This window comes from Pelodiscus sinensis, chromosome 9 (genome assembly GCF_052426305.1).
Source record: "Pelodiscus sinensis isolate ZL-2025 chromosome 9, ASM5242630v1, whole genome shotgun sequence".
NCBI classification, from domain to species: domain Eukaryota; kingdom Metazoa; phylum Chordata; order Testudines; family Trionychidae; genus Pelodiscus; species Pelodiscus sinensis.
In genome coordinates, this window is record NC_143060.1 from 44596265 (window position 1) to 44668353 (window position 72089).

The 72089-nt window shown below is 41.7% G+C and overlaps 1 long non-coding RNA gene across 1 annotated transcript; it reads left to right on the forward strand.

Moving 5' to 3' along the window:
* Positions 1-12428: 12428 nt before the first annotated feature.
* On the forward strand, positions 12429-47149 carry LOC112545246 (uncharacterized). Its single transcript, XR_012906116.2, has 3 exons — positions 12429-12884; positions 40890-41092; positions 46828-47149. It is a non-coding gene; the product is annotated as an uncharacterized LOC112545246 (long non-coding RNA).
* Positions 47150-72089: the final 24940 nt, after the last annotated feature.

Here is a 72089-nt window from a genome sequence, read left to right on the forward strand (position 1 = left end):
AAGCGCGGGATATTTAAATCCCATGCTTCATTTGCAATTTCGGTTGCTCTCATTAGCCTTCCTAGATCAAACTAGGGGGCAGGTGTAGACATACTCTAAATGACTAAATATAGAAGAGGATATGTCTGTTTTAAAATTCAAGAGAAGGAAGGTAGTAGAATCCACTGTTCTTTGCAATTAAGCAGCAGAACTGATAGTTTTGCCATTAGCTTGAAATGAAACAGGATTTCACTCCATATCAATGGTTCAACACTAAGCCAGATTCGCTTCTCACCTTAGTTACAATGGTGTAACTATTGATTTCATTGCAGTTATCTACTGAGTTCGGAGATTTATTCAAGATTTAAGCCATGGTATGTAAGATTAGAAGCAGGGTCACTCAATAGGGGACAAGGACAAAATGAATTCTTGATCTTGATACCAGGGCTTGACACAAATTTTGCTATCTTACCCATAATTTTACAAAGATTCTCATTTACATAGAATGTGAAAAACTAATTAACATTTGGATTTGCTAACATATATTTATAAAATCATTAATTAATATGATTAATCTGCAGGAAGCATATATATAATTTTGTGTGTGTTAATTTTTTGAATAATCATGCTTGTTTTTATAAGCATAATTATGTACACAGCTATGTTTTTGTAAGGTCACAGTATTTCAACTGCATCTCCTAAAGTTGTGTTCACTGCATGGATGAAGCAGGCATGATTAAGAGACAATTAGAACTAGAAAAGATAAATTAACTTTCTCTCATTTCATAGGTAAATATTTGCAACTATTTTAGTAAATATTCTTGGACCAAAAATTTGACAAAGAAAACCAACTCTTTTTGAAGCAAAAATCTTAGTCAAGATAAACTGCTCATACAACTTTAGATGAGATTTTCTTATATACAGCATTTTAATGGTAAATTATTTATTTTTAAGTAATTTTCATAATGTGAGATTATTTTATTTTCCCTTAAAGTTATATTGTGAGAGACCTGAAAGTTAAGAAATATATTATATTCCCCTTCTTGATTGTTATGCTTCTTGCTTGTAACCTTTTCCAGGAGTTACAGAGATACCAACATTTGCTTTTCTAATAGAAGAAAAATTTCCTTTTTTCAGAGATAGTACCTGCTGCTAAACAAGTATCAAAACACTTACACACTCATTGAGAGAAAGGATCATCATGCGTTTCTTAAAAAAAAATTAAACTCCAGAAAATTTCCTGAAAAATGTTTTGTCCTTTCTATTCACACTTTCACAAAAGTTTAAAACTCTAATATTTCAAGTTTCATTAACTTTTTCATGATTTTTATTGAAGTGATTTTTCCCATTACTTTCTAGTTATTCTGACAAAGTTAAAGTGACAGACACCACAGCTTTGTCTACACTATGGCTTTTGCCAGAAGAGGCAATACAAATGAAGCACTGATTAGCATATTGGTGTGCTTTATTTGCATAATCTATTCCGAGCCATTTTTGCGCAAGGGGTTTTTGCGCAAAACAAGCTGAGAGGACTTGTCCATTTTGTGCAAAACCCCCTTTTTGTGCAAGATCCTTATCCCCCTCCGGGAGAGAGATAAGGATCTTGCTCAAAAAGGGGGTTTTGTGCAAAATAGACACGTCCACATTGCTTGTTTTTGCGCAAAAACTTCTTGCGCAAAAACGACTCGGAGTAGATTATGCAAATGAAGCGTGGTAATATGCTAATCAATGTTTCATTTGCATTGCCTCTTCCAGCAAAAGTCTTAGTGTAGACATACCCCATTAGTCTTCATCCATCAGGCTACGGTTTAGGGTGAGAACACTTCTCTTAACATGGTATTTTTGACAACCTTGTGCATACTGAGTTTTGGCGGCTTATTTTGAAGAATGTGGTACTAAAGACAGTTGGCAACAGGATACCAGACTAAAGTTACCATGCCTAAAATCTATGTTCCTAATAATGGCTTACAACCATTAAGTGATATATAGGTCTGTTAATAGTTCATAGAATCATAAGACTGGAAAGAAGCTCAAGAGATTTTCTGGTCCAGTCCCCTGCAATCATGGCAGCACTAAGTATTATCTAGACTATCCTTGACAGGTGTATGTCTAATCTGTTCTTAAAATTAAGAAACCTCAAAATAAGAAAATCTTGTTAAATTGTTTAGCTTCTCTTGATAAGAACAAATATTTCAGCAATGGTGAGGAATCACACATCAACCATGTCACTAGTTTGAAATAGTCTGCACTCATCTAGAATATTAATTTCACTTCTCTATTTTCACCTAGGTACTGTTCAGTGAATTATCTCTATCTTATTTAAATTTTCCTTTTAAGTTCTGCTGTATGTTATGTATTGATATTATAGTAAGATTGGAAGAGGGAAGGTGAATGTCCTTCCAGCCCATTCAATAATTTTTTCTCTCTTATTTTTTTCTATTGATCCGTTTCATTGCCTTTTTCTTCCCTCTCACTTTAACATGCCACCTACCGAGAAATCTAAAAGAAGCTGATGAAGTTACTGTTCTTGATATTTTATTCCCCCTAATAGTGGTGCTGTAGCCCACTCCAGCAAACAAGCCAGAGGAGGCTTGTGCAACCCTGACTAATCAGTGCAAGGAGGAAACAGCCAATCAGGGCCAAACCGGGTCTTATAAAAAGGTTGCAGGACAGAGGAGAGGTCACTCTTGCTCTGGCCAGCAAAGGTGAAGGACTAGCTCCCCGTAGAGAGATACCACCTTGGACAGAGCACTGCTGGGAAGGCTCAGGAGAGATGGAGAGAGAGGCTCCAGTCTGTTAGCTCCCAGACTACGGCCTTGATACCAGGGCCAAGAAGGTGCAAAAGACATGGGGAAGAGGCCCTGGGGAATGGCAGCAATAAAGGGGAGGGAAGGAGGGAAGGACAAGGCTGCCACTAGAGGATCCCAGAGTTGGGACCCAGAGTGCTGGGTGGGCCTGGGTCTCCCCTCTCCACTCTTGTACCACACCTAGCCACTGCAGATCATGGCCTTTGTTGACTGTGGCTTGCCTCTGAGGCTAGAGGCTACATTTTAGAGCTGTAGTTGGTTACTTAGTAAGGTGTCAGGACTGAAGACTACTGATTCACTCTCAAAAGGGAAGAGAATGGTCTGGTAGGCACATCAGAGGGCAGTATCCAAAGAGGGTGACACAGTCCCCAAGGAGTGACATGGGTTCTGACAGTGGAGACAGCGGCGCAGAGAGCAATGACAGGCAAGACATCAGACAGGAGAAGGCACCCTGCTGAGGAACAGAACTAATTTCCTCAGCAACCAGTACGAGGCACTGCAGCAGCAAGTCAGTCCCTGCTATACCCCTCCACTCCATCTCAAATCACACAAAAAAATGTATTGCCTAATAAGAGACACCAGTTCACACCAGATAGTTTCCAAGTTGGCTCCTGAGACTGAGGAGCTTCAACTGCCAGCTATATACTCCTAAGAGAAAGGTAAACTAAAAACACCATGGTCAGGTACAAGGACTCAATGCCTCCAAAAGATAATGGGACAAAATTATTTCCAATTCAATGGAAGCACCAATACAGGAAAGAGATGCTCCAAAATTATTGTGCCAAGGATCTAATCAACATGTCTTAAGGCACTCAACAAACTAAGAACCTATCAGACATGTATGAGATTGTAGGTCGCCTATGGTGGAAGAGCACTAAAAATATTTGATGTATGGTTAACAAGTGGGTAACACCTTCAGCAACTGAAACAGGGCATTTCACAATGACTGTATTACTCAACAAAACAGCAGCCTTACTTTTCACTATAGTGACAATGTAACAACTGTAAGTTTCATGAGCTTTTTTTCCCCTTCCGGCACCTAAGTTGACAATATACATTTCTAATTTTAATACTGATAATTTTTGGTAGAGATTCTGAACTGAAACCTCCACCCAAGTATCTGATTCCCCAATGAAATGTGCACAATTCTCTTTGATTAAAATTCATGTATCATAATATGTATCATAGTATGGTTTTGCTCCATATCCTAATATATAGAGAGAAATGATTATTGTGTATTTCTTTTAAAATGGAAACCTGAAGATTTATAATATAGATTGGCAGTATATATCAGGGTCCAGGTGAATACCTGGGGAAATCAAATGTGTATGAGAAAACACCCATTTTTGTGTATTAATGGACTCATGGCATGATTCTGGAAGTAAATTATGCAGGACTGCTTTCAATAAAATATTAATATAACCATTATAAAAGTCCATTTGCAGCTAAAACACAACATGGCACAGAAAAGAAGTGACAAACACTCTTCACATCTACAATATTTTTTCTTTCCCGGGGTTTACCTAATTCTTCTTTTAAAGCATTTTAATAACCTTTTAAATAGAAAAATGGAGAAAGAAAATACAGTTTGCTAATAGGGTAGGATAGGAAGAAAAAATGTGTCTTAAAATTTGTGGGAAAGTAATTAGAAAGCACATGATACTATGGGTCCATTTTTCAGCCACACTAACAGGGCCTCCTATGAGACTATAATTTGCAGGCACAGATAATTGCAGATATAAATTTGCATCTGCAATTATATATGTTCACAGTTTATGGCATTTAGATGTCATGTACCTTATATGTAAATGACAAATTGCACCCACAAATAATTGCAGGTGCAAACCTGTGAAAATTGTAAGTGGTAAAATTGTATCTAACTGCTTCTAAACTCATGTTCATCAGGAAGCAGCAGGAATATTTGTTGGTAACACCTGATAGGAGAAAACCTGTCTTTTATAATTAAATAATTTAGCAGGGGGAGGAAGTATAGCATGAACACTACTGTATAGAAAGTTTCTTGATTGCCAGCATAATGCATATTCAAATGTTCACTATGGTATTTGTACCAAACTAACTTAAAAGAAAAACAGAGCTGAATCAGCAATATATATAACATTTATTCATGTTTTTTTATATATTTGTCTCTACTAGTGTTTTCAGCTCAAAAACCTTCTCTTTGTTCTATGGTCATTCCTTAATATTGGGTAGGCATTATTCTGTGTAATATGGGGATACCTGATTGATGATGCTCATGATCTAAGGATGCTCTTTATAAAGTGAGGTGCCCAACTTTCATCAACTTTCCGTGGGAGCTAGGTGTCTTATTGCTCTCTGTGCCTCTGGAAATAACAGTTTAAATGTATTCTTATCAAGAGTACTTAATTTAGTATCTATGGGTATGTCTACACTACCCTCCTAGTTCGAACTAGGAGGGCAATGTAGGCATACCGCACTTGCAAAAGAAGCCCGGGATTTGAATTTCCCGGGCTTCATTTGCATAAGCGGGGAGCCGCCATTTTTAAATCCCCACTGCTTCGAACCCCGTGTAGCGCGGCTAGACGGGGCTCGAACTAGGTAGTTCGGACTAGGTTCCTATTCCGAACTACCGGTACACCTCGTACATAGTTCGAGCCCCGTGTAGCCGGGCTACACGGGGTTCGAAGCAGCTGGGATTTAAAAATGGCGGCTCCCCGCTTATGCAAATGAAGCCCGGGAAATTCAAATCCCGGGCTTCATTTGCAAGTGCGGTATGCCTACATTACCCCGCTAGTTCGAACTAGCGGGGTAGTGTAGACATACCCTATATGTCTAAAGTTTTTACTTGCTCAGTAAGATATGCTTGCATATAAACATATGTTTACATATAGGTTTGTCCGAATATATATGGTACAGTGAGTGCTGTTAAAAAGAAGCATTTATTATGGTGTACATTTACTATGGTGTACTTTCTATTAAATACAGGCAATACTGTGGTGCATTTATTGATTTGGTATTTATATACATTCCCACTTTAATGGTGCTAACTGCTTTTTAGGAGATCTAGAGATTAGTAAATGTAGTTATTCTGGCTGAAACGTGACACTGTTTCCAAAAACAAAATAACAAATTAACTAGCAGCATCACTTCACTGGCTTTCCACTGATCCCAGCTCAAATTGGAGCAGGATTGCAAGAGAGGATTTCATCCAGTGATCTCAGATAGTAAGTTATTCAGGGAGAGTGGGGTTTTTAAAAACAAACAAACATACATACAAACGTACAAACAAACAAACAAAACTTGTTTTTAAGTGTCAAGTCATAGTGCGTCTAGTATTTTCACACACAGCTCTGGAGATGATACAGTAGCAATATGCGCATTCCTGAAACAAACAAGGCATCAAGAATACACTCTGTTGCAATGTGCCCCAAAGTAACATATGGTATATGGGATGCTATGTTTACCTGTGCCTCCGCAGGTATGGGTGATTACAGCTCCTATTGGGTGCAAATCATCGTTCCCAGCCAATGGAAGCAGCAAGAAGCAGTGTCCCGGTTTGCGCTGCTTCCTGATGCTCCCATTGGCCAGGAATGGTGATCCACAGCCAATGGAAGCTGCAGTCTCCCACAAGTAAATATAGTGGTGGCAGCTAGCCTGGGGCTAACCCTTCCAAACTGCCACCATTTTATTGCCCATCCCTGGAATAACAGAATAAATGTTTGCATAAAATGCATATTGACGTGTCAGCTAAAATTAACATAATCTTAGCTCTTTTATGAATTCTTCGGGATTTTGTTTTGTTTTTCATAAGTAACAGATTGGACTAGAACATCTTCTGAGTCAGCATGATTTCCTCAGGTCACCTACTCCTTAGTGCAGTGGTCACCAACCAGTAGATCAGATTCTACTGGTAGATCTTGGAGCCTCTGGGAGGTGATCTTGACTGGTTTGGCCAAGAGGCTATCAAGTGCAGCACTTCAGCTGCCTCTCCCCTGACTGCTGTGCACCTCCTACCCTTTGTCTTGAAGATGTTTTCCTCTCCCACCCTGTATTCTATCTCTGCAGAATGGGGGTGTGGGCACAACAGGGTTTAGGATGGAGGGAGTTTGCTGGCGGCTTTTGAGAGTGGTGCAGGGCCAGAGCAGGGGTGAGCCTGCCTTAGCCTCACTGCACCACCACAAAGGAGCCACCTTTGGTAAGCAATGTCCAGCTGGAGCCTGTATCCTTTAATCCCTATCCCAGTTATGTACCCCCTCCTGCACCCCAAGCCCCTGCCCTAGCCCTGAGCATCCCTAGACCCAAACTCCCGTACAGAGCCTTACCCTGAACCTCCTCCTGCACCCCAACCCCTGCCTCAGCCTCAGCTCAGAGCCCTTCTTCTGCTCCAGATTCCTTAGCCCAAGACCAAAGCCTCTGCCCCAACCCTCTCCCCTTTCCTGATGAAAGGAAGAAAGGGTGGGAGAGGGAGGAAGGATGGAGTGAGCAGGGGCGGGGCTTTGGAGAAAGAAAAGGTGAGGTGGCATTGCTAATTTGTCACAAGCAAATAATTGGAAGAAGGGAGGAAAAAAGCCTCATGAATATAAAAATATAATTGTTTTATTGAGAAACTAGAACAATGTTCTTTCATGTGTACATTTAATTGAGATTAATTCTGAAGGTCAAATATGGGAATGAGAGAAGTCAGAAAATGAACCAGCATAAAACATTTCTCATGAAAAGATATGCTTTACAGTCAGTTATGTACGTTTGGAAGACTGAAAAAAATCTAACTCTGTCACGCTATTTTCAATTTCTTATTCACTGATGCAGATATTAAAGAATCTAAAGCTACTTGCAAAATGTATGAGTAAGTATTATGAAGAAATGAGCATGACCAAGACCAAAGAGAAAGTTCAACTGGTTGCCAAGACATGTCAAAAAGTCCAGAAAAACTTGGAATCATTGTGGTCTAGTCTGACCTCCTACAAAACATCGGCCACAGAATTTACCCAAGATAATTTATAAAGCAGAGCTTTTAGAAAAACATCCAATCTTGACTTTAAAATGGTCAGTGATAGAAAATTTACCTTGACTGTTGGGAAATTATTTCAATGATCAATGTTTCTCACTGTTAAAAATGTATTCCTTACTTCCAGTTAGAATTTGTCTAATTTAAATTCCGGGTATTTGGATAATATTTACTTTTTTTTGCTAAACTGCAGAGACCATTATTAATTATTTGTTCCCCCCAGTAGATATCGACTATAATCAATTCACCTCTTAACCTTCTCATTGTTTAGCTAAATAGGTTAAGTCTGTTTGGAGTCTATCACTACTTGCTTCCTAGTATTTTAATCATTCTTCTGGCTCTTCTCTGAACTCTTTTTCAATTTATCAACATCTTTCTTGAATTGAGGGCACAACAACTGGATGTAGTATTTCAGCAAAAGTTGCACGACTTCCAAAAAAGAGAGGTAAAAGAAACCTCTACACCATGGGTAGGCAACCTTTTCTGGGTCAGGGGCCAGTGAGCAACAGAAAAATCAGTCAGGAGCCATACGCAAAAAAACCCCAAACCATCATGAATGTGGTACCCAACTGATAAGCCAAAAAAAAAACCCCCACTCACCTCACTCATGCAAGTTGGGGTGCAAGTGTTCCCTTTGCACTCTAGCCCAATGGAGGAAAGGGGAAGTGCCAAGATTCAGGGTTTATGCTCAAGGATGGATTATCTCTTCTGGGGTTCTACAGAGAGAAGATTTTGTGGGTTTTGTAGGGGTCTTCTAGGCTCTGGGCTGGGGCCAAAAACAAGGGCTTCAGTGGGTAGGAGGGGGCTGCTGAGGAGCAGCCAAGGGGAGAGGGTGCATGGTCTGGGTGGGTGGTAAGCTGCACGAATGGGGTGGGGTGCTGGGTCTGAGCAAGAAGTAGGATGCAGGTGCAGGATGAGGATGGAGATGAAGGGTCTGGGCAGGAGACAGGGTGCAGGACTAGGATGTGATTCCTGGCCAGTGGGAGCAATGGGTGGGGCATGCCTGCAAGCCAAGACAGGGACAGAGCTTTCCTGTGCTGCCATTCTCCTGGCCAGGGAGAAAGGGGAATGGCAGCTTGCAAAGCTGCTTCTTCCCCTCTGCCAGGCAGAGCCCATGGGCTGAATGAGGCCAATGGCTCGCCTTGATGCAACCTTGAAGTCTCTTCCCCCAGCACTGGGATACTTGCGCAGGCTCGCACTGCTATTGGGATGGGGGGAACCCGAGCCTCGCAGCCCAGATCCAGCCCATGGGTTCCTCACTCATGCTCTACACCTACTCAAGATTTCCCTCTTTATACGTTCCAGGATTGCAGTTGGATATTTGACCACAGCATCACATGTGAATTTATCTTCAGCTAATTATTGACAACAACCCCTAGATCTTCTCCGGGGTCACTGCTTCCTAGGATAGAGTTCCCCACACTGTAATTCAGGCTTATATGCCTGGTTTTCAGAGGTGCACATTTACTGTTAGACATATTAAAACACATTGTTTCCTTTTGCCCAGTTTACAAAGTGCTCCAGATCATTCTGTATCCGTGACCCGTCCTCCTCATTATTTACCACTCTCCCAATTTTTGTGTCACCTGGAATCTTAGCAGTGATGATTTTATGCTTTTCTGTCATTAATAAAGTTCTTCAATAGAGTAGGGCCAAGAACAGATCTCAGTGAGACCCCCACTGGAAAAACACCTGCTTAATGATGATTCCCCATTTACAAACATAGGTTGTACCTTCCTGGTCTGGCACCCTGGGCATTGACTGAGTGGCCGTGGGGGAATGGCACTCAGGAGGACACAGCCATTATAAATTAAATTAATGGAGATTGCCTATCTCCTAGGACTGGAAGGGACCTTGAAAGGTCAACAAGTCCAGTCCCCTGTCCTCACAGGAGGACCAAGTACCATCCCTGACAAATTTTTGCTCCAAATGGCTTCCACAAGGATTGAACTCACCTTGGGTTTAGCAGGCCAATGCTCAAACCACTGAGCTATCCCTCTCCCCTATGGAGCCCTGCAACTGAAAACACAACCCTGCAGCTGCCAGGCTGCGCTCTTGGCCCCGCTGCTGGCAATGGCTCTCGGCCCCCACAGGACTTCATTCCTGCCTTTCACTGCTGGCCATAAGGCTGTGCTCCTAGCCCCTGTTCACAGGGCTCCACAACCTCTTCCCCTGAGCATCCCCTGTCCCCACATCTCTGCCTTCTTCCCTGAGCTTGAAAGCTGCTATTTGTGGTGCCCCAGAAGCTCTGGAAAGGAAGAGGAGGCGTTGCTGAGCATGGGGCCCAGATTTTCCCCATGAGTGCTCCAGCCCAGGAACACCCACAGGGATGATGGACCACAGATGTTGCTGGACTATGGAAGGCTGGACTATGGAGGTCAAACCTCTACATTCTGAGATCTATTAGCCAGGTTTACATCTGTTTAACGTATTCCATGTCTGAGTATTTTATATCACAACTATGACTTTTACTAACCAAACATGTAGTCTTATCATACAAAAAGTAGTCTGACAGGATTTATTTTCCATAAATTATGTTGGTTTACCTTATTCATGTCACCTTCCATTAATTTTTATTAATTCAGTTCCATATCAGTTGTGCCTTTACATTGCCAGGAATTAATGTCAAGCTGACAAACTGATCACCCCCTTTACCCTTTTTAAAAATTGGCACAACATTAATGTTCTTCTAGTTTTTTGGGACTCTCCCTTCAAGACTTATTGGAAATGAACTCTAGCAGTCCAGGCAGTTCCTCAGCCAACTCTTCCAAATCTATCAAAAGTGTTACATATCTCCTGCTTTAAAAATGTCTATAATTTTGGTAGCTACCATTTAGCATCCTACAGAGATAGTAGTGGAATAGAAAGAGTATTTTCATCACCATAAGATGAAATATATTGTCTGTTTCCCTCCCCCCCCCCCCGCAAAATAGAATAGAAATATTTATTGCACATGCCTGCCTCTTCTACATTATTATTGATAAATTCATAATTTCCATCTACTAACAGAACAATACAATTGTCAGGATTTTTGGTTCCAAATGTATTTTAAATACCTCCTTGTGACCCTTAGCTCTGTTAGTCATAGATTTCTCCTTGTGCCCCTTTGCTTTTGTTATTAGGATTATACAGTTTCCAATGTTTTATTTGTATTCATTACTATCAACTCCCCTTTTCCTCCATTTGTTATATATTGTTTTTGTAGCTGCCTACACTACTACTCTAAATCAGGTGAGATTTAAAATCTACTTTTAATTTTTATTCTATGCTCAGGTCCTTGTTCTCTGTTGGAACAAGGTCTAATAAAGAATTCTCTTATGCTGGCTAGGGGTATTTTTGAGCTACGAAATTGTCATCTACAATATTTAGAAAGTCCAAGGATAATTTATCACTGGCAGCATGAGACCTACAGTATGTATGACTAAAATTAGTGTCCCCAATGATCATGTAGTTTCCCCTCCCCGATACATTATAGCTAAGCATGTAAGCAGGTGATCATCCTGTTAGCTCCTCTAAAATGTGTGTGTGTGTGTGAGAGAGAGAGTGAATGTGAGCATGAGTGTGTGTGTGTGACAGAGAGAGAGAGAGAGAGAAACTACTAGGAACCACACATCACCATATTAATCATTAATTTCCAACGTGATTGTTGGCAAAAATTAAAAAAAAAACATATTTTGGCCCAACTTAAGAATGATATGAAAAATAATAACAATTACTGTATTATGTGATAGCTATCTATCCCTTTACTCTCCCTTTGGCTCAATCAAGCTAAAACTAGCTGGCGTAAAGCACCACAGTGATTAAACAACAAGGAGCCCTGTGGCAATTTAGAGACTTACAGATTAATAAATAAAAACTAACATGGCTATCCCTCCGAGACTTTTAACCCAGTGGTTAAACATTTCAAAATTATTCAAGGAATATAGATACATATACACCCTTAAAAGTATGGAAGATGCATTTAAAATCCTTCAAATGATTTCACAATCTAAACCGTTTGGTGTTGTAGACAGGTGGCAGTAAGAGCTTTAAACTGTCTTCAAGTTTACACATTCAAAACCAGAAAGACTAGCATGGCTTATTTTGTTAATTAGCAAACAATCTCATTGTGTTCCTTATCTTGTGACCATAAAATGATTTTTTTAAGAAACAGAAATAGTTTCCATGTACAATAACAGCTCATTTTCTTTAGTCACTCAAACGTGTTTCAGTAAATCCTCATGTATTTGTAAAGATATGTATTATGTGTTGTAATCTATTTTTGGTCCAAGAATATTTACTAAAATAGTTGCAAATATTTACCTATGAAATGAGAGAAAGTTAATTTATCTTTTATAGTTCTAAGTGTCTTATAATCATGCCTGCTTCATCCATGCAGTGAACACAACTTTAGGAGATGCAGGTGAAATATTGTGACCTTACAAAAAACATAGCTGTGTCCATAATTATGCTTATAAAAACGAGCATGATTATTTGAAAAATTAACACATACAAAATTAGTTTTGAGAGAGAGTTCTCCAGGTAAAGAAGGAGCAAATATGGGACCCTTGAGGTAAATGGCTGTCTGTGACGTGTGTTTGGGGGTTACTTGCTGTGGGCTGAGCTTGTGTTTGTCTGTTTGTTTGTTTGTTTGAAGGAGCATGTGCTGTGGCCACAGTGTGAGCTTCTAAAGGTTTGAAATCTAGAAGCCTCTGTTAATTGACTGAGCCTTAGTCAGGGGGGCGGGGCTATCAGGCAGGCCGGGGCTTTATAAAGCAGTGAGTCAGTAACCAGGGAGCTTTGAGAGGGAGTTTGGAAGGGCAAAGGGAAGGGGCCAAGGTACACTTGTCATTCTTTTTAGTTTAGTTTAAACATTTTAAATCAGGAAGTTTTGATTAACTAGAAACCCTATCAATAACCTAGGTAGCTGTAGGAAAGAATGCAGGCAGAAGCTCAGCAGCAGAGTGAGGGCTATCCTGTTTACTGCACTCAGTGTAGCATGTATGATTACCTGCCCTGTGGGTGAGTGGCCTATATGTGCATTCGGTGCAAGGAGCTCCTGGCCCTCAGAGACACATACAGGCTTTGGAGGCCAGGATGGCTGAACTGGAGGAGCTGAGGGAGACAGAGAGGTACGTAAATGAGGCTTTCCAGACACTGTAGAATTGTCCCACCTCCAGTCAGACAGCCCCTGCGCTATCAAGGAGGATGAAAGGCTCTGAGAAGGAGAGTAGTCAATGGGAGCAGAGGGGGAAAATCTTCCCATAGTCAGGACCCTCCTTCCAGATGTTGTTATAAATGTTTAATGAGTAATAGGCAATGCATTTTTTTTTATTTTTGCACTGCTTGACTTGTTCCTTAACTGAGATTTTGTGTTTTGATGATCATACAGGCCCAAAAGTTTTAATTACTTGGTTATATGGCTCTTCAGTGCCAATCTATCCTAAGGCCCCTTTTGCTAAATGCTATATATGCACATAATAAGAGAGAGAGTCTCTGCCCCAAGAATTTACATTTTTAGTTGCTTAAATGGGCCATAAGGGGTGCTTTGGCCTTTGGCTGTCCCTCTGCACAGGACTAAATTTCACCAATTGAGATGTTAATATACTTCTATGTTGGTTATTGGTTTTGGACAGAGACTTGCATTCTGTCTTGCATTGTTTTGGTAAGTTAATTGTCTATCTAGCTGCATAAAATTAGGACAGTGGTTCTGAAGTCTTTTGAAAATGTTCAAGAGTAGATGGTGATGCTCCAGTAGCTGCAAAATAAAGTGCTGGTCAGGGTGTTATTAATTACTATTACTATTATTTTAAGTTAGACTCTGAGGTGCCACAGGACTCCTCATTGTTTTCAAAGTTACAGACTAACATGTCTACCCCTCTGAGACTTATTATTTTAAGACACTTTTATAACTGGAGAAATGATTAGGGAAATTACCATTTCATTCAGGTGGTGGAACGGCTGAGTGAAAATAATTTTTGTGTAATTACACTGGAGCGCTTATATATCAACCCCCAATGGATTCAGTCACACTACATCTTTTTTTCCTGATGCAATCAAACAAAAAGTTTTGACATTTTTCTTCTTAACTGGCCCACCAACAAGGGGGAGGGAAAAGAGGTGACAACTGTCCAGGGGCCCAAACAAATTACAAAGGTGACAGAGGCTCTGGCCGATGCTGCTGTAGCTCTGCCTGCTCTGGGGGAAAGTATCTCTTGATTCAAAGATACTTTGGGTTTTCCCCCATGCAGGTTCTGGGTTGAGTTTACTCGGCCTGTTTCTTCATATGTATATTTTGGAGTCAAGCAAACAAACACAGTATGACAAAAAGTAGATGTTGCTTTAAATTGTTTCCCAATCATTTGAACATTTTTAAATGGAAGGATGGGTCCAGCATATTATGAAGATAGCACTGTAATTTTAATGTCAGTGTATAAACAACTAGTAGCTAGTTCAACCTAACTTGGTAGTAGAGAAACTGAGGCTTTTTCATGAGATTTCTAATGTACATTTTCCCCTTTTTCTTTAGCTAAAGATTCAGTTCCAGATCTGTTCTCTACTGTACCTATCACTTTTTTCATTACACGGAGTCTTTTTCTTTCCCAAATCATTGTTTCTACAGGATAAAAAAAAGATGGATATAAAGGATACAATATGATGCTGGAAGCTGCAAGTCATAAATAGAAAGGATGAGCAAAATGCTAAGTTTGAGAAAGAATGACTAGAATTGGTGAAATGCATACAACAGGAATATAAACAAAATATAAAATAAATCTTATAAAAGGTGACTATGGTGCTGTTGAGGTTTGTGCATTATTAGCAAATTTACCAAAGTTATCAGGGGAGCAAAAAGAAACCAGTGAAAGTGTTCTGGAAGCAAAAATAGATGAAAAAGGAAACATAGAAGCAGATTGAACATTCTCTTGCAAAATTGCTTTTCCCCAATATTTTAGGTGGCATTCAAGATCTGTAAATTGTGCCATTATCAAAATAGTGTTGTATAGTTTATTGCGAAGTGTTTCCTCTGTTTCAGAAGAAATGAGGGACTGTGTAGCCATTCAGCAATAAGATTGTCAAAAATGCCAAGAAAAAGGGACAGAACAAAAAAGAACAAGGTAGTTTTGAACAACAGTATTCAGTAAAGAAGTCTCAGAGGGGTAGTTGTGTTAGTATGAAAATTAAAAAAAAAATGAGTAGTCCTGTAACACTTTAGGGCTCATCTAGACTACTGAAAAGATTTGAAAGAGGATATGAAAATTCTGTGGGAATTTGCATATCTTCCTCTGATCTCATTTTCGAAAGCAGAGGTTTCTGCGGCATTTCGAAAAAGGGGTCGGTTGCTGAAAAAAACGCGTCTTGACTACTTTTACTTTCAAAAGCAGAGCTTTTGAAAGTGAGATTGAATCTTCTCTGTCGTCTAGATGAGCCCTTAGAGACTAATAAATATAGTATCATGAGCTTCATGGGCAAAACATGGGTTTTGCCGACTAAAGGTCATGATACTATATATATATATATATATATATATATATATATATATTAGTCTCCAAGGGCAAGTCTACTCTAGGGAATTATTTCCAAATAACTTATTTCCAAATAACAACTCCCAAAAATAACAGTTTTGAAATAGCACGTCCACACCTCATGGTAGCATAGAAATAGCACAGAATTATTTTTAAATAGCACATCCACACTGATTGGAGCCTGCATCGCATTTAAATCCCCCAGATGCACTTCGAGGAGAGCATCAGGAAGGCAGACACTTCCCATAGCTGCTTACTGAGGCTAGTTGAGACACGTGCTTGAAATGGTTCTCTGTACAGCCAAATCTCCCATGCCACTTCTCAACTGCCTGCCTCTTTTCTGGACACCAAACTCACGCTGTGTGCTCTGGTTGTCCTTGTGGCACACAGCACTGACAACATGGAGCAAGAGCTGCTGCAAAGCAGTGCCAAGGTCATGGCCTCATGCTGTGCCTCATGGTGCAGTTTATCCACACTGCCCATGAGCTGCTTCATGATGACAACAACCAGCCCAGACTGGGGGACCTTTTCATTCAGGCCCTGGCACTCCTGATGCAGCAAATGATCCTCAATCCCCTGCACACAGTGGAATGCTGCTTCTGGTGGTGGGAGACCAGTTCTGACCACATCGTCCTGCAGGGATGAATCGACCCGCAGTGGCTCCAGAACTTCCACATGCAGAAGGCCACCTTCCTGGAGCTCGGTGAATGGCTTGCCCCTGCCCTCAGGATGAAAGGACACCCAGCTGAGACCCACCATCCCCCTGTAGACCTTGCAGAAGCTCGTTGCCATCACCCTATAGAAGCTCCCCATGCTAGACAGCTACTGCTCCATGAAGAACCAGTTCAGCATGGAGAAATCTATGCCTGTGGCCATGTTCATGCAGGTGGTCAAGGCCATCAACACGATATTGCTATGGAGAGTTGACACCCTGGGGAATGTCAACCCCATCATCACTAGCTTTGCCACCATGGGCTTCACCAACTGAGAGGAGGCCATAGACAGCACCCACATTCCCATCCTAACCTCCAACCACTGTGTATCAGACTATACAAAACAGAAAGGGGTACCTGTCGATGGTGCCACAGTCCCTGGTGGACCACAAGGGAAGGTTCATAGACATTTACATTGGATGGTGGGGGAAGGCACATGATGCCTGCATATTCTGAAACTAGAGCCTGTCTAGAGGATGCACACTGGCACTTTTCTCCCTGACCGCAACCTCAAAGAACAGGGATGTGGACATGTCCATGTGTATCCTGGATGACACAGGCTACTCCTTGCTCCCATGGATCATGAAGCCTTATGTGGGCAGCCTGGACCCCACCCAGGAGAACTTCAATGCCAGGCTCATCAGGTGCTGCATGGTGGTCAAGTGTGCCTCCGTCCACCTAAAGGGGAGGTTCAGAAGTCTCCTTCCTTCAGGCGCAGCCCAGACAAAAGACCTAGGCCCCTGCTTTCCTATTCTTTTTTAAGGAATTGAGGCCACTCCCTACCAACCACTGCTCAGATTTAAGGACAATAGAGATTGTTTAACAGTTGATCATCAAAACATCCAGGGTAACACTCTCCATGTCTCTCATTCACACATTTAAAACCCACAAAGTATTCCCCATTCTGTATGCCTAAATTTACATTGAAAATGATACATATGTCAAAGTAAGATGAACAGAACCAGCAGATCATGACATGAAGACTGATAATTTACATGAAATAATTTGCTCAAAGCACCTTTGACTTATGTATATTCATGTCCATAAGTCCATTCCATAAAGCATGGGTCGGGGGAGGTCCATTACACCTGGTGTGCCCTTTCTTTGCCAGGCTGGTGTCATCTGGCCATACACGTTGGTGTTCCACGTCCTAGTGCCTAGATCCAGGATGTTGGTCTCTTTCCCCAGACCTCAATGTGAGAACCAGGTTCTCTGCACAAGTCCAGGCAGTGACCTCTTTTGCTCCTGGCTAGGGGCATTGGAAGGTGCTGCAGGAGTGCTGGCAGCCATGGAGAGCACCGAGGGAATGCTGGGATCACTAATGGCTCCAATACAGAGTGCTGTGTGGCACAGGGCTAGCAGGGCTGACCTGGTACCACGAGCCCTTTCCCTTCTGCCCTGCAGCTTTAAACTCTTCAGGAGAAGGGGAGCATTGGAGTTGTCAGGGGTGTAGCCAGAGTGACCACAAATGCAGCTGTGAGAGGCCTCTAGAGGCCAATTATTTTGAAATAGCAACAGGTAAGCGTCCACACTAATGCTATTTTGAAATACAATTTTGAAATGAGTGTTATTCCTCATGACAAGCAGGAGTTCAGAATTCAAAATAACCAGCCCGTTATTTGAAGTAGCATGGACGCTCCACTTGTTAATTTGAAATAAGAGGAGTTACTTTGAACTAACTCCCTTGTGTAGACCAGGGCTCAGGTGCTACAAGACTACTCAGTAAAGAAGGTAACAATAGGCCTACTATTGAATGAGTAGTAAATAGTAGAGCTAATCAAAATTACTTCGAAGATCCTTTTCAACAAATACAATTCAAAATTATTTTTTAAAATCAACAATTTTTTTTAATTTCAATGTAAGGGGAAATTTTGGCAAAGTTCTCTGCTGCTTCCATCTCCCTGTTTTCCACTCTTTAAATGAGTTGGGAAGAAAAAAAAGTGAGAAACGTAGGACACTCTAACTCCCTTTTAATTATCTTTTTCCCTCCTACCCTCCTCCCACAATACTTTTTCCCGTGACTACATGAAGAGTATGTCTAGACTACATGCCTCTGTCGCCAGAAGCATGTAAATTAGACTACCCAACATAGTCAATGAAGCCAGGATTTAAATATCCCTGGCTTCATTAAAATAAAAATGGCCACCGCACTGTGCCAACTAAGTTGATAGGCGGCACAGCGTGGCAGTCAAGACATGGATCAGTCAACAGAGGAAGCCTTTATCGACTGCTCTTGTAATCCTCGTTTCACGAGGCATAAGGGAGCGGTCGACAAAGGTGTTCCCTGTTGACCAATACGTGTCTTGACTGCCGCGCTGTGTCGATGATCAGCTGAGCCGGCACAGTGCAGCAGCCATTTTTATTTTAATGAAGCCAGGGAAATTTAAATCCCGGCTTCATTGACTATGTCGGGTAGTCTAATTTACATGCCTCTAGCGACAGAGGCATGTAGTCTAGACATATCCGAAGTGGGAGTGGGAAGAGTATTTAAAAATGAAAGTAGGGTTTTACTACATTCTCTATTTTTTCTCTCAGAGAAAAAATTAGTAAGAGACAGGAACACTTTCTCTCACACACACGCCACCTACTCATATTTTTCAGAGAAAATTTAACAAGTGTGATAAACACAGACAAAAAAATTAAATAGAAATTTAAGAAAATTGAGTCTCTTTGACTTCAAAAATCATTTTGAATTTTGAATTTAAAAAAGGCTCAGCCCAATCACAATTAGTTGCAGAATCAATTCCATAGTTTTGAGGGATATTTTGAAGGTTTGAGCAATATGTAGAAGGTTTAATTTAGGAGCAGAATAAGGAAAAAATTGGATGTTTGAGCATTTGATTCTCTTCCATACTAAGGAAGTATATATTTGTTGCTAATGTACAATACAAATATTTCTTCTGAGAAGGTATAGATATCCACAGGGGGGAAAATGAAAATTGAAGAAAATAAAAACAATTTGTATGAAACCACAGAATTAATTATGATTGGAAGTAAAAAAATATGATTATTGGATACTGTTTGACCAAAGTTTTCAAAATCAATATATACAACACCTTTTATGAGTAACTTGGGCTTGCACACGAGTTTTGGCTGGTGCTCATTTATCTTCATTTCCACATACTTTTGAAAACTGAATCTGAAAGAACAGTGATTCTGGTTTCCTGCAAGACTCTTTCATAATACATTTTAAAAGGAGCAAAACTAGAGAAAACATGATAGCACAATGTTACAATTGTTTCTAAAGTGAATGTTTTTCAACATTTTCCAGGAGGTGTCATTGGGTCTTCAATGTTTAATTACAAAGCTGCAGTGTGTTTGTGTTTTGCTGTTTATTTGCATACATTTAAAGGGGTTGCCCAGCATTTAATATATGTAGATTATATCTTAGTGGCACTCTCTTCAAAAGTGAAGCAATTTCCTATTCCTGTGCAGCTGTGCTTGTTATTGTGTCTATAATTAAGCAGTTATTTTTGTTCTGAGATATCTAGGTGTCTCTACATAGCATTTAGTTGTGCATTCTCTTTCACTCATTTCTACCCCTCTCCCCATTATTTTGCCAGTATTCTCTGGCCATTTTGCTAGGTCACTTAAAATATAAACATAGAAGAATGTAACATATTGGGAATATTTGTTACCAGTATATCCAAAACTAAATTAGCATGAACATCATAAAAAAACACCACATTCAGAAGAGGAAAGGGAATTTAACACTGTGTAATGTAATTTATATTCACGTGTTCAAAATCTTTTTAATGGACTCTTAAATTGAAATGAAAAGCAATTTGATCCATACGTATTTAGGAAAATCATTCAGAAATAAAGTTGGCCATTGCTTGTGCCAGACTTGAATCTTCTTTTTCTACTTTACTATCATTTCTTGTCATCTTAAGCAAGTGGGATGGGAGTGAGGGAAAGGGGTTTAAATTACTGAAGTGGAAATTTGCCTAGGGATCACCAGGGGGCATTGCTCAGAGATGTATTTCCAAAGTAACATTTCAGTGTTTTGTTGTATCTTTAGAACCACAAGCTGTGACCATAGACTTCCTCAGTTTCCCAATTCTGTTTTATATTGACCCTTGGCTTCCAAAGTATCACAAACATCAGACAATTTTATCAGAACGATATGCCAATGTCTCTCACCTCTACACTCTGTGATGTCTTTGTATCATAGACCAGCATGCATTCTTCCTCTCTGCTTTTCTATAGAAGAGTGAATCTCCTCTGAAGTAAACATGCCCCCACTTGCATGGGGTGCTGCACAAACAGGACTAAAATGAGTTTGGAAACTTTTGCTTAGTACTACAAGGCGGTTTAAGGAGAGTGGAATAAAAAAAAGCAAACAATATTGGGGATCAATAAGAAAGGGCTAGATAATAAGACAAAATGTTATATTGTCTTTACATAAATGCACAGATCACCCACATCTTGAACACTGCTTGTAGATGTGTTCACCCCAACTAAAAAAAGATACATTGGAATTCAAAAAGGTTCAGAAAACAGCAACAAAAGTGTTTTGGAGTTTGGAATGGCTTCCGTGTGAGGAGAGATTAATAAGACTGGAACTTTTCAGCTTGGAAATGAGATGAGTAAGGGGGTGGAGGGATATGACTGAGGTTTATAAAATCTTAACTGGTGTAGAGAAAGTAGATAAGGAAGTGCTATTTACTTCTCATAAAACAAGAATGAGGGGCCACCAAAAGAAATCAATAGGCAGCAGGTTTAAAACAAACAAATAGAAGTATTACTTCAAACAATACATAGTCAGCTTGTGAAACTCCTTGCCACAGGAAGTTGTGAAGGCCAAGGTTTTACCATGGTTCAGAAAGAACTATATACATTCATGGAGGAGGGCCATTGATGACTATTAGCCAGGATAACAGAGATGGCGTCCCTAGCGTTTGTTTGCCAGAAGCTGGGGATGAAACACAGATATGGATCACATGATGTTTACCTGTTCTATTCATTCTTTCTGGAGCACCTGCCACTGTTGGAAGACAGGATACTGAGCCAGATGGACATTTTTCTGACCCAGTCTGGCCATTCTTATAATTTCTGGAGCTACTACAGGATTCTGTGGATAGTACATGCAGCTTACTTGTTGCTTGATTTTTCTGACTTTTAAAGGAAACCAGTTCTGAGGCATTAAATGGAGAATGAAAAAAGCTATAAAGACATTACTGAAAAATACGTATTTACTGTTTCTGGCAGATTACTCCGCATACATTTTACAAATGTAGCAGTTCCATTATGTAATTTTATAATTTGCCAGCATTTCACACTCTTTTCATTTCTTCTCATAGCAATAGTGTTACATGTTTAGCATAATAGGGAGTTTTATTCTTAATAAACTCAGTGCATTTTTCATTTGTAATAATGTCTGGTTTAGAAAATATTTTTGTATACAATAACTGGCTGTCTGTTCCAATCATGTACGATTTATAGGAGGGTGGCTGCATTGTGCTGGGCATATGCTGAAAGCTGTTTCATACAAACAGAATTTTTTTCCCCATATTTCTCTTTCTTATATTTTATTTCCCATATTTCTCTTTCTTATATTTTTCACCCTTTAATTCTCTATTTTATTCAGTAGGACTTGCACTGATTTCAAAAGCCATTTAGCTGGATTAAGGAAGTCCGGGTCAAGCCCTGATCTCAGTATTTTTAAGATCCCAAGGTACCCAACAGTGGAAAGTATTTCTCAAAAGCCCCCACAAAATCACTCCAGGTGGGTGTTGCACCGATTAGATGTCCGTAGCCTGAAAGGGACTGGAGAGGCAGCACACCAGAACTAAACATATCCACAAGAAGCCTCTGTCAGTCAGGGTATGTCTACACTAGCCCCCTAGATCGATCTAGGGAGGCTAATGAGGGCAACCGAAATTGCAAATGAAGTGCGGGATTTAAATATCCCGCACTTGATTTGCATGTTCCCAGCCAGTTGCCATTTTGGAAATTGACTAGCCCGAAGTAATTGCCCGCATCAACACGCGGCAGTGAAATGGGATTCTGAAATAAAGCCCTAAATCAAATTAGCTGATATTCCTCCTGCAATGAGTTTTACCAGCTAATTCAATTTAGGGCTTTATTTCAGAATCCCATTTCACTGCCAGTGTAGATGCAGGCAGTTACTTTGGACTAGTCAATTTCTAAAATAGTGACCGGCCGGTAACACGCAAATCAAGCATGGGGTATTTAAATCCCACACTTCATTTGCAATTTAGGGTGCCCTCATTAGCCTCCCTAAATCGGTCTGGGAGCTAGTGTAGACATACCCTGAGATTCTATGGAGCAACAATTGCAGGGTAAAGTACTTCTCCCCCCACAGAATCCCACAAAGAGGATGGCGGTGCAAACAGTGCCTACTTCTCCCAGGGTAAATTCTATGCACACTTTATAAGACTCTGTTTCACCACAAATGTTCCATGGCTGCTGAACAGAGGTGAATTGAGTCCAGGATCCTTTATAGAATGATGGCTTTAAATTGCTACTGAAACTTATTTCATGGATAAACATTGCTGCTGCTACTTAGCATTAGTCTATTGCTGGTCCATTGAGGAAAGCAAAGGACTTTTGAATTCTTTACTAAGAGATCCAACATTTTATTATGCATAATATCGCCAACAGCTTATGTGCTTTGGGATTTATTCTTTAGTCAAGATTCAGAAATTCATATTTGTTATAACATAAGAGTTTTTTGCCTGACAGGAATACTTAGTGAAACATAGAAATGGTACCTCTATCTCCAATATGCACTAGATTTCTGCAGAAACTTGATGTCACATGAATTAGTAAGTAAATATATCTGAATAGATATCTGGGCCATTTGGTGTACTCCAAAAGAAAAGGTATTCACAGGGCATCATTCCCTGACTCAAGATATGACTATGAACCAACAATTTAGCATTTTAAATAAGCTAATAATTGCCAAATAGATGAGCCTGTCTTTAGGCAGCCCTGCAAGGGCAAAAGGGCTGAAAGGCATGGAAAAGCTGAAATGCAGCCTCTCGTCCAATTTTGACAGAGAACTGAATGGAGGTTTTAAAATGTTAATTTCTTGTCTTCCTGTGCAATAAAAATGCTCACATGATCATCTTAGACTGTTTTAGAACTTTAGCTACTGCATGTGTCAATTTAATTTCTCACTCCTCTGCTCATAAAACAGTGTTAACAAATGCTTTCCTGAAGCATTACTTTGTCTGCCATTGTGCTTAAGGTTTCATCTTGTCATGGGCATGGTACCTTAAAAAAGAACCTATGTAAAACAATTTGATCCCATTACCTAGCGAGGTGAGTGAGCCTTTGAAACCAGACCTTAGTGCAAAGTCTCATTCTAAGAGAAACCAGGGGAAGAAGACTGCTTCTTTTTTGTGTAACTTTGTTTTTTCTCTGGAGCTTCTTCAGAGTATGAACAAAACCTAAATGAGCATTGTACTGGGACAGCTGGAAAGCAAGTCTATGTAATAGCTACAAGAACATCTGACCTTAGGTAACTGACCTCACTCTTGAAAATAAAAAATATCCCCATCTTGCTACACAAAAGAATGATAATGGATACATTAATTGTTATTGATTGGAGGAAGATTTCCTTTCATCTCAGTATCACATTTCAAGCAACATTCCACTATTTCAGTAGCTTTCCTAATCTCACGTTTTAAATTTGTACATCAAAAGTCAAATTCTGCCTAGCATTACACACAGCTGCAAGATTGCACAAGTATCCCTGAGAGCATAATTTAACCCAAAGATACACAACTTTAAACAGCTTTAAAACACAGAGCTTGGCTTAAAAAAAGATTTGAAAATAATGTAAAAGAATAAGACCAATTCTAATGCATCAGACAAATAAATGCAAATTTTAAACCAATTACATAGTAAGTTATCAAAGATTTCCCTGTGCCAGCTAATCACATTGTGACCCCAAAGCCCTTTGATCCTGCTGATAGGTCTTCAGAGTCTGTCAGCATGTTTTCCATCTGGCTGATGATGGCAGAATTAAATCATACCCAATACGCTTAAAACAAAGTCAGTCTTCTGATTTCACTGGCTGGCAGCCTGAGTTATTTGTCTTCTCCTGGGAAATCTTCAGAATGCAGCTGCCCTCAGTGTTCTTTTCCTATTGTTCCTGCCCACTGTCACAGTTTAATAAAAAGAATTCTGAGAAATAGTAATGTGACAGGACTTCTACAGAATTAAAGTCTAGGCTCATGCACTGAAGGAATGCATTTGCTTAGTTATACTACCGTGTATAGTGCACGAAGTTTGTAAAGCACTAACATTATGAAAACAAAGCTCAGCAATGCAGAAGCACTGGGCCAGTTATGCAAGATGCTAAAGCCCCCAGATTCCACTGAAGTCAAAGAAGAGACTCTCCATCTTCCATGCGTCACATGTCCCTCCACCCTTTTCTGGATCAAGCCCAGCTGATTACACACAGACAGACACACACACACATATACCATTTTTAAAGGAAAGAGGAAAACTATAAACCAGAAGCTGAGCATGGAGGCCTTAAATTCAAGTAGTCAAACCAGTTTCCACACCATGCCTGAAGAAAAATGCTCCCTTCGTGTAAATCAGCATAGCTCCATGGCAGAGAATACAGGAACTGCAATAGAAATACAATTGTTTTACTGCATTAGGCCCTTCCCTGAAGTTGGAAGCACTGGACTAAAGGAAAAGGACCTAGAAATGGATTCTCCTTAAAACTGCGACCTTTGTGCCTTACATAAGCACCAACAAATGTTACTATACTGTGCTCACTGCCATGGCACAGAAGTATTTTGGAGAGTGGTGTTTTGTTCAGGCAAGTGTAAATGTACCACATACATTTGAGTGACCAACAGAGAACCTCATCAATTCATGAGATTCTGGGATGTTCTGTTCAACCACAAAATGGTTTTGGCCCATAGCTGAAGCGCAGCAGAATCATTCTACCCAGCTCTGCATTTCAACTTATCTGCCTTCTCTACCATGGGATTAATAGGCACATTCTGAAATATTTCTAAAGTTTTTTATCAGTCTGGAAGTGTCTTTTCTCTTATTCACACATCGCTCACTATTAAGAATATACAGTGTTGCCAATTATCAAAAGCAATGTGATTTTGGCCCCTACTGGGGCCAGCCTCTATTTCTTTCTTTTTGGAACCTTGTTATAATTTGAGTTTTTCCACCATGCCATGGCAAAAAGTTCCACAGGCAGACTATAAATAAATAATTTCCTTTGTTTGGAAATGGCAGAGATGCTTAATGACTTCTTTGTTTCAGTCTTCACCGAGAAGTCTGAAGGAATGCCTAACATAGTGAATGCTAGTGGGAAGGGGGTAGGTTTAGAAGATAAAATAAAAAAAGAACAAGTTAAAAATCACCTAGAAAAGTTAGATGCCTGCAAGTCACCAGGGCCTAATGAAATGCATCCTAAAATATTCAAGGAGCTGATAGAGGAGATATCTGAGCCTCTAACTATCATCTTTGGAAAATCATGGGAGACAGGAGAGATTCCAGAAGACTGGAAAAGGGCAAATAGAGTGCCCATTTATAAAAAGGGAAATAAGAACAACCCAGGAAACTACAGACCAGTTAGTTTAACTTCTGTGCCAGGGAAGATAATGGAGCAAGTAATTAAGGAAATAATCTGTAAACGCTTGGAAGGTGGCAAGATGATAGGGAACAGCCAGCATGGATTTGTAAAGAACAAGTCCTGTCAAACCAATCTGATAGCTTTCTTTGATAGGATAACAAGTCTTGTGGATAAGGGAGAAGCGGTGGATGTGGTATACCTAGACTTTAGTAAGGCGTTTGATATGGTCGCGCATGATATTCTTATCAATAAACTAGGCAAAGACAACTTAGATGGGCTACTATAATGTGGGTGCATAACTGGCTGGATATCCGTACTCAGAGAGTAGTTATTAATGGTTCACAATCCTGCTGGAAAGGTATAAAAAGTGGGGTTCTGCAGGGGTCTGTTTTGGGACCGGCTCTGTTCAATATCTTAATCAACGATTTAGATACTGGCATAGAAAGTACGCTTATTAAATTTGCAGATGATATAAAGCTGGGAGGGGTTGCGACTAATCTGGAGGATAGGGTCATAATTCAGAATGATCTGGACAAACTGGAGAAATGGTCTGAGGTAAATAGGATGAAGTTTAATAAAGACAAATGCAAAGTGCTCCACTTAGGAAAGAACAATCAGTTTCACACATACAGAATGGGAAGCGATTATCTAGAAAGGAGTACGGCAGAAAGGGATCTAGGGGTTATAGTGGACCACAAACTGAATATGAGTCAGCAGTGTGATGCTGTTGCAAAAAAAGCAAACATGATTCTGGGATGCATTAACAGGTATGTTGTGAGCAAGACACAAGAAGTCATTCTTCTTCTCTACTCTGCAGGAGGAGTAACGGTAGTTCGAATTAGGAGCTTTAATTCGAACTACCTAGCCAGTGCCGTGTGCAGCCGTGGGTAGGTAGTTCGAACTATGGGGCATTTAAAAATGGCGGCGCCCAGGAACATGTAAATAAAGCCCGGGATATTTAAATCCCGGGCTTCATTTGCAAGTTCAAATGACTAAATTAGCCACCCTAGTTTAAACTAGGGTGGCTAGTGTAGACATACCCTAAGGTGCCACAGGAGTGCTCAAGTTACTAACACAGATACCCCTCACACATAGGGAAAAATTGACAAAAGTCACTAGTATGATATAATGTTCTATTAGCCATCAGGAAATAAAGCATAATATAAAATATCCATCTGAGAACTAAATATATGGGAAGATTTTGATTTCCATTACATCTGTGTCATACCAATTTTCACAGTGACACCAATGTTTAAAAAGGGCTACAGGTGTGATCCTGGCAATTACAGGGTGATTTGTACCAGACAAATTGGCTGAAACTACAGTAAAGAAGTATTTCAGAGAGGTAACTATGTTAGTCTCTTTCAGCAAAAACAACAAGGAATCCGGTGCCACTTTAAAAACTAACAATTTGTCAGACACATAGATTAATATTCTTTGTTGGAGAAAAGTCAGCATGTTTTTTTCACAAAGACAAATCATGCTTTATCATTTTGTTAGTGTTCTTGAAGGGGGAACAACAAGCATGTGGACAAGAGGAATCCAGTGATCCTCAGTAAAGGCTCTTAAGCAAAGTAAACTGTCATGGGACAAGAGGAAAGGTCTGTTCAAGGACTGGTAACTGGTTAAAAGATAAGAAAAAAAACAAAAGGATTTTTTTCACATTACATACAATCATCCTGTGGCTCTCTTTGCCAGAGGATGTTGAGAAAGCCAAAACATAAGAATGAAGGAACATAAGAATGGCCATACTGGGTCAGATCAAAGGTCCATCTAGCCCAGTATCCTGTCTGCTGACAGTGGCCAAAGCCAGGTGTCCTGGTGGGGAATGAACAGAAACAGGTAATCATCAAGGCTACTGTCACTCTTTTCCGGAAATGCTTAAAATGCAACAGTTTTCTGTTATAAGTATTTCTGGAAAAAGCACGTCTACATTGGCAGGATGCTTTTCCGGAAAAGCACTTTTTCCGGAAAAGCGTCCGTGGCCAATGTCGACGCGCTTTTCTGGAAAAACGCCCCGATCGTCATTTTCGCGATAGGACCTTTTTTGCGGAAAAGACTACTGTGCTTTCTACACTGGCCCTTTTCTGGAACAGTTTTTAAGGAAAAGGACTTTTGCCCGAACGGGAGCAGCATAGTTTTGCAGAAAAACACTGACAATTTTATAGTAGATCGTCATTGCTTTTCCGGAAAAGCAAGCGGCTAGTGTAGACAACTGGCAAGTTATTCTGGAAAAGCAGCTGCTTTTCCGGAATGAGTGGCCCAGTGTAGACACAGCCCAAGGCTATATCTACACAGCAGCATTATTTCGGAATAATTTAAGTTATTCCGAAATATAAAAGAGCGTATCTACACTGCAAGACTTTATTTCGAAATAATATTGATCTGGAGGACTTCTTACTCCAACTCCTGTAACCCTCATTTTACAAGAAGTAAGTGAAGTTGAAGGAAGAATGTTCTTCCTTCGACTTCCTGCTGTGTAGACAGCGCCAAAAACCAAATTAAGCTATTTCAACTTAGGCTATGCAATTGACATAGCTCAAGTTGAATAGCTTTTTTAGACTTTAGCCCTGCTGGGTAGACATACCCCCAGTGATCTCTCTCCTGTCATCCGTTTCCAGCCCCTGACAATCAGAGGTTAAGGACACCATTCCTACCCAGTATTGATGGACCTAACTTACATGAATTATCTAGCTCTTTTTAAAACCCTATTAAAGTCCTAGTTTTCGCAACATCCTCTGGTAAAGAGTTCCACAGGTTGACTGTCCCACTGCATGGAGACAAACTTCCTTTTGTTTTAAACCTCTACCTATTAATTTCATTTGGTGACCCTTAGTTCTTATATTGTGGGAATAAGTAAATATCATCATCATCAACAACCATGGGCTCAACACCTGTTGTTGACCGATGACTCCCTCACTATTTCCTTCAATTTTTCCCTGTCCAGTGCAGATTGGCTTAGTTTCTGAAGACTAGCTCCACACCAATCTACTGTATCATCTTCCCATTCTCTGTGGGCTCTGCCCCTCCTATTCGGACCATCCATTATGTCTAATACCAGGGTCTTAAGTTTTTGCTCATTGTTCATTCTGCAGATATGTCCAAATAGCTGTATCTAGTTCTCTTTTAAACCCTGTTATAGTCCTAGTCTTCACAACTTCCTCAGGCAAGGAGTTCCACAGGTTGACTATGTGCTGTGTAAAGAACTTCCTTTTATTTGTTTTAAAACTGCTGCCCATTAGTTTCATTTGGAGGCCCCTAGTTCTTATATTATGGGAACAAGTAAATAACTTTTCCTTATTCACTTTCTCCACACCAGTCATGATTGTATAGACCTCTATCATATTCCCCCCAGCCTTCTCTTTTCCAAGCTGAAAAGTCCCAGTCTCTTTAATCTCTCTTCATATGGGACCTGTTCCAAACCCCTAATCATTTTAGTTGCCCTTCTCTGAACCTTTTCTAATGCCAGTATATCTTTGAGCTGAGGAGACCACATCTATATGCAGTATTCCAGATGTGGGTGTACCATGGATTTATATAAGGGAAATAAGATATTCTCCATCTTATTTTCTATCCTTTTTTTAATGATTCCTAACATCCTCTTTGCTTTTTTGGCTGCCATTGCACACTGCATGGACATCTTCAGAGAACTATCCATGATGACTCCACCGTCTCTTTCCTGATTAGTTGTAGCTAAATTAGCCCCCATCATATTATATGTATAATTGGGGTTATTTTTCCCATTGTGCATTACTTTACATTTATCCACATTGAATTTAATTTGTCATTTTGTTGCCCAGTCAGTTTTGTGAGATCTTTCTGAAGTTCTTCACAGTCTGCTTTGGTCTTAACTACCTTGAGCAATTTAGTATCATCTGCAAACTTTGCCACCTCACTGTTTACCCGTTTCTCAAGATCAATTATGAATATGTTGAATAGGATTGGTCCTAGGACTGACCCTTGGGGAACACCTCTAGTTACCCCTCTCCATTCTGAAAATGTACCATTTATTCCTACCTTTTGTTTCCTGTCTGTTAACAGTTCTCAGTCCATGAAAGGATCTTCCCTCTTATCCCATGACAACTTAATTCACATAAGAGCCTTTGGTGAAGGACCTTGTCAAAGGCTTTCTGGAAATCTAAGTACACTATATCTACTGGATCCCCCTTGTCCACATGTTTGTTGACCCCTTCAAAGAACTCGAATAGATTAGTAAGACATGATTTCCCTTTACAAGAAACCATGGACTTTTGCCCAACAAATTATGTCCTTCTATGTGTCTGACAATTTTATTCTTTACTATTGTTTCAACTAATTTGCCCGGTACTGACTTTAGACTTACCAGTCTGTAATTGCCAAGCTCGCCTCTAGAGCCCTTTTTAAATATTGGCATTACATTAGCTATCTTCCAGTCGCTGGGCACAGAAGCTGATTTAAAGCATAGGTTATAAACCATACTTAATAGTTCTGCAATTTCACATTTGAGTTCTTTCAGAACTCCTGGGTGAATGCCATCTGGTCCCGGTGACTTGTTACTGTTAAGTTTATCAATTAATTCCAAAACCTCCTCTAATGATGCTTCAATCTGTGACAAGTCCTCAGATTTGTCATCTACAAAGGACAGGTCAGGTTTAGGAATCTCCCTAACATCCTCAGCCATGAAGACTGAAGCAAAGAATTCATTTAGTTTCTCCACAATGACTTTATTGTCTTTAAGTGCTCCTTTTGTATCTTGATCATTCAGGGGCCCCACTGGTTGCTTAGCAGGCTTTCTGCTTCTCATGTACTTAAAAAACATTTTATTACTTTTTGAATTTTTGGCTAGCTGTTCTTCAAACTCCTTTTTGTCTTTTCTTATTACATTTTTACACTTCATTTGGCAGTGTTTATGCTCCTTTCTATTTACCTCACTAGGATCTGACTTCCACTTTTCAAAAGATGTCTTTTTATCTCTCACTGCTTCTTTTACATGGTTGTTAAGCCACGGTGGCTCTTTTTTAGTTCTACTATGTTTTTTAATTTGGGGTATACATTTAAGTTGGGCCTCTATTATGATGTCTTTGAAAAGTGTCCGTGCAGCTTGCAGGGATTTTACTTTAGTCACTGTAAACTTTAATTTCTGTTTAACTAACCTCCTCATTTTTGCATAGTTCCCCTTTTTGAAATTAAATGCTACAGTGTTGGGCTGCTGAGGTGTTCTTCCCACCACAGAAATGTTAAATGTTATTATATTATGGTCACTATTTCCAAGCAGCCCTGTTCTGGTTACCTCTTGGACCAGATCCCGCGCGCCACTCAGAACTAAATCAAGAATTGCCTCTCCCCTTGTGGGTTCCTGTACCAGCTGCTCCAAGAAGCAGTCATTTAAGGTATCAAGAAATTTTGTCTTTGCATCTAGTCCTGAGGTGACATGTACCTAGTCAATATGGGATCATTGAAATCTCCCACTATTATTGAGTTCTTTATTTTGATAGCCTCTCTAATCTCCCTTAGCGTTTCATAGTCATTATTACTGTCCTGGTCAGGTGGTCGATAATAGATCCCTACTGTTATATTCTTATTAGAGCAGGGAATTACTATACATAGTGATTCTATGCAACATATTGATTCATTTAAGATTTTTGCTTCATTTGATTCTAAATTTTCTTTCACATATAGTGCCACTCCCCTACCCGCATGCCCTGTTCTGTCCTTCCGATATATTTTGTACCCCATTGATTGTCCTCACTCCACCAGGTTTCTATGATGCCTATTACATCAGTATCCTCCTTTAACATGAGGCACTCTAGTTCACCCATCTTATTTTTTAGACTTCTAGCATTTGTGTACGAGCACTTTAAAAACTTGTCACTGTTTATTTGTCTGCCCTTTTCTGATGTATCAGGTTCTTTTTTATGTGAATATTTTTCATCTGATCTGGCCCATACTTTATACTCTTTCATCCTCTCCTCCTGACTAAAACCTAGAGAATCTCTGTCAATAGACTCTCCTCTAAGAAATGTCTCTGTCCGATTCACGTGCTCCTCAGCACCAATCGGCTTTCCCCTATCTCTTAGTTTAAAAACTGCTCTGCAACCTTTTTAATGTTAAGTGCCAAAAGTCTGGATCCACTATAGGCTCCTCCTATCCCAAAAGTTTCCCCAGTTCCTTATAAAGCTAAACCCCTCCTCCCTACACCATTGTCTCATCCATTCATTGAGACTCTGAAGCTCTGCCTGCCTACCTGGCCCAGTGCATGGAATGGGAAGCATTTCTGAGAATGCCACCATAGAGGTCCTGGATTTCAGTCTCTTTCCTAGCAGCCTAAATTTGGCCTCCAGGATGTCTCTGCTACCCTTCCCTATGTCAATGGTACCTACCTGTACCACGACCACCGGCTCCTCCCCAGCACTACACATAAGTCTATCTAGATGCCTCAAGAGATCCACAACCTTCGCATGAGGCAAGCAAGTCACCATACATTTCTCCTGGTCATTGCAAACCCAGCTATCTACATTTCTAATGATCGAATCTCCCATTACTATCAACTGCCTTTTCCTACTGACTGGAGTTCCCTCCCCCAGAGAGGTAACCTCAGTGCAAGAGGATACCCCAATATCTGTAAGGAGCGTCCCGACTATGGGAAGATTTCCCTCTGTTCCCATTAACTACTCTCCTTCTATGAGCCTTTCATCCTCCTTGATAGCGCAGGGGCTGTCTGACTGGAGGTGGGACAATTCTACAGTGTCCTGGAAAGCCTCATTTACGTACCTCTCTGTCTCCCTCAGCTCCTCCAGTTCAGCCACTCTGGCCTCCAAAGCCTGTATGCGTCTCTGAGGGCCAGGAGCTCCGTGCACCAAATGCACATATATACCACCCGCCCACAGGGCAGGTAATCATACATGCTGCACTGAGTGCAGTAAACAGGATAGCCCTCACTCTGCTGCTGAGCTTCTGCCTGCATGCTCTCCTACAGCTACCTAAGTTATTGATAGGGTTTCTAGTTAATCAAAACTTCCTGATTTAAAATGTTTAAACTAAACTATAAAGAATGGCCCCTTCCCACTGCCCTTCCAAACTCCCTCTCAAAGCTACCTGGTTACTGATTCACTGCTTTATAAAGCCCTGGCCCGCCTGATAGCCCTGCCCCCTGATTAAGGTTCAGCCAATTAACAGAGGCTTCTAGATTTCAAACCTTTAGAAGCTCACACTGCAGCCAGAGCACATGCTCCTTCAAGCAAACAAACAAAACAAACAGACAAACACAAGCTCAACACACAGCAAGTAACCCCAAACACACATCACAGACAGCCATTTACCTCAAGGGTCCCATATTTGCTCCTTCTTTACCTGGAGAACTCTCTCAAAACTCCCTGTTTGCTGCTCCTGTTCGCAAAGCTCATAGGTATCACTAGTACCCAGCAGCTACCAGCAGCAAAGTACACGGGGCTAGAGCCTGAGAATTGCAGGCTTCCTCATCATGTATATGGGATCATCACAAGGAAGACAGTACCAGCCTACGGCAGAGAAACCAACAAAGATATGGGTCAGTAGTTCTGGATAGTAGCAGCCCAAAGATCTCTCCCATGAGAAGGACTTGATTTTAATAGTACCATATGAATTATATGGACTAAGCCATCCAATGTGTTTGAAAGCAGCCAGTACAATAGACTAGCAGTTGCTTACATGGGGGTCTAGTCTTGGAACCCTTGGATAGGAGGTTTCACTGAAGTCTGTATCATTTCTCATGTCTGGTGTTTAAAGGCAGTGTTAATGGCTCTATCGTCAGTGCGCTCACATTCATTTAGGGAAAAATCCTATGGCGTTTCAGTCATACAACAAAGTAAGCACTGAGAGTAAGCACTTTTTAGATGTGAAGCATATTTTAAAATTTTTAAAAACTCATTTTTGTAGTGAAAAGTGGGCCACCGCCATGGAATTCTACCACAATAATAGAGATAATCCTCTACAATAGAGATAATCCTATTGTATTTTGACATACTGGGTATAACCTGTAGGAAGCAGCTAACCCTTAGAAAACAACTGAGCCAAAGACAGATTTAAGCTGCTCTAAATTTGAAATCTCTTATTCATATGTAACTTCAGGCACATGAAGTTCAAATTATTGCAACGGGACTGGCAGGAAACTAGAGTTCAGAACATACGTAAATATTTGCCGCATCAGAAGATGAAGGAGAACTGCATTACATCTGATAATAAGCATTTTTCCAAATACTAACAGTGTATGACCAGACAAACAGAGTTTGGTTTGCAATAACAGTAGGTATATCCATAGAAGAGGGCATTGACTGCCCTTTTTTTATATTTCCATAAAGTGACAAGCATTTCACATAAACAAAACAAATTACATTCCATTTTTATAAACAGAAAGTCTGCAAAACTGGTCTTCTTAATAAGATAGAGATACTTAATGCTCTCAATTCACATTAAACTCAATTAAAGTTTAGGTCACTAACATCTCTGAGTCCAAGAAGCAGATGGTTTTAAAAGTATACTGACACATGAAAAAATAAAGACATTGTTTATGAAAATAAATGCAAAGGACCAACTGTTTCCATGAAAAAGCCAAACTATATTTAACATATCAAAGACATAACATGTCATTTAATGGAAATAACATAAGAAAGGAGGATAGTATATAACACACGGATAGCAAAATGCATAGAAGTCTTTATTGTAGCCAGAATACTGATATCACTAAATGTTCCGTAATTCCATCAAGGACAGGTGAAAAAAATAGGTAATGATTCTATATAATAACCAGTTCTGCGTACATTTTAAGGAATAAAATGAAAGGCTGAGAACAGCTATTTTGTCTAGCTAAAAGCCTTATAATGAGAATAGTGGAAAGAGCATAAATTAATAGCTTTCTACTGCAAAATACTAAAGGAGAATCCATCACAATTCTCAATCAGCCTCTGGCAGGGCCTTTCCTTCACATATATTTGATGTTTGCATGCTTTCCATAGTGATGCAATTTACATTTAACTCATGTTTATCCAGATATTTGAGACAGGATGACACAGACAGGTGGTTACCCAACAATCAGGTTAGTTGATATGCCCATCCCACCACATAGTATACAGAGATAAACTTTAGCTAAATTGTGTAAATAAATGCTTTGTTTTAAGAAATAAAATCAAAGATATTATTCCAGTCTTTTTTGACTGTTTTTAGATTTGATAAATAAATTGACTTATAGTTTAAGGGCCAGATATTCAAATGCTCAGCACTTAGAATTGGGGCTAGATTTTCATAAGAGATTAGCACACAGTTGTTCCCGTTGTCACACTTATGGATAGATTTTCAAAGGAGCTCAGTTAAATGGGAGGTGAATTCTTTCAAAAAATCTGATCCTAAAAGGATCCTATTTTGAGTTGAAAATTCATTATAGAAATAATGAAGTATTTGTTGTGGGAGAAAATAAGATTTGCCACTTATCAGGAATTCCCTCACCCCCTCAATTGTTGTAACGTTTCATTTCAACAGAAGTTGTCCAATGAGTTTTACTCAGTCTTCACCGAGGAAAATGTGACAGTATATTGTCCTACTTATCAAAATCCCCCCTTTTATAATCTGGCACCATCATTTGGATTCAATAGGCTTTATGCTAAAGGTTAGAGAGCTTACTTAATTAAGTCTATGCTAAACTCCAGCACGCTAGTGTGCACAAAATCAGATCTTAAATACATAAGGACCCATTTCTGGGTCAAATAAACTGTCCATCTAGCCCAGCATCCTGCCATCCAGCAGAACCAGATGCTTCAGAGTGAATGAACAGAACAGTAAAAATTATCAAGTGATCCATCCACCTGTCCTTCGGTCTAAACTTCGGGCTGTCACAGGGTTAGAATCATAGGGCTAGAATGGATCTTGAGAGGTCATCTAGTCCAGTCATCTGCACTGATAGCAGGACTAAGTATTATATAGACTATCCCTGACAGGTGTTTGTCTAATCTCCTCTTAAAATCGCCAATGATAGAGATCCCACAACCTCCCCAGGCAATTTATTACAGAGTTTAGCCACCTTGACAGTTAGGAAGTTTTTCCTAATGTCCAACTGAAAAATTCTCTGCTGCAGTTTAAACTCATTGCTTCCTGGGCTATCATCAGAGATTAAGAACAATGTTCTCCCTCTTCCCTGTAGCAACCTCTTATGTAATTGGACACTCTTATCATGTCCCATGTCAGTCTTCTCTTTTCCAGACTAAACAAACCAATTTTTTTCAACATTCCGTCAGATATCATGTTTTCTAGATCTTTAATCCTTTTTATTCCTCTTCTCTGGATTTTTTCCAGTTTATCCACGTTTCCTGAAATGTGATGCCCATAAATGGATCCAATAGTCCAGCTGAAACAATTTCAGTGTGGAGTAGAGCAGAATTAATGTTAGTGTCATATTTGCAACACTCTTGCTATGATATAAGCCTTTTTTGGGTGGGGGGCAACAGTGTTATACTGTTGACTCATATGATCCACTATGACCTCTAGGTTCCTTTCTCCACTACTCTTTCCTAGGCAGCCATTTCCCATTTTGTATGTGAGCAACTGATTGTTCCTTCCTATTTGCAGTATTTTGCATTTGTCCTTATTGAATTTCATCTTCTTTACCTCAGACTATTTCTCCAGTTTGTCCTGATCATTTTAATCCTAGCCTCCAAAGAACTTGCTAGAGGTAACCTCCGAGATTGGTATCATCCACAAACTTTTTAAGTGCACTGTCTATGACACTATCTAAACCACTGGTGACAATATTGAACAGAATCAGACCCAGAAATGAACCCTGCAGAACCCTGTTGGTTCTCGGTTCGGTAAAATGACAGGAGTCCAAGAGGCTTAAGGCCAAATACCCAGTGAAAAATACCAAATGATGGCAAGACAACAAGTGTTAACAAAGATGGAATGATTTATTAAATTGAACAACTAAAAGATCAATTACCCAATATTTGCTACAAAACAATTGAACCACAACAATTTTTAAAACTTTACCTAAGTTACAGCTAAGTTAAATATATACACATTTCAAAAACTGTTTCTTTAAACACACTGAACACTGACAAATGATAAAGGTAAAAGTTATAACTGAGCGATATATTTTCTAACCTGTCTCTTTTAAACCACTTAACAAACAGTGAGGGTAAATTAAGTACTTACAAACCCAGCAACGACACGGCACAAAGACATACAAGGAATTGGAGCATGCTCGAGATTCGTACACCTCTTTTTTTTTATTCATCTCTTTTTTTGATTCGGTGGGTGGGAGCAGCCTTCAGGTGATCAGTCCTAAGCCAGACTCAGATTCTGTCTTCCAATATTTGGGACTCCTCCCCAAGCTTAGGGATCAGAGGATTTTATGTTATTGATGCTTTCCTATTACCATATTTGGTATTGTTTGTGCTCTGGGAGTGGCATGGGTGTGGTCTGGGTGCAGCCTGGGGTGTGGTGTGATGCCCATATATGGTGTTGAGTGCTGGATTCTGACAAGCCCCATTTTATTGGTAGATAAGTCTTGTTGCTATCCATGTGACGCGGTGAGGTTGCTGCAGTAGATCTCGGCTATGTGCATGAGGCCTGGCCAAGAGAACTCATACTTGACAAACCCTATTTGTTATACCCTTTCAGCTTGACAGTGAACCATTGATAACTACTCTCTGCAAATGGTTTTTCAACTGGATATGCACTCACCATATGGTAGATCCATATAAGATGTATTTCTCTAGTTTTTTTATAGGAAGATATCAAAAGCTTTATTAAAGTCAAGATAGACCACATCTATCACATCCTCCTCATCCACAGATTTGTTACCATATTAAAGAAAATGATCAGGTTCGTTTGATATGATTTGTTCTTGGCAAATCCATGCTGACAGTTATTTATCACTTTATTATCTTCAAAGTGTTTGCAAATTGATTGCTTAATTATTTTCTCCATTACCTTTCCGGATACAGAATTAAATTGACTGGCCTGAAGTTAGGCTTACCAGCCTATAAATGCCAGGTCATCTCTGGAACCTTTTCTAAAAATCAGTGTTACACTAGCTAGCCTCCAGTCATCTGGTACAGAGGCTGATTTAAGGGATTATGTCATTTCCATGTTGTGCAAATGATATCATAAAACTGCAGTAATATAATCAATGGCAATGCTATAGGTCTCAGCAGGCTATCTGTGTTAGTCTGAATATGCAAAAACAATGAGTCCTATGGCAACTTAAAAATTAACAGATTTATTATGGTATAAGCTTTTGTGGGTAAAGCCCACTTTATCAGATGAATTGGAGGGATCATTACAGAGGAAGGGATATATATATACTACTATACGTACTACTTTAACAAAAGAAGGGAGTCACGTATGAAGAGTAGGGCCAGTGTTAATGAGGCCAATTCAGTTGTCATTTCAGCATTAGACCTGCCATTTTCTGTTTCAAAGTTCTTTATTTTTGGGTCAGTACTCTGGCACGTGTGGAATGGATTTGAATTCTTACAGTAGATCGCCCAAGTACCCAAGGACTAAATTTGTCTCTGATGTATTGCCATTTCATAATCTGTACAATATAATTTAGTACAATTCAGTGTTGAACACCCCACCAAAATCAAATGATAAAGATTAGTGAGTTTTGGGTTCCTAGCAATGTCTTAGTGTAAGCAAAGGATAGCCCCAGATCATACAAATGCCTGTACTGATAATGAAGTTTGAACTGACTTAAATTTAAGGTTTACTCCTGGCTCCCCATGATACCAATGCCCACATTCCCTATTTGTTTAAATTGAAGAAAAATGTGGAGCATGTAACTATGATGAAAAGTTCCGCTTCCAAGTTTCAAGAGAAGGAAAAAGCTCTAATTTGAGGACAAAAATTCTTGGACAGTATAGAGACAAATGATTCATCTGCTTTCTCTGATACCAATTCGGAAGCGAATAATATTTCATTTTTTTTCAGAATTTTCTTTTTTGGTGCTCATCTCCAGATTGCTAGTCCCTCTGTCACTGTATGGAGCCTGCTTCCAATTCCACATTACACTGTAAGATTAATTAAAAGAGCATTCGATACAAAATAATTTACAGAAAAAAGTGCTGGACACTTTGCTTACTGTTTTGACTAGTGCTTTAAATTTTGGCATTTTACTTGCACAGCTAAAACAATTTGCTCTAAAGAAAATTTGAAAAATCTTTGTCTAGAATCCAGGCTTGCAACTCTGTTTCTCTGGGTATCCAACTGCCATCTTTCAAAGTGAACTGCTCGTGTTCTCTACCATCCACTTTGTTTTCTCCAGTCAACAACCCCTGAGTTTCCCCATCTCCCAGACTCACAATATCAGTGCCATTTTGACTCCTTTTTTTTTAATAAGGTCTCTGAACTGTAGCCAGATGCATTTCACTTTTAAGTGAAATTTGGCCCTATGCAGTGGCACGCCAGGCTGTGTAGCGCTTACACCTTCACAATGAAGTGTGTGACTTAAGGAGTGCAGCAGATTTGCCAGCCCTTTTCACGCAGGTGAAACCCTTCATTTGTCTTTGATCAGAACAAGTAGTTTCCTTGCATCTTGTCTTGTACTCATCCAGTATATTCAATGTGCTGCTGCTAAAATTATCCTTTTTTTCTCCACTGGCCTGACCCTGTCAGATCTTCCCTGGTAAAATCCCCTCACACTCTACTTCAAGTTGAACTGCTTCTTTTAAATCCAGGACAACTTTACCTGTGCCCAAATCTTTACTATCATTCCCATGACTTCCATTCTAACTCCCCAATTTTATCTTTCTCCCAGTTGTGTGTGTTTTGTCTCCCATGCTGCTCCTTTTGCTTAGTTCTGTCTTCTCTGGGTTGGACATCAAATGAGGGCCTATCTTCAAACCTCTCACAGAACACACTTCTTCCTGGAAGTCTTCTAATAGTTAACTTATTGAGTTTATTCTAATAAACTAACCTATTTTAGGGGTCACCGATGAATTGTCTCTCAGAGATTCCACTCTGCTTCTGATCTGCCACTACTCAGGAGAGGCAGATAATTGAACGCAAAGGGATCTTATTTTTTAAGAGACCCCAATGCAAAGGAGCATATATTTACATATTTTCTAACATACTACTGTTATTTTATAACATGAGTTTTGCTTGCCATATGTTTCTAAGGGATGGTGGTGTTTTGTTTGGCACGTATTGCCCTTTGATTAAAAGAGCTATTTGCCACTGTGGTGTAGAATGAAACTTCAATCCATATTCTCCACTACATATTTGTTCACTATTTTGCTTTGCTTGCCTCTCTCTTCAAATTCAATTAACCATCATCTATTTTCATTTAATCTCTCCGTGTTGTGTGCAAGGTATTGCTGCTGCTGCCGCTGCTTCTTCCCAACTGCCTTTTGTTCAGGTGAAACCCACCCACACAGAAAGCCAATAAAAGGGGAAAAGGAAAAAAAACAATTACAAACACAGTTTTGCCACAGGTGTGTGTCCAACTCTCCACCCCCCCCCCCCCCCCGCCATACAACCATTTCTTTTCTCCAGCACAAACCTGTGGCATCCCAGAGGCTCTCACTGGCTGTTCCCCGGAGCTAAAACGTCAGAGGACAAAGAGAATCCATGGGCGGCACCCTCCATGAGTCTCTCACACAAAGCAGGAATGACAGCTGTACCATGCCTATGCTTTCATTTAATTATCAGGTCTCAATTAACACCCTGCCACTATATCTGTTTGTTCTGCTTTGCTCCATTTCCCAGAGCCTGATGAAGAGCGTGAGAGTCTCAAAAGCTTTGCCCATTTTAGCTGTAGTTTATCCAATAAAATGATTTGATATGTGAAAAGCTGTGGGGGGCGGTTCTCCTTGTTCTTTGTCTGCTGAACTAAACTTGTCCCATACACACAGAGCATCTAAAATTCCCCAATACGTCTGTCAATTAAATTAAAAGTGATCTTTTATATCAGGGGAAGAATGTTGTTAAATCCAATCTCCAAAACAAAATTCTATTCACTTGTATTGGCCTCTTATCCCCCTCACCCGCCCTTATTATTCCCTTCATCCTCTGCTGCTTACTTTCTGATTCCTCAGTGTATGTTGTTATGCGAGAGTGCCAGAGGGTGAATAGTCAGTGCCAGATATTGAAGGGAATTTCATACTTAAGTAAAATTATCACATATCAGCAGATTTCTACCTTAGAAAAAGAAAGGATCTTTATATATCTTAAGTTGAAATCTTTAAAGTATTAACAAATGTTTTATCTAAGGATCAAACATCTTTTGAAGAATTGCGGATAAAGCACAGCAGCCTCTCTGCTGGGTTCAGCCTGCAGAATTTTCTCTCCAGTTAATGTGTCATTTTCTCTACATAGAGAGGAAATTTGGACCCCTCCTATCCCTGCTCCTCTTCCCTCATGTTCCAGGCCCCAAATGCCTCTAGGTTTCTACTGCACAGAGGCAGATGGACCACAGAAAGCCTGCAACCCTCTGCGAATTATTGGACAAGCCCCACACCACTTTACAGGACCTCGGGGGAAATGTCATGGACAAACTAAAGGGAGCAGGGGCTTAGCAGGTAAGTCCACACAATGTCACTAGCAAAGTCCTGTATACAAGCAGACTACATCTATTACTTCCCATATAACATCTCGCATCAAATTTATACTAAGTATATGTTGGCTGCTTCATGTTAGGGACGATGATTGTATCCCATTGATTTCAACATAATTTAGGTGCCCAATCTTTTAGGCCATTTGAAAATCCCACTACACACTTACCTGCATTCTACCTACCTCTTCAAGTACTTCCTAAATAAAAACAGAAATAGTGTGATGAGGATAAGAAACAGACAGATGCATAATACTGAGAAGGACCGCTATGAGGTGAGTTGGTATATAGGATTTTAATTTTTTGTGAGCCTCCAGGAGTACTATCCAAACAGAAGTCTTCTTTTCCCACTTCCACCTTTTTCTTAGATGAATCATTCTGCCTCCATTCCAAGCCTTGGCTAGTTACACTGAGCAGTTTATTGGATGCAGAGAATAAAGTATTATGACAACAAAATGTTAGTGGAATTTTCCATCCATCACAAATATATTACTTGTCTGAACGTGTTTTCTGATTTTAAATTGCCTTTATGAAGTTGACAGTAGCTGTGCTTATATTTAAATTACTCAACTACATGGCTACATTCAGCACTGAAATTAACTATAAAGTGCAACAAGCCCTACAGAAAACTGTACTTACAATGCACTTTCAGTCACTTTGACTGTGCCATTTCTCTGCATCTTTCATAACTCTCATTCACTCGGGTTACTTGTAGTATTTCACCAACAGCCACGAGGTAGATGGGTTCCTCCATTGAGGGGACTGATCCCTTAAGTACCAGGACTCATAGCTGACTTGTGGCAGCTCTCAGGAGGTGTACCGCTCTTTCCTCCCCCACTTCTCCTGCCAAAATTTTAATTACTAAATGTGGTGCCTCCTCTTGCCCCCTCCATGTACTTCTGGGTGGCCCTCCTTTACCCCTCCTGTCACCGTCACCCATCGCCTATGCCAGGATGTATTTTACACTGCCTGGGAGAGAATGCACAACTAGACTTGACAATATCAGTCTCTTGGAAACCTATGTGGCAATATTTGTAGGAACACCCACTGCTGAGTTTGGGAGCCTTATATTACAAACTGCTCACACAAAATGAATGTGCCAGAAAAAATGGCACTACTTCAAGACCAACTTTTTGACATTATTTTGCCTTATTTAGTTTGCAAAGCTCCTTATGAGAGATTCTCTCCCTTTCAAGAAAGCTAATTCTAATGTTTCTCCTTCCAACTCAACTTTTCATGGTAATGAATTAAGTGGACAATACAGTTCCCAAAGAGACATCTAAGGGAACACTGCATTCAGACACCTATGGCTGATAGTATCAGAGGGGTAGCCGTGATAGTCTGAATCTGCAGAAGCGATGAGGAGTCCTGTGGCACCTTATAGACTAACTGAAGTGTAGGAGCATAAGCTTTCGTGGGCAAAGACCCACTTCGTCAGATGTGCATCTGACGAAGTGGGTCTTTGCCCACGAAAGCTTATGCTCCTACACTTCAGTTAGCCTATGGCTGATACTTGCCCTCTGACTTGAGCTAAGAGCTCAGGCTGTGCAGCTGTTGACTGCAGCGTAAATTTTGGGCTAGGGCTGCAACCCAAGCTCTGGGACCATTCTCAAAAGTTTTGGAGCTTGGGCTGCAGCCCAGGCCCAGTAATCGACACTGCAATAAAACAGCCACACAGCCAAAGCTCTGCGAGTCTCTGCAGGAATCAGCCACAGAGCTCCAGGAAGGTGTTGTTCTGTATGTTGAAGTTCTGGAGCCACTGCTGGTTGTCCCATTGCTCCATGATGATCTGGTCCCTCCAGTCAGTACTGGTCTCCCATCACCAGAAGCAGCAGTGCATGGTGTGTGCAGGGGAGTGTGAGAGACTGTGGTGCGTGCACCTGTGGTGCAGCCACACGTGTCAAACGGCAGCATAAACATACCCTAAAGGTGAGTTAGGTGGTTGTAGGGGGAAAAATGGTTCTTGTTTTAAGGATATAATTCATTTAAAGAAGCAGGTAACAGGAGGGCACCATTTGCTGCTATTATCATCATAGAAATTAAAACAAAAGGACCATTAGCGTAACACTTTTTGTGTTCTGTGATTACAAGAAATGGCATTAGGGAGGCTGTCAGAAAGTATTACAGTGGCACAATACAGGGCAGGGAATAAGCACAAAGGCCAAGAGAGAGCAAGATGTTTTCCTCTGTTGGGAGACTACACACACATATGACATGAAATTAAATTTGCTGTTTCCCAAGTTACATTTTCTCATTTAAAAAAAAATTAAACAATAGGTTTTAATTATTTTTCACATTTCATTTCTGCCTTGTAAAAATGTCTGCAGTTAGTTAGCTGGTGAGAAGAGTAAATTATCCCCCAGTAAAGAACTAGAAGATTCTGTGACTAGAGAATGTATCTTATTCTGTGAGGGCACCTGACTTGCCATTCTCACTTCAGGTTTCACAGTATGAAAGTGATAAGTCCGTGGATAAAGCACAGCACATTTTCCACATAAATTACTTAGGGATGGCAGAGCTACTGTTCCATAGAGCAGTGTACATGTGTGATCATTTCGGATTTTACCGAGCTGTACTGATTTATCTGAACCAGCAGAGATGACTGAAATACACAGCCAGCACTGTGTACTGTACAATGGATGGTGTACTGTACAATGAATAGTCTCCATTCAGGCATTTATTGCTTTTAATTATGTATCATGTTGTGGGGCATTTTTCTCCTTGATAAGCTGCGCTGGAGAACTGGTCAAGATCAGATTTACTCATTAAACTGTTCCCTAATCATAATGGGCCAAAAATGTAAAGCCTCAGAAGCAAGGTTTGGAGCAGAGGATCTCTCTCTAGAGGTTAGTTATGATTACATCAAATTTTAGTGGTTTGGGTTGAAATTTTCCAGGCTGATTTTCCAGGAATAGTCAGCCTGAGGCAGTCAGACATCCTTTAGCGAGAATAAAATGGGGGTAGAGGCCATTTTGTCTATGTTTAAAAAAATCTGGTAACCTTTACACTGAAAAGCCTTAGCATTGTCATGCTTTGGAGCCAGGAGTTGAAAGTGTATATGAGTGTGTGCATACATGCAACATGATGTCAACCATTTTTTCCATTCCAGTGAAGACTCACCTAAATGTAGTGAATTTATAGGCCTAAATAAAAAAAAAACTCAGTTCCCACATGTTTAGAAGAGGTTTGTTAAGAATTTGGCGGCAAATTGTCCAAAGACTCTTTCTGCACTGAGCATCCTCCAGTTGCAGGGACTTAGCAGGACTTTCGCTGAAATTGCTTCTTGCAACCAGAGCAGTTGTGGCACTGGACACAGGAGCAGAGAGACTATTTATCCTATGCCCTCAATTCCACACACCACTGACACCCAAGCAGGGAAGGAGCAGAGGAGGCAAACTAACTAAGGGTATATCTACATTACAGAGTTATTTTGAAATAATGTAAGAAGGTGTCATATGGTTCAATTCAGTGAGATCTGAGGGAAACTAGGACACACTACAAAGACTTAACCACTTCCTTAAGGTATGTCTACACTACCCTCCTAGTTCGAACTAGGAGGATAATGTAGGCATACCGCACTTGCAAATGAAGCCCGGGATTTGAATGTCCCGGGCTTCATTTGCATAAGCGGGGCGCCGCCATTTTTAAAACCCCGCTCGTTCGAACCCCGTGCAGCGCGGCTACATGGGGCACGAACTAGGTAGTTCGAACTAGGCTTCCTAGTTCGAACTACCGTTACGCCTCATTCCACGAGGAGTAACGGTAGTTCGAACTAGGAAGCCTAGTTTGAACTACCTAGTTCGTGCCCCGTGTAGCCGCGCCGCACGGGGTTCGAACGAGCGGGGTTTTAAAAATGGCGGCGCCCCGCTTATGCAAATGAAGCCCAGGACATTCAAATCCCGGGCTTCATTTGCAAGTGCGGTATGCCTACATTACCCCGCTAGTTCGAACTAGCGGGGTAGTGTAGACATACCCTTATTTATTGCAAGCCTTTACGCAGTTACTACACAATCAAAGCCTTAAAGACTATAAATCCTGAAAGCAATTAATAAACTATAAAACAATGCAAAAGCAGTTAATGAAAAGTTTCATACAATATTCAAGCCTATTTCTTATTGAAAGCCAATCAATACAATCTCTTCAACTCAGCTCGCTTACAGATCACCCATACCACAGCTTTACAACGCCAGACAGGAGGTCATGGCCTCTTTATTTTCCCACTCTTCAAGGTGCCCACAATTATTGCCATCAGGATGAATGGTGTTCACGTCTAGTTGCAAAGAGGACTTGTGGGCTAATCCGACTCGCTACCTCCCATCAATTCTGTTTACAATGCCTATTTTTATAGCAAAGCTAGATGTGGTTATGTCCATAATTGCCACATACTTTACTAGCTAAAGTTAATTCCCTATTCTGCAAACTATTGCTACGCTGGCTTTTAAAATTATCTTATTTATCTGGACCCTAACATGTGTGGTTATCTTCAAGTTGTTTATCTATTTGTGGCAGGCATTTCTGATAAATGCAAGATGTGTCCGTTATTTTGCTCCCTGTTCCTACAAGTTGTAGCAAAATTCTGGAAAATTTCAGCCATGCTTGTTATTTATGGTAACAGTTAGCAGTCTCAGTATTTGCTCACTATTTCTGGTTAGGTCCTACCCAATGGCGTAAGAGCAAAAGGTTACATTTCCATGTACTTATGTTGTCTGGGGCAGATACGTCACATCATGGGAGGGAGGTTGGTCCCTTCTTCCCCTCATTCACTCTGGCCTGGAGATGCCAGTCATCAGCCTCCAGGAGGCCAAAGCTGTAAATGAGGAGTAAGAGGAGGCCAGCCAGGACATGATGCCCGCCAGCCAGGAGATCTTGTTCTCCCTGAAGCCAGTACCCCTTTCCCAGTAGGTCTCCCAAGTAGCGCTTGGACGAGGCTGGGAAAGGCCCATTCGGTGAGTTCTACTACTTTTCCTAGACACAGGTGGGAGGAGACATGGGGGGAGATGAGGGAGTCGTGCTCCTCATTCATCCTTCTTGGCCTAAGGATCACACAGAAGCCTGTGCACAAGGGTGCACATGGAGCACCAGTCTGGACAGACAACCACATGAGGCTGCTGCACAGGAAATAGCTGCTGCTTCTCACAGTGTTTCTGGAGAGGCATGCCTTACTCCTGACTCTGTGGTGGGATACCTTCCCACCACAAGCCACCTCTAAGGAGGCTGAGATCATGGACGCACACAGCAGTGCTTCACATGGCATACAGTCATGCCCGCACTCTCGGGGCAGCATCCACTTCCTGTCAAGTGCAGCAAAGTGAAGGACACCAAGCCTCTGTAGAGGAGCCTGTCAGGAAGAAGGAAGCAGAGGAGACCCTGTAGCACACTCTCCACAAAGCAGAATCTGCTGCTCTCACACACCTCCCCCAATACCATCCTTGCCTCTCATCCCCCTCTCTCTGTGGGATGATTCCAGTGTCAGAGCTGGTGTGTGCATGGCACACAGGGAAGCCAAGCCACACCATCCTGGCCTGGCTGACACCTTCCCAAGCCTGCTTGTCCCTGGAGCATGGGGGTAGCGAGGCTCCTCTGGGATGCCCAGGCCCTGCAGGGCATTGCCTGCTGCATAGGCCAAAGATGGCCTTGCTTAAAGAGCTTTGCCATTGTCTGAACCGAGCGCTTGTGATGTTAGTTCACACATTTTCTTCACAGCTGGGCCAGCTGTGAATGGGGTGCATGCAACACCTCCCGTGCCATCCTCCCAACCCTGTGAGACCCACTAGCAAAGGTGACCCCAGGATGACCTGACAAGGGAATAGCTGGAGTGCCTCCATTCCTTCTACAGGAACTTTGAGGAGGACCACCAGGAGCACCATACTGACCAGGAGCTGCATCACACCATCTGGGAGCAGCTATCCCGGCAGAACAAGAACATCCCTGAGCCCTCTTCCCCCTCCTTCCCTCTCCTGCGTTCTTTCTCCAGTCCCTCCCCAGTTCTAGACTTCCAAAATAAAAATCAGAGCACTTATTGTTTCAAACAAAAAGTCTGGTTTATTTGGTCTGCAGGAGAGGGGAAAGTGGGGAAGGGAGGGATGGGAGAGGAAAGACACAGAAAGGCTATGCAGAGGCCCCTTGTGAGGAGGCCTGGGAGAGAGTTTCACAGCTGGCCATGTCCGAAAATCTCCCTCAGAGACTCCCAGAAGTGCACAGCCCTCTGACGGGCTTGCTAGATGGCAGTGGTTAGTGGCTGCTCAAAGGCCCTTGCAAGCTGCTCAGCCTCTGCCCCCCACCCTGGCAGGAAGATCCCCTCTTGTTTTCACAAAGGTTGTGGAGAACACACCTGGGGGATTTTCCAGTCACTGAGGACCAGGTGGATGAACTTCCCTTTGAGGCAGCCAAAGGTGTCCTTTACAATGATGCAGAACCTGCACAGTCTGGCATTGTGGAGTCCAGATGTCCCATGTAGTCTGCATTGCACATGATGCACATAGACATGTCCACATCCCCAACCCTGGCGGTGTGGCTGGGGAAAAAAGTGCTGGCATGCATCTTCTGGAACAGGCTGGAAATTCTAAAGATGAAGGTGTCATGTGCCTTTCCCCGAACACCTGACTTGAATGTAGGTGAACCAGCCCCAGTGTTCCACAAGGGCCTGCAGGACCATGGAAAATTACCCCTTCTGATTGATGTAATCAGAGGTCCAGTGGTCAGGGGTCTGGATGGGGATGTGGATGCCATCAGTTCCCTCTCCGCAATTAGGGAAGCTCATGGCGGCAAAGCTGGTGACAATGGGGTCCACATTGCCCAGGATGATGACCCTGCACAGCAGGATGGTGTTGATGTCCCTCACCATCTGTAGAGTGATAGAATCATGGAATCACAGGGTTGCCAGAGCCACTGGGAATTCCCGAGCCCAAGCCCCTTCCCACAGCAGGAGCAAGCCCAAGTACCCCATCTCCACCAGGGCTTTGTGAAGCCAGGACTGAAAAACCTCCAGGGAGGGAGATTCCACCACCCCTCTTCCCTAGGGAATCCCATTCCAGTAGTTCAACAGTCTCCCAGGACAATAGCTAGAGAGTTATACCTGCATGAGCATGGCCCCAACAGTTGATTTCCCCTGGCTAAACTGGTTCCCGACAGAGAACTAGGTGTCCGGCGTGGTGAGCTTCCAAATAGTGATGGTGATGCACTTCTGGAGGTGGATGGCGGGTTGCATGCGTGTGTCCAGTCACTAGAAGATAGAGTGACCCACTCACAGAGCTCCAGAAAGGTGTTGTTCTGCATGTGGAAGTTATGGAGCCACTGTCCCATCGCTCCCTGATGATCTGGTCCCACCAGTCAGTACTGGTCTCCCATCTCCAGAAGCAGTGGATATGGTGTGCAGGGGAGTGGGAGAGACTGTGGTGCATGAGGAGCATCCAGACCCGGGGGAGGGGATCCCCCATTCCAAGCTGGTTATCCTCAAGCATTGCCGTAAGGGCAGCCCACATAAACTGTTGCAGCAGCAGGTCTAAAAGCCGGTGACTGCTTTGCAGCTGGTCTGGCTTCATGGTAGGAGTGCTATGGCATCCACAAAGGCAACCAGAGCACAGGAGCAGTTATAGGGCAAGGTGAGCGGAGCAGCTGCCCCAGAACCCGCGCTTCAAGAAGCCCCACGCATGTGCCATGGCAAAGGAGGACCCCGCAAAATTGTGCTGCCCTGGGCCCCGCAAAATGATCATCTTCCCCTGCCGGAGCACCCGGTGTTGCATTTGCTGTCCCTCAAGGAGGTAGGCAAAGGTGAAGAGTCTGAGACACAGCTTTAGAGGGGCACCCAAGCCTCAAGATAGCTGTCACTTCCTGGAGCTGCTGCCTAAGGCTGTCCTGATGCCCTGCCCGGAGTGCTTCCAGGGGCCTTACTGGGATTCAGGCTCCAATCAGTGTGAATGTGCTATTTCGATATAGGTCTGGGCTAATTTGATGGGGATTTATAGGGTGGCCATGTTAATTCGGAAAAGTTAGTTCAGGAGTTATTATTCCAAAATAATTTATTTTGAATAACTGTGGTGTAGGCACGCTCTCAGGTACAGAGCTATGACTGAGCTGCAGGGTGGGAGGCTGGTGACAAAAAAGGGAGACAGGAGCAAGTTCACTTCCCTCGTAATGAACTCACAAAGCTCCCACCCCCCAGTTTTGCTCTTCTCTAATTTTTTGCTGCCCAGAATCTTGCCTTACATCACTTTGGATCTCTTCCAGTTAAACTCAAGTTAAGCCTCAGGATCAGTAAGCTATCTAGAGGATAGACTTGGTCTGAGACTGTGCAAGATTCAGCGTTTGTTTGTTTCTTCCTTTAACCCTAGCAAGCACCATTCTCACTCTCAAAAGAAATAATATCACTCTCATAGAAATCTGGGAGCTCAACACGATCTCAATTTGAATCCCCAGCTGGGACTAAAACCGAGTTTGAATCTCAAAGCGAGGGCAAATCTGAATTTATATCCTCAGTTTATGCTGAAGCTTGCTGCAGACAGTCAAAAATCAATGCACTAAAGCTAAAAGCTTCAGTATGCTGAGTCCCCAAACCAGCTTGTTCCTGATTATTTTACTTATTTATTTATTTGGTGTGCTCTAAGTGGTGCTTTTCAATCACTAACACACTGGTGTCACAGAAGGCTATATATCCTGACAAACAATCCTGAGGACCCTCATTAACCCATGGAATTCATCTTAGATCTTTCATTATGCAAATGAAAAATATGATTTGTTATTTTTTATATAGCATTATTGATTTCAACACCACCAAGATAGTCTCAACAACATAATTAGACTGCTTAATTAGTACAAAGTTGTGTTAATGGAGCTTTCTTATTTAAAAAGCCACACACATTCCTTGCTAAAAAAAAAAGATATGGCTGTTCTTGGTGGTCTGATGTGCTAATAGTACTGACCAGTGCACAGACCTCCTAAAGTAAATTGTTTATAACGAAGAACAAAGTAAGTATTGCCCTGCGGGTGTGAAAAGACCACTGCAGTTGATTCTATAAGCAAAATACTTATTTTTGGTATTCTGAAAAAGGATTTGTTCACTGGGGACTAAAATTTTAATGATTATTAGCTGTGAAGTGTCAAATTGTAACCAAATTAATAATACGTCTGAGTGACAGTGCTTTGTCCGTGGGAACTATGGAAAGGTTTGTCCCTAATACACCATATACACCTACAACAACCTACAACAGTAAAGAGGAGACGGCCTAGTGCTAGATTCTTCAAGGTGATTTTGTGACTCAGTAAATCTCTTCTGTGACAAAGTATATGGCTCCAGTTTATCTCTAGACTGCACGTATTTTCTTCATGTAATAGGAGACCAAGCTGATGGACATATCGAATCAGTGCCTCAGAGGTACAGGAGACAACATCCACATTTATTCTTGTAACACCATTCAAGAACTTCAGCAAGTGAAAAAAAATAGAACCCACCCCTCGATAAATCCCTTTCTGCTTCCTTTATTAGCCACTTTTACCCCACCCACATTCACCCATGTGTTTTAAAAAATAAAGCACTCTCTATATGGAGTTGATATCTAGTAGGACTTTATCCCTTTAAATAGCTCACTTTCGCATTCTCACTTTGAGGGTGTGTCTAGACTACATGCCTCCTTCGACGGAGGCATGTAGATTAGCCAGATCGGAAGAGGGAAATGAAGCCGCGATTAAAATAATCGCGGCTTCATTTAAATTTAAATGGCTGCCCCGCTCTGCCGATCAGCTGTTTGTCGGCAGATCGGGGGAGTCTGGACGCGATGCCCCGACAAAGAAGCCTTTCTTCATCGACACAGGTAAACCTGGTTTCACGAGGCTTACCTGTGTCGATGAAGAAAGGCTTCTTTGTCGGGGCATCGCGTCCAGACTCCCCCGATCTGCCGACAAACAGCTGATCGGCAGATCGGGGCAGCCATTTAAATTTAAATGAAGCCGCGATTATTTTAATCGCGGCTTCATTTCCCTCTTCCGATCTGGCTAATCTACATGCCTCCGTCGAAGGAGGCATGTAGTCTAGACACACCCTGAGCTACTCTATTCTGGGTACTATAAGTTCCCCCAGTGCAGTTACCAGGAAGTATCCCTATCAACCATGCAAACAAATATAATAAGAAGATGAGGAAATCCACTGAGAGAGAGAAAAAAATATGTTTGCAACGAAAGAGCTGGCTCTCCTGCTTCCAGTTACAGAAATAACATTCTATGAGGGGGAGGGGGCAGTAAACAGAAAATAACTTTTTTAATAGATTTTTGGAACTGCCCTATGTAACAAAAAAAGTTACAGGCAGTCCCCAAGTTACGTGGATCCGACTTATGTCGGATCCGCACTTACGAACGGGGCTTTTCTCGCCCCGGAACTCGCGGGCGGCAGGACCACCCAGACGTGCAGTGGTCCCGCCACCGCGTCCTCCGGGGCGAGAAAAGCTGCTCCGGGTGTCCCTGGTCTGCTGGGGGGGTCCCCAGCAGACCAGGGACACCCCGAGCAAAGCCACAGAGGCGGCGGGGTCCCGCGCCTCCAAGGCTTTGCTCGGGGTGTCCCTGGTCTGCTGGGGAACCCTCCCAGCAGACCAGGGACACCCCGAGCAGACCAGGGACACCCGGAGCAAAGCCGCAGAGGCGCGGGACCCCGCCGCCTCCGCGGCTTTGCTCCGGGTCTCCCTGGTCTGCTGGGGGGGGGGCAGCTAGTGCGTCCCTCCCCAAGCAGACCAGGCTTTTGTTGTGGATGCCTGGGATAGAGCAGCTGGGGTGCTGCCGGGTTGGTCCTGGGGGGACCTACCTGGCAGCGCCCCAGCTGTTCTGTCCCAGGCTCCAGATTCAGCCGCTGTTGAAACTGATCAGTGGCTGATTCCAGGAAGCTGGGGGCAGAGCAACTCTGCCTCGGGCTTCCTGTAGTCAGCCCCTGGTCAGTTTCAGCAGCAGCGGCTGAATCTGGAGCCAGTTCCGACTTATGTACAAATTCAACTTAAGAACAAACCTACAGTCCCTATCTTGTACGTACCCGGGGACTGCCTGTATATACTTGTTGTAAAATTCTATAACATGATTCCACAAGCCTAGAGAAAGGACCTTGTTGTCTAGGTTATTAGAGTGTAACCAATTACATGCCTACGACTCTATAGAAATCTACCAGTTGAATTTCTTTTAAAATTGTATGAAATTTTCCCATCAGGGCATGCACAAACCATGTCACATAGGTTTCCCACATGCATCTTCCCTTTCAGAAAGCTTCAGTTGACCAGTTGGAATATTCAGGACTTGTTAACTTTTGACTGGAGACTATACTTCAGCACTGCCAAGGGAAGAACTTATACTACACCTGGAGACATTCACTTCTTTCCGCAAGAGGCTCCATGCAATCACATGCCCAAATGCCATAATTTATTGTAACATTTTGAAATTAGGCTTTTATTTAATACTTTATACCTTACATTTAGACAGATCTTCAGATGATGTTAATTTATGTAATTCCACTCACTGAATCCATTAGCACCAGCTGAGGATCTAGCCAAAATAAGTTTTCTTGAGGTTCTTGTCACTATGGTACACAATGATCCAGTTGGAATAAAGTTAAATGCCATAGAAAACAATAAGACATTAAAATAACACCCCTGCCTAAAATGTAGGAGACATGTAATTCATCTCCCCTTCTGCCATTCCCTTAATCCCATTTCAAACTCCCATTCTCTTTTTTCCTCTCAGCCCCTTTCCTCCACCCCGCCTTTTGGCTTAATCAGTTTCTTCCAAATTCCCATATTTATTTCTTCTACCATTTCATCTCACCTCTTCCCCCTTCCCTCAGCATTTTGTAACAGTCCATTTCTTTTACTCACTCTATTCCTCAGAGGAAAGCAGTCAGGAACTGATTATTGCTAGGTGTAGTATCAATTCTTCTTTAAAAGCACCACTAGCAAAAATGCCTATAGTTGTAGAAACAATGATGAACCCATGGACTGTCCACACTGATCTGTAACTCACTCCATTTCAATGAGTGGTCCTGAATAGATCCAGGGCTAAGCCTGCACACTAGAAAATAAGAAGCTGTTGGGAACTCCAAAAACCTCATGTGTAGCTCCTAGGCTTTGTTCTCTGATTTTCAATCCCTGTCATGGGGCTCTGTCCCAAAACGAATATCACCTACACAGATGCAACTTACCAAACAGTGCCTCCTGCTGGCTAGTTACAGGATTGCTGGGTTTTCCCCCTCGTTACCTCCATGTGTGTTTTCTGTGGTCTAAGTCCTTTTGCCAGGTCAACTAAAAAGTTCAGCCCTCCTTCTCCGGCACTCACAGAATAAGCATTCAATGGCAGTCCCACATTAACACAAACAAAATTTCTTCATGGGCTCAATTCATAGCTCTCTGACCTCTGGGGAAACACAGGGCCCCTGGACCACCTTCTTGGAGCCTAAGTAAATCAGCTATTGTCTCTCTCCTCAAGCTAGGAGTTCCTAGCTCTACTCCTGAAACAGTGTGCTGTAATCTGCTCAAGGGCCTTAGCCAGCATCCTCCTCAGCTGGGCCCAGTTAGTCTGTCGTCAATGTGTAATTACGCCGAAGGGGGCAGGTAGCATGTATGCTAGATCACATCTCCTAGCTCATTCCCCTCTCTGCAAGACTTCAGATTCCAGGCCCTTAAAGCTACAGTAACAATATCCCCTCCAAATGCTCCTTGTTTCCAGAACCTTTTCCACTCCCCTTTTATATTTCAGACCATCCCAAACTCTTAAGTGGCTAAGCCCCATGACAGAGATGAGCTGACCACTAGAAGGGGCAGGTTACCAGTCACAATCCCTCTCTTCTAGATCTCTGGCATTTTACATAAAAACACACTCAGGCCGCTGCTTGAGTACTGTAACCCAAGTCAGTTCAGAACATCATGAGTGCTTATTCCCAAAGTCCAACATGCTTATCCCCAAAGGGGGTGGGGAGATAAGTTGGCTATCATCAACACCTAAATCCTACCTATGCCCAACATCTTTAATGGAGTTGCTACTATAGTAGCCAGGAAATAGTTCAAAATCTCATGCATTAGCTTCTTCAGATACTGGTAATCTGAAAAACAAAAAATCTTTTCTTCCAGAAGGGACTTCAAACTCATTCTTAACCTCAACATCTCATCGCACACTTCAGTAGGTGGCTTCCTTTTCAATCACTTTAATTGATACAGTTTCTAGGCTCATGTAACCATGTAAGAGAAACATTTTACACTCAGGAAGACAGAGGCAGCTGTCAGCAAGTAAGCCCATCTTTCTGGTCATAGATTGATTTCCAGATCAGAGGGTGTGTTTCTTCTTCATCTTGTAAGAGCAAGTAGGACTTTACAGCCTTCCAGTTTTTCAGAAATTGGTTGAAGTCTCTTTCAGGCATTAGTCTGGAATAAGATAGTGAGGTTTCTGCATTCTTTTTCTATAGAATCAAAGCATTCCTGAGCATTCCTTTCACATTTAAATACTTGATTGTTGGCCTCTCACTAACATAATACCCAGATGTACATTTGTTCATACACTGAAATACAATATATTCAGTAGCCACAGTTTGAACACTTTGGACCAAGCAGTTTTCAAAATGAAGTAGACAGCATGATGCTTTTGGTAATTATTTGCAACAGCTACATTTTCAAAGATCTTGTTTCAATTTGAACTGAATTGTCACTAAAATTGCATGTCACATCTGTCTGCATTTTCACAGAAACGTAGCATTCCTCCTTGTACCTCATCTTTTGTGGAGATCCTTTCCATGAAAGAAAACAGTTTTAAAATTTCCTTTGACATATCAATTGCAGATAAATGGCTTGTTATTTAGTTTTCTCCAAGACCCAAAGAGTGAAAAGGGGAGCTAAATCTTTTCACCCATGTTGTTAGGGAACATTTTATTATTATTTCTGCAGTCACTTTGCACTTTTGTTGACAGCTGCATTCCAGAACACTGACTAATAATGCCTGTGCTAAATATCAGAGATGGATCACATGCAACTTTAGCTGCTGGTATTTAGTCATCTTTAATAGAGTGCTTAATAAAGAAGAATTTATACAAGTACATACCCACAGCAATGAGTGCTTTTACTACTAGTTAAGTTCTAATGTTAAATTTACAGGAAATATAGTAAATGTTTTGCTGTTTCACCATTTTCATATTAAGCTATCCATAATTTGAATTCTCCACTGAATGGCCATTCAGCTTTGCATATGCTTGCTTTCTTCTACTTGGGCATCAAAGCCCAGTGATTAGCTCAGTTTTAACATTCACCAAAGTGGCACACTCACACTTAACTTCCCATGCAAAATATTAGTAGCCCTTGTCAAAGGATTTCCAATCAGAGACTGCAACAATAGAATAATACATGTGGATTACCAAGGAGAACTTCCACCCCAAGGCCTGATCAGGGCTTTCCAGAAACATGATGATCAAATTCTCACGGCAGGAACTTCCCAAAAGTCCAGAGAGGGAAATCAGGAGAATTAGCTTGGTGTGTCTTTTCCCTCACTTTCATAGTCCAGTCATCCTTTGAAATTCATTTTCCTAGTAGGAGGGGAACCTTTTTTGGGTTGGGGGCTGCTGACCCACACAAAATAATTTGGGGACTACACACAAGTCAGAAACAACAACATAAAAACCAAACAAAAAAACCTCGCTGATGTGGCCCCCAATTGAGAAGGAGAAAATATCTCCCACATTCCTCTTGCACACCAGAACCTCAGGGGGGCCAAGCTTGTAGATTTTGTGTACTCCAGGCCTGCAGGGGGTAGGGAAAAACTGAAGCACCAGTGCAGGCTCTCCAATGCTGGGTGGGGAGCTGAGCCTCAGAGATTGGATCCAGGCAAGCCGGGGGGCCACATCCGGCCCCCCTAGGCCTTAGGTTCCCACCCCTGTCCTAGACAACGCTCACTCCAGCTGTGAGGATGGAGACAAGAGGTCTCATGGTGAAAGAGGTTCCATGTTGTTGTTTGCTAAGCTGCAGGTTGATTCATTCATGTCCCCCTTTGTTGCTAAATAATGGCCATTTGACTGGAGATTACCAATCAACTTCGACACTTTGCCGGAAGCATCAGTTTATCCTTTGTCTTTGAAAAATCAATTCATCTCCACCAGGCTTATCTGGTAAGAACATTTTGGTCATAATTTCAGTATGTTCATAACATTAATATGTATATATTTACACAGAATATTAATTATCACCAAGTTATTAATTCTTAAATTATATACCACAAGACATATTTTTTTCAAAGAGTGTTACAGTTGCATGTAGGGTGGGACTACTGGAGTGCATTTGATCACACCTACCCATGGACCTGCTAACGAGAAACTCAGCCTTAAAAACCATCATAGATTCTAAGTTCAAAAGGTACCATTGTGATCATGATAGTCTGACCTCCTCTATCACACAGGCCATAGAACTTCCTGAAAACAAAGCCCAGAGTATATCTTTTAGGGGAAAAAAACCCAATCTTGATTTAAAAGTTCTCAGTGATGGAAAATCCACCATAATCCTTGGAAAATTATTCCAGTAGAACATAAGAATGACTACATAGTATCAGACCAGCGGTTCATCTAACCCAGTATCCTCTCTTCCAACAATGGCCAGTGCCAGGTGGTTCAGATGGAATGAATAGAGTAGATAGTTATCAAGTGATCCATCCCATTGCCTACTCCAAGCTTGAACATGGAGTTACATCCTTGTCCCTTCAGGCTAATTGCCCTGGATGGTCTTATTCACCATGAACTTATCTAGTTCTTTTTCAAACCTCACTCTAATTTTGGCCTTCACAATATCTCCTGGGAATGAGTTCCGCAAGTTGATGGTACATTGTTTGAAGAAGTATTCTTTATGTTTATCTGCTGCCTATTGATTTTATTGAGTGACTCCTGATTCTTGCATTCTGTGAAGGAGTAAATTTCATATCTTTATTCACTTTCTGCACACCAGTCAAGTTTGTACAGACCTCTATCCTATCCTTAGAGCCCTGCAAATCCATAGATATCTGCTTTACATCTGCAGATCATTTTTGCAGATCAGATACAGGTACAAAGTTTGTATCTCTACATATCCCCTCTTAATTGTCCTTTTTTTCTCCAAGCTGAAAAGTCCCAGTCTTTTTAATATCTCCTCAGAGAAAAGCTGTTCTATATCCCTAATCATTTTTTGTTGCCCTTCTTTGTACCTTTTCACATTCTAATATCTTTTTTGAGAAATGGTGAACAGAAGTACTGCATGCAGTATTAATGATATGAGCATACCATGATTTATATAGAGGTATTATGGTATTTTCCATCTTATTAACTATCCCTTTTCTAATGGTACCTAACATTGTATTAGCTTTTTTGACTGTCTGCTGCTGCATATTGAGTGGATTTTTACAGAGGACCCTCCACAACGACACCATGATCTTTCCTGAGTTATAACAGCTAATTTAGATCTCATCGTTTTGTATGTGTTCCTGGGACTGTTCTTTCAATATGCATTACTTTGCATTTATCAACACTGACTTTCATCAGTCATTTTGTTGCCCAGTCACCCAGTTTTGTGAGTTCCCTTTGTCAGCTTTGAACTTAACTATCTTGAATAATTTCCAATGGTAAATTACTCTCTTCATTAAATATTTATATCTTATTTTCAATCTGAAATTCTCTAGCTTTGATTTCTAGACATTGGATTGTGTTACACCTTTCTTTGCTAGACTAAAGAGCCCATTATGAAATATTTGGTCCTGTGACAGGATCAGCATTCATCTCTCACAAGTGCCCTCTCTAGTTGTGCATATCTGTGCTCTTTCTCCTCTGATGACCCCTTTCAGTGGCCCTCCAATGGTTTCTCTAGCCTCTGCCCAGGTTCCATCTTTAAGAATCTCAGCCCTGATATGTGGATGTATCCTCAGGAATTCCCCCTTGGAGATGCTATTTTCCTGGAGCTCTCTCCAGGCTCAGTCCTCACCCAGTCCCTGAAGCCAATCAGAAATTCCCTCAATGCTCCTCTAGCCCTTATTTGCAAACAGTTCATATTTCAATCTGAGCAGAAACTCAGAAGATTCTCCTTCCCTCCTAACCCCCAATCCCTGGTCCCCTCCCCCCTCCACTTAGCTCTAGTCCAGCAGTTCCTTCAGGCAGTCGGACATGCAGTCCTTTCTCCTTCAGCTCCCAGTGGCAAATAAACTCAACAACTCTCCCCCTTGCTCTGTTCTGCCACTCCTTTATATATGACCCTCGTTCCACGAGGTGTACAGATAGTTCGGAATGGCTACGTAGTTCGAACTATCTAGCCCGTGCTGCGTGTAGCCACGCGGCACGGGGTTCGCACTAGCCGGCTTTTAAAAATGACGGCGCCGGCTTTATGCTAATGAAGCCCGGGAAATTCAAATCCCGGGCTTCATTAGCAAGTTCAGTATGCATACATTACCCCGCTAGTTCGAACTAGCGGGGTAGTGTAGACATACCCATACAGACTGTAATCAAGTCAACCCTTAAGATAAATAGACTGGGTTATTTGAGCCCATCAGTATAAAGCATGTTTTCTAATCCATTAATAATTCTTTGGGCTCTTCTGTAAACCTTCAATTTATCAACATCCTTCTGTTCATGCATCTCAGGAAGCTCAAGTCCAGATGACACCCATCCCAATCCCTAAGTCTTTTTCACAGTCCCTACTTCCCAGAAGAGAGTTCCCCATCCTGTAATTTGGGACTAAATCAACTCTTTTATAAGGCATCGCAATTGGAAATATCCTATTTTTAAAAAATAAGTTCAAATACTTGTTGCTATCCTTGTTACTGAAACCCCCTACTGCTGCATAAAAGAACCGTGCAAACAAAACTGAGAGTGACTAGAAATTGCACAGGAGAAATTATGAATAAGACTCTATGCAAAACCAATTGAACAAAGTAAAATTGGGAAAAAATGAACTGTTTTCCATTTATACCTAAAATAACTAACTGAATGAGATAGAAGGAGGAAGAGGTAAAGAGAATTGTGATTTTTAACGTGCTGTATGAAAAATGTTTTTCAGATTTTTTTCCCCTCAGTCACATGTATATGTTGTTATTTTCGAGCTGTTCCTAAGCAAATGTAAGCTAAAAATACCAGCAAGACCTTTGTTTAATTAATCTTGCCATTTACTATTTGTAAGTTGCCCCAGAAAAGTCTATGATTAACTCAAATTTATGCATCATTTGGAATTATCTTCTTTCTTCTTGTATGAGAGCCATTTATTGTGGGCGTTCTATATCTGAAATTTGAATGTGAAGGTTAGTTCTGAGTGATTATATCGATGTTGTGGCATTATATCTTTCCCCGATTGGATGAGCACAGGGCGTGACGTGTACCTGTAGGTACATGCCACAATGAAAAAAGCAGGCTGCATCCACACTGTTGTATGTAACAATGTATGTCAAATAAAGGTTCTTGTGGTGGGAGCGCAGAAAGGCTAGAGTCTTTCCCTGAGTTGGGGAAGGGTCCAGTAGCCAGATGTTGGTCCCACCTTTACTCCCTGTCCCCTTGAATCCCTACTACCAGAGCCTTTCCCTGCAATAGTTAAGGACTCCAGCTGCCATGATGTGGCAGAGCCATACCCCATTGCATTCCCACTCCCAGAGCTTGAAGTAAGGAAGAGCCACAGCAACAGGGAGACAGTGGGACACTGTATTGCTAAAAATATCAGTGTAAATAACAGGAGACTGCTTGTGAGAGCACGGTGTGTGTTTGGTATGTACTCGCATACGTATTTGTACCCTTCAGACATGACTTTACCAACCAAAGTCATTCCTCAGTAGCTACACTGCTATACAGTCCCCTGCTGATGGGAGGGCTATGTGGTTAAGTATATGCCATCCAAAGTGATGTATAGCTTAACTGTAGCCATAGAAAAACTTAAAAAACAATGAATAGTCTAGTAGCACCTTAAAGACTAACAAAACATGTAGATGGTATCATGAGCTTTCATGGGCATAACCGACTTCAGTTGTCATTATGAAAGCTCATGATACCATCTACATGTTTTGTTAGTCTTTAAGGTGCTACTAGACTCTTAGGGTATGTCTACATTACCACCCTAGTTCGAACTAGGGTGGTAATGTAGGCATACCGCACTTGCAAATGAAGCCCGGGATTTGAATTTCCCGGGCTTCGTTTGCATAAGCCGGCCGGCGCCATTTTTAAATGCCGGCTTGTTCGAACCCCGTGCCGCGCGGCTACACGCGGCACGGGCTAGATAGTTCGAACTAGCAAGCCATTCCAAACTATCTGTACGCCTCGTGGAATGAGTTCTACATCAATCTCAGTTCCATTCCATGCTCAGTGCTGGCCAATGACAAGTTGATCTTGTTGGGAGACTTCAACGCCCGAGTTGGCTGTGACCACAGTCGATGGGAGGGAGTGTTAGGCAAACATGGTGTTGGTAAGATGAACAGCAACGGCTTATTGCTGTTGAGCAAATGTGCAGAATATTACCTCCTCATTACAAACACAGTGTTCAGGATGGCAAACAAATACAAGACTACCTGGATGCACCCTAGATCGAAACAATGGCACATGACAGATTATGTCATTGTTCATCAGTGTGATATTCGGGATGTCCTTAGCACCAGAGCCATGCGAGGAGCAGAGTGCTGGACTGACCATAGGCTTCTCCGCACTATTTTCAAAATACACATTGCTCAGCATCACCCAAAGCACCCAAAGCTCATTCAAACAGCCTTTAACATTGCCAGACTCCAGCAGCCTTCTCATCTGTGCAAGTTCCAGTCAAGCCTTGATGAAAAGTTGACTGTCAACAGACCATTGACTGGAGGTCCAATTCAGAAATGGGGCCAGTTTAGAGAAATAGTGATGGAGACAGTGAAGTCAGTGCTGAGTCCCAAGAAACACAATCATCAAGACTGGTTGAGGACCTGCTTGCCAAGAAGAATAAGGCATCTATGGAGTGGCAGAATGACCCAGGCTCCATCTCTAAGAAAGACAGGTTTAAGTTTCTCCAGGCCTAGGCTCAGCGAGAAATCCGCAAAATGCGTGATCAGTGGTAGGAGAAGAAAGCTGAAGAGGTGCAACACTATGCTGACTTAAATAACTCAAGGGAGTTCTTCAGCTCCATCAAGTCAGTCTTTTCTCCTTCCAAGTTAGACTTTGCCCCCTTGTTATCTGCAGATGGAACCACGTTGATTAGGGATAAGGCTGGCATTAATAACCAATGGAAAGAGTATTTCAGTCAGCTACTGAATCGTCCATCATCAGTCCATCAGTCAGCACTGGAACAAATTCCTCAAAAGCCAACCCTTGAAGACCTGGGAGATCCTCCGTTTATTGACGAAGTTAAAAAGGCCATCAGGCAGATGAGTTGTGGCAAGGCATCCGGCAAGGATGGAATTCCCGCAGAACTGTACAAGGCATTTAATGAGGAGTCACTTAAGGTTTTTCATAATGTCTTGACCAGTATTTGGAAAGAGGAAGAAATGCCATCTGACCTCCATGATGCCGTGATAGTTGCTCTGTACAAGAATAAGGGTGCAAGAGCCAATTGCAGGAACTACAGAGGTATCTCGCTGCTTTCCGTTGCCGGGAAAATCTTCACCCGCATCTTCCTGAACAGGCTGATTTCGACAGTTTCAGAAGTGAGTCTCCCTGAGTCACAATGTGGTTTCCACCCTAATCGCAGTACTGTGGATTTCATCTTCGTAATGAGACAGGTGCAAGAGAAGTGCCTTGAGCAGAATATGAACCTCTACTCTGTCTTCATTGATCTGACGAAGGCATTCAACACGGTTAACAGAGATGCATTGTGGATCATCCTCAGGAAGCTGGGTTGCCCAATGAAGTTCATCTCACTCATCAAGCTGTTTCACGACGACATGACAGGAGAGGTACTCTCAGATGGTGTGCCATCTGAGAAATTCAACATCTCCAATGGCGTGAAGAAGGGCTGAGTACTTGCCCTGGTGCTTTTTAACCTGTTCTTCGCTCATGTCCTCATGCATGCTGTCAGAGACTTAGATCTTGGTATTTACATCAGATACCGTTTGGATGGTTCACTGTTTGATTTGAGACGTCTTACTGCAAAGATCAAGACACTGGAGAGGCTTATCACCGAAGTGCTGTTTGCTGATGACTGCTCCCTTATGGCACACCAAGAGGACCACCTGCAGACCATCATTGAAAGATTCTCTGAAGCATCTAAACTATTTGGTCTCACAATTAGCCTCAGAAAGACAGAAGTCCTCTTCCAACATGAACCAAACAGTGCTCCTCCACAGCCATGTATCACTATTGATGGTACACAACTGAAGGTAGTGGACAGCTTTAAGTACCCGGGCAGCACACTATCAAGTGATGGATCCCTTGACAAAGAGATTACAGCGAGGATCCAGAAAGCCAGTCAGGCACTTGGGCTATTGCATATTAAAGTTCTTCAGCACAAAGATATTCGCCTGTCAACTAAACTCAAGGTATATAATGCCGTGGTCCTCACCTCTCTCCTGTATGGCTGTGAAACATGGACCCTGTACCGTAGGTACATCAAGCGGATGGAGCAGGTCCACATGCACTCCCTATGATCAATCATGCAAGGATGCTGGCAGGACCGAATTACCAACCAAGAAGTGCTTGATAGAACTAGTTCCACAAGCATCAAAGCCAAAATCCTCCAGATCCAGCTTGGATGGTCTGACCATGTTCTCCGCATGGATGAAAGCAGGATCCCTAGGCAGCTGTTCTACGGGGAGCTGCTATGTGGTCGACACAAACAGGGATGCCCGAGGAAGAAGTATAAGGATAACTGAAGACCAACTTGCCGTGGACATGCCTTCAACCTCGACAATTTGAACTAGCTGCTGCAGAAAGGACTAATTGGCGTTCCCTTACAAGAAAAGCAGTGACAAAGTTTAAGGACGACTGCGCCAACGCCTTGCAGCCTCACTTGAAAGATGACATAGAGCTGTGTTCTCTCCTGTCCTGACAACCAGCGTCCCATGCCCTATTTGTAGCCGCATGTGTGCTTCAACCTTTGGGCTCCGGAGCCACATGCGTCTCCACAAAGAAAATGCACAACATGTCTTCCTTGGCTCTTGAGACAACCAACAACAGTTACAGACTAACTCGGCTACACCTCTGAAGCTTTTGTAGCCATAGAGTCAGTTCTAAAGCAAATGTTTGTGTTTATGAATTCAAAATTTTCTTTTTAGCAAAAGCAAACATTCTCTTTGGTATTCATTTAACATTTGCCCACATCCTAAAAAAGGGAGGGAGAGAAACAAAGATTCCTGTAAGTAAGTACATTCCCTAAGTAAACTCATTCACATTACTGAAAGGAAAGAGGTACCAGTCTAGTTGCAGCAAGTGTATTTAAAAATCCAGTGAATAGTCAGGACAGAATGTTTTATAGGATTAACTCACATCTAATAATCGCTGGCCTATTGGCATTGAACTATTTTGTTTCTTTGATGTAAAGAATAGCTGTAAAGGATTTATTTTTAAGAGATGCGGGTAGAGGAAAAAACTGCATTGAGAATTACATAACACTTATCAACAGAAAAGAAACAAAAACAAAGTAAAAAGGCATCACACATTCTTCACAACTTCTTTTATATAGCTGGAATGCTCTGATATAAAGTAAAGGAAATGACAATCTATACTCTGAGCTTAATTCATTCCACTGTGAGGAAAAGATGCAGTGATACAAATTCAACATTATACATATCTTTAATACATGTACTATTTATAAAACATGGTAATGACTAGGTAAAAAAAATATTATTCTATGTCTATATTTTAGGGGGCTCAGGAATGAAAATAAATAAAATACATTAATCCTGACTGGATATTTTGACACACACATTTGTCAAATTGCAAACCAAAATCTGAAAATATTTAGCTATAATAAAGTGCATTACTTCTCTGGGCCAAATTCTGATGCTGTATTTAAGTGGATGGCTCCACTTTGGGTCTAGTTCATTTCATAAACAAAATTAAAAAAATATTGTTCACTTTTGTGAATAAAAATCATGCTGTCTTCTTGGAGTCTAGTAAAGTAAATTAGCAGAATAGATTTTTAATGTTATGAATAATTCATTATCTTATTATAATTATTTTAATAAGAATTTTCTACCCCCTTTGGATACAAACAGAGCCCAAATAATAATCTAGGTAATTGGTATTTTTTTGGAGAACCCAACATTACTTTCATACCACAATTTGAGTGGTGTGGTAATTCATAACATGATGAAATGGTCTTGTGTTTATTAACTGCAATGGTTTGTAGATATAAATGGGGACTGGCTTCAATTTCTCTTTCCAGAAATAAAGAAGTCATCCAAATACTTATCAGTTCAGGAAAAACTTCAGTTAGGATCCAAACATAATGCAACTGGGCTTCCGAATGGATAAACAGACACAGAATATTGTTCAATGTATTTGGTGAGTTTCATTCATTTTTCTTTTGACGGGTGTGAGAGCTGAGAATTTTTACTCTTTTGCAACAAATGGTTTATACATGCCTTTGGTAGTAAGGATTAGATACTTAACTATTTTGTAACTATCCAATTAGCCTGTCATAAAATGGGATTTTCTGGTCTCCCCTCCACGTCCTATTCCCTTTCTATCTCGGTCTTCTCTCCTGAGCCTCCGGTCTCTCACTCGGTCTCTCTCTCTCTCCCCTCTTCCTACTACCTCCCCTTCTCTCTCTCTCTCAGCTCTCCTCCATCTCCTGCCTCTCTCTCCATCTCTCTTTCTCTTCTCTCCCTCCTGCCTATCATTTTCTCTTCTCCTCCTCCTCCTGTCTCTCACTCTCTCTTTCTCTTCTCTTTCTGCATGGGGAGCGCGGAGCCCAAACTAGATTAGGGGTCTCAAACTCTTGGCCCATGGGCTATCCCCAGACAGAACAATTGAATAACATGCTGATGAGGCAGGCTGTCCTTTGTCATTCTCCAAGTCCCACCCCTTCCCACCATTGCCCCGCCCTCTTTTCCCAGGACATTTCTGAAAGAGATGGGGAGTTCTGGCCTGACCTCACTCCCAGGCTGCAGCAAGGCCTGAGAGTATGAGGGCTGCAGGGGGGAGGGGGCAGCCAGAATGGGAAAAAGCAGCTGATCCCAACCCCTTGCCAATGATGAGTGGCCATTACAGCCTGCAGTTTGCCCCTGAGGCACCGGCTAGATGAAGGGTAGAGGGGAACTGGGTGTTCCCTGGGAGAGAAAGACCCTGGAATGCAGAGACTGATAAACGCTCCCTGGAAAGGGGATCGAGAGACACTGGAGGAGGCACTGCTGGAGGGCAGTGTCCCAAAGAGGACGCTGCAGTCTGAGAGTGACACGGGTCGGGAAAGGAGTGTGTGGAGAGAGGATATGGGGAGACACCTGCAGAGGAAGGCGCCCTGTGAGTATGTGAGCTAATTCCCAGGGCTACAGGCAGGAGATGGTGATTCCTCCCCATGACTGCATTCTATCCCCTGAGAATGCTGCTTCAGGGAGAACGGCGACAAGCTGTTGCCATGGATAGTTCAGGGGAGCCCGAAGGGAAGGGACTTAGGGAATGGTAACAGACAGCCCTCCCCCTCAGCCCACTGGGATTCCTGGAATGGATTGCACAATTAATCTGCATGGGGATGGACCACAGGCCAGGAGTTTGGGACCTCTGTTTTAAAGGCGTTTCACACTTTACTCTTGAAGTTTAAGTGATTGCTACTGTAACCGTTAGCTAACAGGGATATTACTCCAGAAGGATGATGTGCAAGAAAATGCTATCCACCCATTCACAGATAGATAATTTAGGCAAACAACAGTCCCTCTCCTTTATCTTCAGAGGGGTAGTGGAGTTAGTCTGTAAGAGGAAAAACTTTTAAAATAACAAATAGTCTAGTAGCACCTTGAAGACTAACAAAACATGACAGGAGTATTAGAAGTCCAGATCCAAGAATAAATAAGGGAAGGGGGGAGCCAAATACACAGAGAAGGATTGGAACTTAACTTCATTTACAAGTTTAATTCTTATGCAAATTGTAGAAACAAGGACATCTGCTGGCTCTCACACTACCTTCCACATCCTATGACTTAAAACCCCCAAGACTTGCTTGGTAGATTAATTGTTCTTATCAGCCTGTTGTAACTATTTGAACCATCTACTCACTGTCTCTCTATTTTTTATCCTTTTCCCTTCCTTTCTTTTCTCTCTCCCTTTCTCCCCCCACTCCTCTTCCCTTATTTATTATTGGATCTGGACTTCTAATACTCTTGTCATCTGAAGAAGTGGGTTGCACCCATGAAAGCTCATGATACCATCTACATGTTTTGTTAGTCTTTAAGGTGCTACTAGACTGTTGAGCTGCATCTAGACTGGCAAGTTTTTCTGCAAAAGCGGCTGCTTTTGTGCAAAAACTTGCCAGCTGTCTACACTGACCGCTTGATTTTGCGTAAAAGCACTGACGTTCTACTGTCCAAAATCAGTGCTTCTTGTGCAAATGCTTTGACGTTCCCGTTCAGGCAAAAGCCCTTTTCCGGAAATGATGTTTTTGCACAAGAGGGCCAGTGTAGACAGCTAAAAACTGTTTTGCGCAAAAAAGCCCTGATGGCGAAAATGGCGATCGGGGCTTTCTTGCGCAAAACCACATCTAGATTGGCATGGACGCTTTTCCACAAAAAGTGCTTTTGCGCAAAAGCATCCGTACCAATCTAGATGCTCTTTTCCGTAAATGCTTGTAATGGAAAAACTTTTCCATTAAAAGCATTTGCGGAAAATCATGCCAGTCTAGACATAGCCTTATTGTTTCAGTTTTTCCTCTCCTATATCTGTGCCTTCAAACCACACAGAGTACAGAGATGCATGTAGTACCTGGGTCTGTTTCCAGTAGTGAGCTCAGAAATCTCTAGTCAGGGAGTAGGAAGAGGGCCAAATGCATGAAGCAGTTCCCTTTGGCAGCTTCCCCAGAAATATCATCCTAACATTTTATGCACTAAAATGCTGGCAGGTTTACAAATGACACATACTGGATTGAAAAACACAACATTGTGACACGATGTAACAACAACATTGTGATACAATGTAACAACAAAGAGATGGACTAAATAGACCCAATCACCATCTGATTGCTTTTGCTATCAACATTATATCTCTGAATTACAAGAGACGACAATGCCTATCTCAGCTTCCCAGAATCTTTGAGACCTGTACATTATTTTGAGAAAAAAAGGCAACCACAAGTAGTTGTTTTCCTTGTTCTTTTGTTGGAGATGAATTAGGCCTTTGGTGAGGGACACATTGGTCATCTCTGATACTGGATGCCTCAGTTATACTGGATGATTAATTTATCATGATAATTAATATGGTGTAGGACTCTTGAAAGGGGAGACCATTTAGTCATCATTTAAATGTGTTAAAAATAAAGTAGGACGGCTGCATGTTCAAAGACAGGGATTGAGCAATGTAGTCCAGAATTTCAAAAGTGTTTGGTACATCATAGCTTCTATTTCAGTAACTAATTAAGTAGTCCTATTAAGAACAATGGGAGAGGGTGGGAGCTAAGCACAGTTGCAACTCTGATCCACAGTGTCATCAGTACACTTTGGTACCAAAACCCATGACATCTCACTTTGTCCCATGTTCCCTGGATGATCTCACATACATGAACGTACAGAATACACTCCTGTAGGTCCCTGAAAAGAAGAGCTTCACTTTAGTTACCTCAATAAATAGGTCAATCAAATTAGCACACAGCTCAGATTACTAAATAAGAGTTGGTATGTTCCCACCTTTCCTTCCAATTCTGCAAATGCTACAAATAGGGATATTTGGGGAGAAAAATATTCAACTCCATGAAATACATTGAATGCAGAGGATCAAATGCCTTAACAGCATATCTTCTTGCAACTGCAAGTGATTTCAATGAATAAAAAAATCTTATTTATGGTAAGAATTAGGTGGCAGGACTTTGAACAGAGTACAAACGTGGCTAAATACTGAAGAACAATTCTCTCAGTCAGGGAAAGGGCACTCAGGTACTGCAGTGATAACAGCCATAGAAGAATGTAAATAGAGACAGTTGGCATGTATGTTACAAATGCCAGTGACTTCAGACTGAAAAGAAAAAGTCAGAAAATTCGGAGGGAACAGAAATGAATATTCACCTTTCATTGCATAAGTATGTAATAAAAAAAGTCTTTAAAAATGTGTTTTTCTAGCTGCCTGTTGATAGGTGGCAATTGGTGGCAAAAAACAGAATCCCTTTTCCCCCACTCAGGGCCAAGTTCCACCCTCTGAAAAAGAGCAGTCAGAAAAAGAGGGGAAAAAAATTCTCATCCAAGCTGTAAAATGTGTGGCACTTGAACTACAGCACAACATAATCCAATAATTTTATAGATAATTTCAGCATTCATAGAACCAAAGAAAATTCTTCCCAGAGATTTGAATTTCTCCCACTTTGGTTACAAATAATTAAGTACATGCTGAAAAATGTGGGGCTGGAACCAGACAAATGAACTATGTAACTTCTCTGATTAAACATTAAATTACTCCTGATTTACACCTGCATATTCAAGAGATGACTCAAAGCAACTGCCTCCAGGATTTGGCCTAATAAGAGTTCTGGCTGAGAAGTTTGACCTCTTGGTTCTCATTTTGTCCTCAGGGGAAATCACATCATGCTTCCTCTGTTTTCACCATACTTGACTTTCTAATTGCCTTTTAATTCTGACTCTTTTTCTGAACTTGAACCTTATTGTTATGGTTAAAAAAGGGGCAGACTCTTCAAACAGGAACAGCATGCATCTCTGGTAAGAAAAGAATTTACATGCCAGACAACAGGAGGACTGAACAACCCAATAAACTGCAGGGAAAACTCCACTGGAGGTCAGTGCTATAACCACCCATTCCCTTAATTCTCTAGAAAGCTGCAAGAAATTCCTTTCTTGCTGTTTGTGTGGGAGAAGAGATTACCATTACAAACTTCTCAGCCACCTGTGCATACCAGCACAGCACAAGGAAGGAGTTAGTCCTACATATGAATATACAACACCATTCTCAGCCAAACTATCCATTTTGCAACACAAAATGAGCCATTCCATATTGTAAGTTGCTTCCAGTTATCAATTTTTCATTAAGTGTGAAAGCAATACTTACTATTTCAAATCCTCAACTGCAGACAACCATTTCTTAGGGACCTGAATAATGTGACTTCACTTGGTGAGAATACCAAGTGACTTGGATTAGCCTATTATTCCAGTTCTACAATTAGTATCCCAGAAAAGAAAATTCTTTACAAATGTATAGATCCCAGAATTCTTGACCTGATTAAGGCTGAACTATTCACAGTCTTTATATCTTTAAGGGGTCAAATTTGAAATTCTACGGTGTAGGAAGGAGTGAGGGTAAATATAGGATCATGTGGAAATTATTTTAGGAGAGATTAGAAAACACAAATTGATTGTACGTATTTAAATAGAGTATACCCTTTAATTAAAGCAGTGTTTTATTGGTACCTGTATAGCCCTACCAGGAAATTTATTTAACAGATTATATTGATTGTGAATGTTATAAACTACTGTTTACTTAGTGCAGAAAACATAAATATTGCCTAATGGCAATGTAGCAGGCCAAGAGATAAAGTGTCATTTATCAGACATTAAAGGGGTGAAATTCTCAGTCCCAATCTTTTCATAGAGAAGCTGCCAAAAGAGGGGAGGGGGGGGGAGAAACAGCAATACGGTGTCATAAATACCATTTTCAGCTGGAGTACAATATTTTGTTTCCCTTAATTTTTTAAATAAATAATCTCATTCAGAATGTCTGATTAATCAGGTTTATAAGCTGCCCAAGATGTGTTTCATTTATTTTGGAATCCTCCTACTATTTTAAAAAATCGTATTTGTAAAGCATTGGGTAGATTATACTGCACTGTTAAGAGAAGGATATCACGGGACCAGGGCGGTTACATAAATGTTTTACAGAATTGTGAGCACTTCAGTATGCAGGGAGGAAGAAAGCTGAAGCCCTATCCACACAAGCAGCTATAAGCAAACAAAGCCTAGGAGACAGCATAGTGGGAGTGTGAAGTAAGGAGTAAAACCAACTCTGGAACTCTGCATCATTGATTCAAGCTCTGCTCTTAATGGGTAATAGCTGAAATAGGAAAGCGGAACACATGTAGAACAAATTGTTTTTCTTCTGAGCTATTATATTTTACCCATAAGATTCACAAAGCTTGGTGTTGTAAGTTAAAGCAAATTTTTGTGACATCTGCTTCACAATCTTTGAGGGGAAAGTATTCCCTGCTTAATATCTCAAAGGAAAGAGTGCTGATTTTTTTAAGCTACATACAGTAAAACTTACAATAGGAACCACAGTCAGTAGAAAACCCCTCACTGACTATGTTCAAGTATCCAAAAGGATTCCATTGCACTTTTGTTTGACCTAGAGTTGAAACAACTTCTATAACCAAATCCTCCTGGTTCCTTCAATGACAGTGAGTTCGATCAACACCTACCACTGCACATTTGATTTTTGGAATGGATGTTATGCTTGCCTCCTATGCTGGCAATGACAAGACCAAAGCGTGAGCATATCACGTTAATGCCAGTTTTGGTCCTTAACATTAAGGCTCTCAATGGCCTGGGCCCTTAACACCTAAAAGATCTCCTTAAACTCTTGGAGGATGACTGTGGTTGACAGTGTTGCTCCTCTTCTGTGTAGAAGACAGAGCTTTCTTGGAGGCTGATTGAAGACTGTGGAACAAATCCCACAGGAACTAAGAACCATAACAAACCTTTCCACCTTTCACTCTAAGAGCAAGGTGCTTTCCTCAACCTACCTTCTCTCATATAAGCACATTACAGAATGTACATTTTTAAAAAGCCAAACACCAAAATAAAACCCCGCCAAAACAAACTACTGTGCTGCATACACAAGTCTCTCTTGGAATGACAGAGTACAATGTCTATGGGACAGATGTAAGTCACTTGCTAAATGCATGGCTGGAAGTACAGGCAGTCCCCGAGTTACGCGGATCCGACTTATGTCGGATCCGCAGTTACGAACGGGGTTTGCTCTGCGTCTCCCTGGTCTGCTGGAGACCAGCAGACCAGGGAGATGGGGAGCAAAGCCTCTGAGGACGCCGGCAGTGGGACAGCCGCGGCGCGTCTGGGCTGTCCCACTGCCCGTGTGCTCCGCGGCTTTGCTCCGCGTCTTTCTGGTCTGCTGGAGACCAGCAGACCAGGGAGACGGGGAGCAAAGCCTCTGAGGATGCCGGCAGCGGGAGACCTCCCCCCCCCCCCCCCCCCCGCAGCAGACCAGGCTTTTCTCCAGACGCCTGTGGTAGAGCAGCTGGGGCGCTGCCGGTTGGTCCTGCAGCGCCGCTCTGGGCGCTACTGGACCAACCCGGCAGCACCCCAGCTGCTCTACCCCAGGCGTCCTGATTCAGCCGCTGCTGGTCAGTTTCAGCAGCGGCTGAATCAGGACTCCTGGGGCAGAGCAGCTGGGGTGCTGCTGGGTTGGTCCAGTAGCGCCGAGGAGCGGCGCTACTGGAGCAACCCAGCAGCACCCCAGCTGCTCTGCCCCAGGCATCCCCAAGTCAGCCGCTGCTGAAACTGACCAGCGCTGACTACAGGAAGCCCGAGGCAGAGTTGCTCTGCCTTGGGCTTCCTGGAATCAGCCGCTGATCAGTTTCAGCAGCAGCTGACTTGGGGACGCCTGGGGTTCTTAAGTTGAATCTGTATGTAAGTCGGAACTGGTGTCCAGATTCAGCCTGTTGAAACTGATCAGCAGCTGATTCCAGGAAGCCCGGGGCAGAGCAACTCTGCCTCGAGCTTCCTGTAGTCAGCCGCTGGTCAGTTTCAGCAGCGGCTGAATCTGGACGCCAGTTCCGACTTACATACAGATTCAACTTAAGAACAAACCTACAGTCCCTATCTTATATGTAACCCGGGGACTGCCTGTACCCAGATACCACAGTGATGAGGGGTAACAGAATATTCCAGGTCCAAGTTCATCTCATAAAATG